This window comes from Cibotium barometz, chromosome 10 (genome assembly GCF_041138505.1).
Source record: "Cibotium barometz isolate CiBa-2024 chromosome 10, ASM4113850v1, whole genome shotgun sequence".
NCBI lineage: Eukaryota > Viridiplantae > Streptophyta > Polypodiopsida > Cyatheales > Cibotiaceae > Cibotium > Cibotium barometz.
In genome coordinates this window covers 8,982,743-9,054,831 of record NC_141055.1, presented here as the reverse complement: position 1 = coordinate 9,054,831, position 72,089 = coordinate 8,982,743, and the positions used below count along the sequence as shown (strand labels likewise).

Sequence of the window (72,089 nt, the reverse complement as noted above, 5' to 3'; positions counted from 1 at the left end):
AAGCGTGCGCCGGCCTCTGCTGCTCAGAGATCAATGCCATGGATGAGTGAGATGCAAACCAAAAATTGGCTTATAGAGCGGTTCTCTCTACCATGCAATATAGTGCTCATAGAGTACTACCGATCAACAAATGTGTTGAGAAACACAATGTCAATCCGAGGACTCGACCCGATTAGTGCATGAAGGCTTATCCCTTGCGGGAGAGCTCACATTCACGAACCACCACTTGACGATTCAACCATTCAACACCTCAATCAATCTCTCAATCCCTTAATCCCACTACACTAATCAAGAGAACAAGCAATGCATGGCAATCTCTTAATCCCATTCAAACATTGATTAAATCTTAGCTTTTCCTAATGCCAACAAATCCATAAGCGTGCACCTACTAACCCACAAGCTTAAGCAAGCATAGAATGTAACATTCACAAACCCACAAGATCATAGAGAGAGTCTATTAGAAGAATTTTAAAAAAGAGATCATTAAAAATCCAACCATTAGATTTGTAATTTTTACTAACCACCACATTCTACTAATGTCTTAGTATCTATCCACTCTTTTGATCTACAAGATTGAGGATTTTAAGTGGTAGCTATTGTGGGTACAAAAAGTGGTGTATATTATAACACTTTAAAGACCTTGAAACATTTAAAGAAAATAGATAAATATCTTAAAATTTTCTTAATAAATCAAGTTAAGCTCCATATTATGTGAAGATCTAAGGTACAAAGTGGGAATCTCATATGAGTTTATATGTAAAAGATATTAGCATTTTATGGAATCACTTCAAATTTGGGACAAGGTGTATACATTGACTTTGTACCTAAGAAAATGAGGACTTTTGACTATCTAATGCTTAATAAAATTATGCAACTATATTTCCAACTTTGAATATGATGTTCCAACAAAAGAACTTGAAACGAAATTCCTTCATTTACTAGGAGAGATTAGCCACTAAAGGTAAACAAATGCTTGTTTTTTTACTGTTTACAGGGTGCCTGAGTGGACAAAACTGGGCACCCTGATCTTGCAACCACCCGGTCCCAAGGTACTAAGACAACCCAAGGTCCTACCAAGCATTCCACATGGCCGTAGACACATCATGTCTCGATTCACTTGTATATATTTTTTTAGGGCATGAGTTTTGTAAATTTTTTATTAATCGTAGCACCTAGCCCATATCTAAGAGGTAGCTACCACTAGGGATAACTAATATACTTTGAGAGCATAAGAACTTGGCATACTCCGTTGGCATATATCTTACACCGTCTTCCAATAGAAAAACCTTCTACTAAGTCCTCTAAGAATCTAGAAATCACTCACCACATAGTAACAACTAATTTAAAACTTAAACCAGCCAACTGTGTTTGAACATGCAAACAATATATGCAAAAGTGAAAAGCACATAAAGAACAAAAGATTATGATTTGAATACACCTGTTGTAGTGCTTGTTGATATTGTGCGTTTGCATTAATGCGTTGCTGATGTGCAGATTGCTTCTCTTTGCTCTTTGTAGGCATTGCATGTCTCCCCCCTTCCTAATTTGTGTGCACGGTAGGTGGACTATTGGGGCGTGTTTGTATGCTCTTGTGTAGCTGAGATCTCTGCAAAATGTCTTATTAACAAACAAGAAAAGAAAAGAAAAGAAAAGAATAAAAGAATGTGGATATGGATGTGGATATGGATGCATGGATGTGGATGTATGAATGTGAACGCGGATGTGAATGTATAATATAGATGTATGGATGTGGATGTATGGATGTAGATGTGAATGTGGATGTATGAATGTGGATGTAGATGTGCGAATGGATGTATGGATGTAGATGTGGATGTGGATGTATGGATGTGGATGTGGATGTGGATGTATGAGTATGGATGTGGAAATGGATGTATGGATGTGGATGTATGGATGTGGATATGGATGTGTATGTATGAATGTAGATATGGAATATGGATAAGGATATGGAAGTGGATATGGATGTAAGAATGTGGATGTATGTGAATGTGAATGTGGATGTGTGAATGTGGATATGGATGCATGGATGTGGATGTATGAATGTGAACGCAAATGTGAATGTATAATATAGATGTATGGATGTGGATATGGATGTGGATGTATGGATGTAGATGTGAATGTGGATGTAGATGTGAAAATGGATGTATGGATGTAGATGTGGATGTGGATGTGGATGTGGATGTGGATGTATGAATATGGATGTGGAAATGGATGTATGGATGTGGATGTATGGATGTGGATATGGATGTGGATATGGGATGTGTATGTATGAATGTATGTGTGAATGTGGATTGATAATGTGGATGTAAGAATGTGGATATAGATATGAAAATGGATGTATGGATGTAGATGTGGATGTGGATGTGGATGTATGGATATGGATGTGGATGTGGATGTGGATGTGGATGTATGAATATGGATGTGAAAATGGACGTATCGATGTGGATGTATGAATGTGGATGTGAAAATGGATGTATGGATGTAGATGTGAATGTGGATGTGGATGTAGATGTATGAATGTGGATGTGAAAATGGATGTAGATGTGAATGTGGATGTGTATGTGGAATAATGAATGCAAAAATGTATATGAATGGATATGAAGTCGATATGAGCGAATGGATGAGATGAGACGTCATGTGAATCAGAATGTGAATGAATAATATAAGATGTGAAGGAATGAGATGTAATGAGAAATGGATGTGATGAGACGTAATGTAAATTAAGAAAGATAGGAATGGATGTTATGTGAAGTGAATGAATCTTATGTGATGGGATGGAAAATGATGTATCTGGTCAAGAATGGATACACATATGATTTGGAATTGGGTTAAGTAATATGGATTGATGTGGAACAGTCTAGAAAGACGTGAGTTTATTATAGAAACTGTATTTGTGACCTGTTTGTAAATGACTGTTTTATGTCAAGAATGCTGGGGAAGCATTTTGACCGTCTTGTGATTAAGGTCGTGGAGACCTAACTGATAAAGTTGCAATTGCTGACGGAGAGTCAATGGAGGACGTCTCGCGTAGCAACGTTAGTCGAGGTCTTGACCAGCCTTGGTTTGATTTAAATGGTGAGCTTCCGGTACGGTGGTGGATGAGGGACCAAGGAAGCGGCCTATGAGTGAAGTGCTAGGTGACCTGCGAAGGATCCTAGAGGGTGTTGACCATATGGTGCTCGGGCTCTGGTTCGCCGAAGATACTCACACGTGCATCGTGGAAGATATTGGAACAAGGAGTAAGAGTTGTTTTCTAAAACCGAGTATGGATCTGGTTGATTGACCTTGTTGGTCCTCAAGTGATGAGTCCATAGCTCTCTTATATGGATCTGTTGGTTGATCTTGCTGATCTTCAAACGAGGACTCCATCTTGATTTTTATAAGTGATTATCTGTCGGGTACTATGAGCTAGGAACTATGAGCTAGGAACTATGATTTTTATAAGTGATTATCTGTCGGGTACTATGAGCTAGGAACTATCAAAAAGGCCCTTGAGTGAACAGGTGGTGAGCGTTCTGATTGCCAATGATGCCATAGATACTCCGATGAAGGAATGACGGGAAATTAAGATTCAACCGGATACTTGGAAGTTTATGGTGATCAGTAACACTATGATTTCATTAAATGACTGAATTAAATACATTGAATCTAGGAAAAAGGCAATTTCATATTGGGTGTGTAAGTGGTGTGACTGGAGTTAAATTTGCTTGAAAACTCGGCTAGGGGGCCTAGGAACTCTTTTCCTTGGTACCCGGGACAAAACCTAACCAAATTTCTAATTGGATCCCATCACTACAGTGGTTGGGCGGTTGGCTAACCCATGGGACTGGATGGGGTTAGGCTGGACTGATGGATCCATAAATCGAGACTCAATTTCTATTTAGTTCGATAGATGAAGTAAATCCCGGACAAAAATTGTTCTATGGAAAAGAATCAACGGCTGTGCCTCTCAGTGAGGAAAAAAGCGTTGATCTCTATGATCCAAGTACAGTCTTTTTCCTTGATCTGACTATGGGACTTATGGGTTCGGTTAGATGAGCTTAGTTAGTTAAGGCTTTTGACTACGTTAGGAAAAAGTTATCCTGGTGGAATCGCCCGTGCTTTCCGGACAAGAGAAGTTTTTCCGAGTTTGGTTTGGACGAATCGAGGAATTAGTCACCTGTCCGGATATCCGTGGGCGAGGCCCCGAGTGTGGGACCCTGCCCCGCGCAAGATGTGCTACTTCCACTGCTAGCACCCGGAATCCCGTTGCGCAGTGGGGACAGGGATCTTACAGTGGGGACAGGGATCTTACAGTTGGTATCATAGCCAATTTGGCTAATGAGTATCAACCGAGAAGCCAAATATGTCAAAAATTTATCAAGAAGCACTAAAAGGTTGTAATTGTGTGATAAAATTCATACAATTTGATATTCAAACTGAAATTCGTAAATTGGTAATTGGGTCTTCAAACGAAAGTACCGCAATTATATGGAATCCCTGACTTGCTTGAGGCCTAGACATGATGGTATTTACCTTATAGTTCCAAGAACCATGACTACCCGTGTATACTGAGGGTATAACTGCAGCTCTTTACTGGCAATATATACGAGTAAATCTAAGACTTGAAATTATAAGCATTAATGCTATGCAGATGATGAATTCGAATGTGGTTGATATGATTTTTAAATTCTGGTTGTGAACTGATGAGTTGATTTGGATTCTGATTGAAAAATGATGATTCTTGAAATTTGGTTGAAATGTAATAAGCTGAGCAAAACCACAATGAGGAAGAATGGGACGAGTCTGTGTGATGATGCTCATAACTGGAATGACGTTAATAACTCCAGCAAATCACTATGAGATTAGTGGATTGTGCTTGTAGATTGCTGCTGTTAACACTTGACCCAGTGGATCAAGTTAGAGGGGGTCAAATTAAAATATGCATAAATGAAAATTTTCCATGAAGGACTGTTCGAAATTTTGGTCTAATGGACCATTATTGTGATAAGGAATTGAATGTTATGATCTGAGTGAATTGTTATTTAATAATGAGTTCTATATAAGGGATCTTTATACCAGGATTCTATTTGGGTTCACCAAAATATAAGGAACCCATAATCAGTTGGATCTTAAGAAAAAGAATTCTCCTCTAGTTTTGCGAGATGAGGACATCTTGCGTTTTTTAAGTGGAGTAGAATGTAAGATTCCTCCTCAGCCTCTCAGGATGTCCAGTATCTTCCCCTGTAGTCAAATCCCTCTTCAGAAATATCAAAGATCTTGTTTCTACCTGTTTTGGCCTAGAGAGAGAAAATGTTCTAGAGAGAGATTATTTAGATTTTGAATATTTTTGGATAGAAAAATTTCTCATCCTATTAATATAAGTTCCCCTGAAATAGAAGTTCAAAAAGATTTCCAGAAGGTGTATTAGAAATCAAGTATAATCAGCTCAAGAGGCATTATCCTGAGGGTCAAGATTTTTTTGAAATTTTAAATTAAGGTTCCTATGGGCCAATAAGATCAATCCATGTGTGGGGAGGAGATAAATCCAATTTGTAAAAGAAATTACCCAAAAATGAGTAAATACTCACATAAGATGAAGAGTTGACTATGTACAAGGGTTATTAGTAAAAAACTATGAGTATTACTAAAAAAATGAGATATTTTGGGTATAATCATTCCATTTTGACACATCTGTAAGGAAGGGGAGTCCCTTCAAGGAGGTTCATACTTCACATGCTTGAATGAGTTTTAAACTAAAAAATAATGTGATATTTTTATCTCTCTTGGATCAAACCGAATCAAAACCGAATAAAAAAGGAACCAAACTAGATCCAAATCTAGTCCAAATTCAACCAAACAAAAATCTAAAAAATTCTAGAAATTAGTTGGTCTTGGCTAGAGCCTCCCTCTCTTATAAATAGAACCTGAGTCTTTGTGAAAAATAGGAGAAATATACTATGCCAAAATTATGCTGAAATAATGCTAATTTTTACCTATTCTTTGAAATTCTCTCCAAATTGAAGAAATTGGAGCTTCCCTCTTTCTTCAATCTCCATTGGTGACTCCATCAGCACACCAAACTAATTGATTGGTTGGGGGCCTCTACCGTGAACAAAGAATCAAGCAATTTGTAAGGTAAATGGTGAGTTTTGATCTTTTCTATAAATTCTCAATGTTTCTCTCTTCTCAACCCCTCTCAAGCTTGAGAAGCTTAATTGGAATGGGTTTTGAATGCTATTGAAGTTAATTGATGAATGGTAGTAAAGAGTTACATAAATTTTCATTTATGCTTAATTTTAATGGTTTTTATGTAATTTCTCTCTCTCACTCAAAGAACGGTCATTCTCATGACCTATTCTCAATCTAAATGAAGCTTTTCATAAAGCTTTTCTTTAATCCAAGATTAATCTATGCTTGAGGCCAAATTAATGCCTTTTTTCTATGCTTTTAGTTTATGTATTTCATGAATATTGATGATTCAATCCATTATGGGTTAATGATCCAATTAGGGATCATTGTAATCATTCCCTTAATGTTAAGCTTTATCCTTTAAAATAATTGAGATTAATCAGTCATAGCAGCGGAGCTATGGCAAAATTTTTGTAAAAATTACACATAAAATAATTTCATTCAAAGCATGAAAAGAGGACTTCCTACCATATTCTAGGAATTATCATCCTAGATTAATTGAAAGAATTTCATTGTAATCATGGAGAAATTGATTTTTATGTTATGCATAATTGACGAATTAAGAAAAAGAGGATTTCTAGTAATTAAATTTTATGTTAAAAAGAGTAATCCCCATTGTATGAGTATTCTTAAAGGGTTATTTTCATTCTAGACATAGAAAAATGTATACTAGAAATATTTTATTATAAAAGTATGATTTTCATCATAATTGATTTTTATGCATAAGTAGATGCATAAAAGAATTTTTTTTATATTAAAAGTGTGATTTTCATCATAAAGAATTTTATGCATAAATTAAATGCATAAAAGAAATTCTTTTATATTAAAAGAATAATTTTCATCATAAATGATTTGTATGCATAAACATATGCATAAAAGATTTTTTTATATTAAAAGTGAGATTTTCATCATAATTGGATTTTATGCACAAATAAGATGCATAAGAGAAATTCTTTTATTCTAAAAGTGTAATTCCTACTAAATTGGATTTATGCATGGAAAGATGCATAAAGAAATTATTTTAACCCAAAAGTGTTATTCTCATCAATTTTGATTTTATGCATAGAAAGATGCATAAAGAATTTTAATTTTAATTCAAAAGTGTTATTCTCATCAATTTTGATTTTATGCATAGAAAGATGCATAAAGAATTTTATTTTTAATTCAAAAGAGTTATTCTTATCAATTTTTATTTTATGCATAAAGAATTTTATTTTTAATTCAAAAGAGTTATTCTTATCAATTTTGATTTTATGCATATATAGATGCATAAAAGATTTATTCTAAAAGTGTTAATTTCATTAAGATGAAAATTTATGCATAGAAAGATGTATAAAAGATTTATTTTTATTTCGAAAGTATTATTCTCATTAAATTATAATTTATGCATAGTAAATTGCATAAAAGGATTATTATAAAAGTGTTATTCCTACTAAAGTTGTCTTTATGCCTAATAAGATGTGTATGAGATGTGATAGGATGTGATAAGAGGTGTATGAGATGTGATAGGATGTGATAAGATGTGTATGAAAAGTGATAGGATGTGATAAGATGTGTATGAGAAGTGATAGGATGTGATAAGATGCGTATGAGATGTGATAGGATGTGATAGGATGTGTATGAGATGTGATAGGATGTGATAAGATGCATATGGGATGAGTTAGGATGTGATGGGATGAGTTAGGATGTGATAAGATGTGTATGGGATGAGGTAAGAAGTGTATCTGATAGGATAAGATGTATATGGGTTGTGATAGGGCGAGAATGGATGTGATATAAAAAAAATGAAAGTGAAGGCGTATGTGGTTATATGAATGAGAATGTAAAAATGGATGTATGGATGTAGATGTGAATGTGGATGTAGATGTGAAAATGGATGTATGGATGTGGATGTGGATGTGGATGTATGGATGTGGATGTGGATGTATGAATATGGATGTGGAAATGGATGTATGGATGTGGATATGGATGTAAGAATGTGGATGTATGTGAATGTGAATGTAGATGTGTGAATGTGGATATGGATGCATGGATGTGGATGTATGAATGTGAACGCGGATGTGAATGTATGATATAGATGTATGGATGTGGATATGGATGTGGATGTATGGATGTAGATGTGAATGTGGATGTAGATGTGAGAATGGATGTATGGATGTAGATGTGGATGTGGATGTGGATGTGGATGTGGATGTGCATGTGAAAATGGATGTATGGATGTGGATATGGATGTGTATGTATGAATGTAGATACGGAATGTGGATAAGGATATGGATGTGGATATGGATGTAATAATGTGGATGTGGATGTGTGAATGTGGATATGGACGTGGATGTGGATATATGAATGTGAACGCGGATGTGAATGTATGATATAGATGTATGAATGTGGATATGGATGTGGATGTATGGATGTAGATGTGAATGTGGATGTATGAATGTGGATGTAGATGTGAAAATGGATGTATGGATGTAGATGTGGATGTGGATGTATCGATGTGGATGTGGATGTGGATGTATGAATATGGATGTGGAAATGGATGTATGGATGTGGATATGGATGTGTATGTATGAATGTAGGTGTGAATGTGGATGTAAGAATGTGGATATAGATGTGAAAATGGATGTATGGATGTAGATGTGGATGTGGATGTATGGATGTGGATGTATGAATATGGATGTGAAAATGGAGGTATCGATGTGGATGTATGAATGTGGCATCTTCTGGACCATCATATGAAACCCCTGGCATGCTTAGCTTTTGTCGCATGGGCTGTTGAAGAACAATCTTCCGATCTTGAAGAGTGTACTGTGTGAAGTTGGGGGGAACATTGAGACCTTGTTCTTGTCCACTTGAGTCATCACTAATTGAAGACCATGCGGTTTTGAGCTCTCTTTTGCAATCTTGCATCAGAGTTTTTCGTTCAACCTTTATCTTTGCACTTCCGACACTCTCTTTTGAATCTGTTTGAGACTTGAGTTTTTGTTTTGGTCTCTTTGTTTTTTTGCGATTTTTGCTAACAGTTTTTAGCTTTTCTCCTGGTTAGAATCCATTTGATCGTTTTACTTGGTCTTTGATACTATCTTGTACTTGGACATAGTATAGATATCCATTCTTTCCCGAGAAGTGAGGTGGTGGTCGAGAGTGTTCATTCTTAAACTCCTCGTCTTCTTTTTGTATTCTCTCACGTCGTTCCCTCTCATCTTGTTTACGGATTCTCTTATGGCTTTTACAGCATTTATGTTTAGGTCGGCTTCGAGAAATCTCTACTTGAACCTCCCTTCCTCTCAAGAGTAGGCGTGCCTTTCCTAACTCTTCCTCGGGGATTATCACATCATCATCAAAATCAAAGTCCCATCCATCTTTCTTATCAGCATCATTAGCAGATTCGAGTGTTAAATCCTCCATTGAGACTTCCTCTACATGCAGTGCTGTTGTGGATGCATCCCCATAGTACAAATCATCTAGAAGGTCACGTGGTTGTACCATTCGAATAGGAATAATGTTATATCCATCTAAGTCACAAAATTGAATTGGCTTAGGTAAAGCACATGTCGATATTGTTGCAAGGACATGACTCCATTCTAGGGGATCAATTAAGTGCTCAGGGAAGGGTTGTGGAATGTATGCCTCATCTGATACACTTCGATTACCCTTAAGTCTATTAGTGTTGAAATCCTTACATGAGGCTCCACACATCCACAGATCTTCTCGCCCATCTGACAATGTAACTCTTGAGCCCTCAGATGTAGCAGAATCAAACTCATCTATTGGAGACCTTGTTACATCACAATATGAGTGATTCTTTAGGTTGACCCTTGTGATGACAGAATCATGTCGGAGGTACAAATAATTGTATCCCCAATCTTGAACCATTTGAAATTGTCGCATGAATGGTCTACCCAATATCACTTCATAGTTTGGATGCTTTCCAAAATCCACTACTGCAAATGTGTGCTCATATTCAATCCCACATGTGGTGACCAATATGTTCTCTAGCAGCCCAATGGGATGGTCTAAGCTTCCATCTGCTAGCTGCAAGCGCATCCTGGTACTCCTAAGAGTTGGTTTGCCCCACTTTTCCCAAATGGACCTTGTCACAATGCCCACTCCTATACCACTATCAAGTATTGCAATTGAAGCTACTTTTTGCACTTCTAATGGGAGGGTAGCATTTCCCTGATCGTCCTCACAAAATTTTCCTACTTTGTTGATAGGAACTGGCATAACATGCTTTGTGTTAGGGTGTATAGTACATTTATGGTGACCCTTTTGTAGCAATACCTGCTCTGACAAACATGTGGCAATATCATTCCACAACTCTGGTCGCAACTTTATCAAATTAAGCAAAGGTAAGGTACAAGCCACTGGTGCTGACAAAATAGCTTGCACGATACCCATATCCATCTCCTTTGTCAACCTTCTATGCATGGAGGGTATCCTCAAGGTTTGAGAACAGTTCTCATATTCTCCCAAATAAGATGGTAAGGTTTTCATTGTATGCTTACTTCTAGGAGAAACAATTGTTTGAACTTCCTCCTGGGTGCTTGGGCGTCTAAAGTTGTTTTCTGTGCCCCTGGTAAAATCCACTTCAGAGAATGGAGGTGAAATAATAGAGGACATATTCTCATTAACTTTCTCATGTACTGCTACCCACATCTCATTTGCCATGTCCCTCGTTAGCATCAATAACTTCATCATTGCATGGGAAGGCAAGACTAGGTTGTGGCAGAGTGCCTTCTTTCAATGGGGTGTCAATTGGTGCAGACTTCTCGCTATGTGCAGACTTCTCGCTATGAGCTTGTGAGATCAACTCACTTTTCATTTCCCAACTTGATGACACTTCTGGTATGGTTTCTAATGTTGGCTTAAGAGAGGTGGGGCCCCAAGGGATAGGTGGAGGTGGGCCCTCAAGTATTGATTGAGCTTCCCTAATGAGTTGCTGATGTACAGCTAGATTGATCTTCTCCTCACGAGGGTTTGGGTATTCTTGAAGCTTCTTGGGTAGCTCAGATAAAGCTGCAATGTGACTTCTATGAGCATCAATGATGGCGTTTAGAGTCTCATTCACCTTATCCACAAAAACAAAACCCCCTGAACGTAATAGCCTCATCTTGTTTAGCACTAGGCCCAAGTTGAGGTTGATGCTCCTCATGCACTTCTTGGGATGTAAAAGCTTGATCCTTCATGTTTTGTTTAGAGACTCTTGAGAACTAGTGGATGCACTCTTAGTTTGCTTGTTGCGGTTCTTTTTCCTCCTAGTGGTCCTTTGTCTATTGGAATGTAGGGTCTTGTCCACTAGATTTGCCTTTGCATCCCTAGTTCGAGGTGTCTCATCAGTCTGCATTTTGGCATTTCGTGTCTGTGATCTAGTCATGACTCTAAGGGGCACAACATCCTCATTCTCTGATGAAGGTGGTGATGGAACTGCCTCTACAAAGTTGAGTGAGACCTTTGGTTGAGAGGTGCCTTCCTCTTGTGGTTCCAACAAACAATCCTTTGGAAAGTGTTCTACACAACACCCTAGACAATATCTTTCAATTGGTGGAAACTGTGGTACTGTTGTATTGGATCGAGCTGCTTGCCTTTGGCGATGTGGACAATCATGAGCCCAATGGGGTTCTCCGCACTCATAACAGGGGCCCATTAGTTTGGCTTCGACTTTCCTTTGCTGCCATTGACCTGAGGGGCCTGGAGTCCTAGGTTGGTAGCCGCCTAGCAACATCAAAGAATTTTGTTCCCCCGGCTCCAGTGCTTGGCTTGGATATGCGGGACTTTCAAAGAGATTTTCCTTGCATGAATATGATGCATATTCCTCCTCCACATAGCTTGGGTTTACCAAGTCTCTACACATATTTGAATTGTCGTAGTCAACAAACCTCACAGGAGCAGTCCCAGGAGCAGGAGGTTGAGCTCCAAGTACAGGTCGTGCTTGCTCTTGTGCCATCGGTGGCTTACGTTCAAAATTAGTATACTGTTGATGCATTTGTGGAGCCACTGCACTCCTTTGCTGCTCACGCTCTTGTCTCATTCTTGCAATGCGAGTACATTCCTGTGTGGTGTGGGTATAATTCCAAGCACATGCCTGGGACCACTTCTTTGTGGGTTGGTTTGTGACTAGAGGAGAAAAGGTATTACATTCTTCAGTTTTATGGTTATCGCCACATGCTCCACAAAGATGAGGACCTGTAGGTAGTACACTCCTCATTCGCTCTGCTACTGTTGTTGTGGCTGCATGGGTGGCCGATAGGTTTGTCCCAATCTCCTTAGTACTAGGTTAGCTATCTGGTCTGGATTTACTAGTGCGCTAGACCCTGAACTTTGGTCATCACCCCACTGATCTCAAGGTTGCACCTCAGGGCCAGTACCATCTTGGAATTTGAAGTTATCTATGAAATCCATAGCATCATGGCAATACTCATTGAAATTTGTATGCTTCTTTGCATAGAGATGTGTGTGCAGTGTTGAGTTTTTGAGTCCTTTTAAGAAGAAAGAAATTAATCGACTCTGGGTGGGCTTCTCATCTTCTGGGCAACGATTAATGTACTGCTTCATCCTATTTACACAGTCTCTAACACTCTCAGTCTCGCCTTGCCTGAAAGAGTAGATGTTTGCTACTGTGTCATGCTGAATCCCCATCAAGGAAAAAGCAGCAATGAATCTCTCTTCCAAAACTCATAAAGAAGATTTGTCTAAAGCCTCTAGTGCTTGAAACCAAGCAAGGGACTTTTCCTCAAGAGTGAGCCCAAATCCTTCGATTTGCGTATGCTTGTCAGTCACTTGCTCAGCTCGAACTGCTTGCCTAAATGTTGCTACATGGTCATATGGATCTCCCGACCCTTCGTACTTCTTTACCAGTTTCTGAAGAGTTGATGGTCTTACTCGTCTTGAATACTCATCATCGGGCCTACGGCCTCTCACTCTTAGTGGTTCCTCTCTTTGGTAAGATGGTCCATATGCATCCCAAATTGGTGTGGGTCCCCTATTACCTGCCTCACCAACCCCCTCCAAAGATCTTGTTACCCGCATTTCAGGAGGTGCATTTATGGGAGGCCGAGTTGGCTCTCCTACCCTCCGATTGTCATAGTGAGAGAAACGTTGTTGTGGTGTGATCTGTGGTCGCACTTTTGGTGTAGGATAATATCTTGGTGCTAGAGTTGGGCTACTTGCAGTGGTCCACTTTGATGTTGAGGGTCCCTCTCTAGTGAACTCTCGTAGGGGAGGAGCAACAGTTTCTCCAAGAAAGGCTGTCTCTCCTGGTTTAGCTGTATTAGTTGAGAACACTTCCATGAATAATGGTTGTCCTCTCCACGTGAGCTCACGAATCTCCTTCCAATCCAAGGTTTGGTATTCATTGGCCAATGATTCAATTCTCGTATCCTGCAAGCTTCTCGACTACCACCACAAGTGCTAGAGGAAGATCTAGCTCTGTCAATCCAGTTGTGGCATAATATCCTTCTAAAGAGTCCTTATAGACCTCTTGAAGTGGGTCATCCTGAAAGACTTTTGTCACTGGAATTTGTCGTATAAACTTCCATTGGTTCTCAGTCCCCTGATCCATTTTGCTCTTGTCTTTCCTATCCCTTTCCAAATTTAGATCTACAAAAAGTAAATCATCTATGGATGGCTTTGAGAACTGGGCATTGGATGGTCCAGGCATGTCCGGCTCAATGAGCCAATCATCTCTAGACTCCCTTGCTTCGGAAGGCTTGGATAAGTCTAGGAACTCACTCTTAGAGAGTCCTCCTAATTTGTCTACATTCTCTGGATGATAGGTGACTTCGTAGCGAACACCATCTCCGCCCATGTACATGTTACCCTGGTCATTGACTAGAGGTGCTCTATCAAGCTCTAAGAAAAAGTCTGCAATCTTAATGAGATATCGTTGTTGTGGATCCCTAAAGATCTCAGCTTCTTGAGCATTCGTGTAGACATATTGAAGTCTCACATTGAGTGGTAACCCCATGATGTCGGCTTCAAATGAATTAAAAGATCTTGTTTTGGGGCTAAGGGATGACTATTTGACGGCCCTAGATTGTCCATAGACAATGAGCTAGTTGTCCTGGAAAGGGTATCAAATTGGGATTCGAAAAAGGTTTCAGCAATATCTGCCAAATTTCCTACCAATTGGGTCCCACTTTCCTACGTAGGCACTCTAGAAGGTGCCCTAGACCCTATGGCAGTGTCTATATGATGTCCTGACCACAAGTGCATAAGGTCAAATTTTAAGGTTGTTTTTTTCTTCAAAAAATTCAAATATTTTCAAGCTGGCTCAAACTTTGCCAGAACCCAATTTTGAACCCCCTCGAACACATTAGGACAAAAAAATAGCGTATTTTTCAGGATCAGAAATCGCCTCAAATTTACTAGTTTCCCATAATACTGACTCACTATGGGAAAATGGTTCCGGGACCGAAATTTCGACGATGGGTGTTTTCTAACTCCTCTCGAAAAGTTAGATAACCTCCCAATTTTTTGCGACAAAAAATGAAAAATTTTCCAGACTCCCTTATCCGGTGCGGTGGGGCGGTCTTTATGGTGCGGTGTGTGGGTCTCTCCGCACGGTGTGCTGTTCACGCACAGTCGCCTTCTTTTATTATTATTTTTTTCTCTTTTTCGAAGTGCGTGTGCAGTGGATTCATGTGCAGGGAACTCAATGCGTGTGCAGTTGTGAGATTTACAAGCGAATTCGAAATGTTCAATCTTCATATGTGTATAGATTTCAGTTTCTCTACAGGTGCAGGTTTAACAGAGAACTAAAATGCACAAAATTAAAGATGTAGAAAACTAAACTAAGCTAAGAACAGAAAATAAAACGAACATGCAGAAAATTGAAACTATAAAAATTAACCTCAGACAGCAAAAATTATCCTCAAACAGAATGACAGAAATGCAAAACAGGCCTCTCTTTTTCGCACACAAATTGAAATTGGCAGGTTTAGCGCCTACCTCCAATCCTTCCCGTGTGTTGAATCCTTGTCCTGACCTTAAGGGAGAAGCGTAGCTAGCCAATCGCACTCGAATTGCAAGACAATTAAAGAGAATTTAACAACAGATTAGTCTTAAATAAGTGCCAAAATTAGTCCCAAATCCTGCTCTCCTATCCAACAGTTTTGCAACCGATTGGAGCTTATCAAGGAGTGGTAGTGTGTGTATGGTGCTCAACTAATGTAGGCACTCATTCCCCGGCAGCAACGACGCCATTGTAGAGCGGTTCTCTCTACCGTGCAATATAGTGCTCATAGAGTACTACCGATCAACAAATGTGTTGAGAAACACAATGTCAATCCGAGGACTCGACCCGATTAGTGCATGAAGGCTTATCCCTTGCGGGAGAGATCACATTCACGAACCACCACTTGACGATTCAACCATTCAACACCTCAATCAATCTCTCAATCCCTTAATCCCACTACACTAATCAAGAGAACAAGCAATGCATGGCAATCTCTTAATCCCATTCAAACATTGATTAAATCTTAGCTTTCCCTAATGCCATCAAATCCATAAGCGTGCATCTACTAACCCACAAGCTTAAGCAAGCATAGAATGTAACATTCACAAACCCACAAGCTCATAGAGAGAGTCTATCCATGAATAACTCATTGGCAATGAAGTGGGCAAGAGCTTGCATCAATGGAGACTACACACACACACACACTACAAGCATGCAACATACACAAGAGAAAGAAAGAAGCATTCAACTAATCATAGATTAATCTACTTCAATGATGCTAAAACAGATTAAGAGAATGAAGTGGAGCTATACTCATTGGAGCTTGATGCTCATTAGAGTACAATAGAGAGAGAGTTAGAGAGTTGCCATAGCTTGAGAGCTCAAGAGCTTCACTCAATAGCTTATGAGAATGGCCAAAAAACGTCCACTTTCTTTAGCTAACATCTCTTTTATAGAGATGTCACTAACCCTAACCCTAGGCCTCTTTCACACATGGGCGGACAACCCCATAAGTGAGCCTTGCTTAATACACTTAGAACTCTCATTTAGAACCCACATTGGCCTAAAACGATTTACATTGCACTTCGGCACAAAAATATGGAAAAATTATGTGCGTCTTTATGTTCCCATGGCTACAATCCCGCTCTCTCGCATTAATTGCTTCCGGCCTCCTTCCATAATCCGTGTTCCCGTGAGTGAACATGGCTGTATGATCCTGTGCGCCCGGAGGTAATCTTCATCTTCCTAGTTGAAATCATGCCAAGATATGGCCTCCACAAGCTGCTAGAAGGCCTCCATTGGCTAGGGGTTCTTCTTCACAATAAATGAAAAGTGGATAACCTAGTCTACACCAACCAAAATGTGACCTAATCTACCCAAGCTTTAGATACCATGTTAGAATTCGTGGTGCTCATGCTAGATTCAAACATGTGGAGGATAGATACCCCAAAATACAAGAAGAGATCTTGCTTATTAAGTTGCTTAGAAATACAACTTGGCTTTTGCACCCCTTGCCTAATGCCTTCTAGCTTCACCTTTATAGGTGAGCTAGTGGACCATAAGTCCATTCACACACACACCCTTCTCCTACCCTTTTACATGACCTTAGTCTTTTAATATGCGTGCGTATCTTTGGCGACCGAGAGCCCGAGCACCGTATGGTCAGCACCCTCTAGGCTCCTTCGCAAGTCACCTAGCGCTTCACTCATCCACATCCATCCATTCATTCACATTCACATCTATCCACATCCATCCATTCATTCACATGCACAACTATCCACATTCATCCATCCATTCACATGCACATCTATCCACATCCATCCATTCATTCACATGCACATCTATCCACATCCATCCATTCATTCACATTCACATCTATCAACATCCATCCATTCATTCACATGCATATCTTCTATCACTTCACATCTCGTTCTCATCCATTTACATCACATCACACCCATTCACATATCATCACATCTCATTCACATCTCATCACATTCACATCCACATCCATTTACATCATATCACATCTCATCCACATCCACTCACATTCACATCTTATCACATCACATTCACATCTTATCACATCACATTCACATCTTATCACATTTACATCCACATCCATTTACATCGCATCACATCTCATCCACATTGCATCACATCCACTCACGTCTCCTCACATCACATTCACATCTTATCACATCACATTCACATCCACATCCATTTACATCACAACACATCTCATTCACATCTCATCACCTCCACTCATATCTCCTCACATCATATTCACATTTTATCACATCACAATCACATCTTATCACATCCACTATTAGTACGGTTTCCTACTTTCGAGACCGATGGGATTGCCAATTGCTTGGTCTAGTTAAAGGTACTTTTTCTCGATGGATATTTTCATACTCTTTCTCAAATTTCTTAAGTGAAATATATTCAATATTCTTCTTTTTGAGTAAAAGATTCATGGGATTTACAAAAATCAATTCTACCCATATTTTCCATGAAAATTATTAATGCTCAAAATTTCACTTTTGATAAATACTCATAATTTGAATTATGCCAAAAATTCCTCTTTTACCATTTAATTTCTTGGATCTCAATTATCATGGGAATTCCTCTTTTTTCATAAAATAAATTTACCAAAATATTTTCTTTTTTCATTTAATTACTTAGATCTCAAATATCATGGGAATTCCTCTTTTTGCATAAAAATAAATTTACCAAAAATTCCTCTTTTACCATTTAAATACTTGATTCTCAAATATCATGGGAATTCCTCTTTTTGCATAAAAAAAAATTTACCAAAAATTACTCTTTTCTCTTAATCAATTAATTAAGCATAATTGTAAAAAATTTATTTCTCATGAATATGATGAAAATCATTCTTTTTGCATAGAATGTCCAATCCTAGAATATGGTAGGAAGTTCTATTTTAGAATTATGCATAAAAAAAAAGATATGTATTATTTTTTAAAAATTTTACCATAGCTTCACTGCTATTATTGATAATTCTCAAATTTTTCTAAAGAATAAAAACTTGTAATGGAAATATGATAGGAGTTCCTCTTGTATGCTTAAAATCAAATAATGAATTTAAATCATAATTCTAACCATAATCATAAACTTAATTATGATTATCCTACTAAATTAAGCTAATTCCATTATTTCTCTTTTTCCAAATTGATAGAATAATCTTTTTCTCATTTACAATCAATCAAAGTAGTTTTTTACTACTTATAAATAATCTAAAAGAAATAATAATTATTTTGGTAGCACAAAATCATAAAAATACCATTTTTAAAATCTCTAGCTTATCAAGCCTAGAGTTTAGCTTTAAATTAAGAGACTATCATTGAGAAGCATCATTTTTCAAAGGATTTAGCCATAAAGATGGCTATTCTTTTAGAGAGAGAGATTTACTTAAAGAAAGCATTACAAATAAGCATAAAGATTAACTTTCTCTTAATTAAGCATTAAGACTTTAAGGGAAAGCTTGATTTGAATTAAAACAATTATTTAGAAAGCTTCTCAAGCTTGAGAGGGGTCGAGAAGAAGAAAGTCATTGAGATAAATTAGAAAAAACCAAAAAATTTGATTTTACCTCAAAGTTTGGCTTGATTCTCTATTAGCAGCAGTGAAGCCTCCGACCAATCAATTGGTCCAACAAGAGGAGAAGAGAGACTCCAAGAGTTGTTGTAGAGAGAGAGAGAGCTCCAAGCTCCCAAGAGAGAGGAAAATTTAAGGGATAATAGAAAATATGATTATTTTAATATAATACTGGCATGGTATAGTTCCAATATTTTTTTACAAAAGATTAAGGGTCTATTTATAGGGGAGGTAGGCCACTAGCCAAGTCGAATTGGGTTTTAGAATTTTCAAGGTTCAGTTTGACTCAATTTGGACAAGATTTGGACCAATTATTTGGCTCGCTTTTTGATTTGATTTGATCCAGGAGAGAGGAGAGATAAAAATATCATAATTTTTTTGAATTAAAAACCCTTCCACACATGTGAAATAGGTGCCTACCTCAAGAGTCACCCTCTCCTTACCAAGGTGTCAAAAATGCATCATTATTTCAAAATATCTCATTTTTTTAGTAATATCTCATAATGTTTAGCTAATAAACCTTGTACTCAGTCAACTCTTCATCTTATGTGAGCATTTACTCATTTTTGGGTATCTGCTTTTATTCTTTTGGATTTATCTCATCCCAACACTTGGATTAATCCAATTGGCCCATTGGAACCTTAATTGGACCATAATCCCAAAATTTCTGAAAATGTAGACCCTTAGGCTAAGGTCCCTTATACCATTTTCAATTAATTCCTAATGCACATTGGAAAGTTCATTTTGAACTTCTGTTTTAGGGGAATCCATTTTAGACACTAGGAGGATTTTTATATCCAAAGATATCTCAATTTAGAATTATCTCTCTCTAGATATTTTCTCTCTCTAGGCCAAAACAGGGTAAAACAAGATCTTTCTTCTATTTCCAAGAGGGGAATAATTACAAGAATAGAAGGGGAGGTTCTTACACCTTTACACCTCAAAAGCTAGAGGGAGGAATCTTACACAATCTGGAAGAATCATTTTTTTTCTTGACGAACAAGATCGGGGCTACAAATGGCGACACACTAACGTGTATGAAGCCAGATTGTGCAATAGGTCTTGGAGTTGGCGGTCCAACTCCAATTCCATTGCCTTGGATAGGCAAGTATGGAAACTTACTCAGAGGATCCGAGCCTCGGAGGAGGCTAATCTTGTGGTCCTCCAGTCTAGATAGGGGGAGCTGGGGAGGGAGATTTTCTTGAAAAATCTTTTGGAACTTGTCATGGAGATCCTAGCACTTCTCGGACACACTAGTCAACCGTCTTGGCAGTATGGATATATATAATAAAACATTGTGCACCTTTCTGTATTTCTTTTTTGGCCTACAACAAGTGGCTTATAGAGGAAAGTTTGGGATCCCTGGATGACACTTAATGGTCATTGGAGCTTTGGACATGTTTTGGGTAATCCAAAAACTGTGCATTAATGTGTGGTTGGAACTTGTGAAACCATTGAATTCCCAAAATTATGTTTGCTCCTACAAGAGGGGAAACCATAAAGTCTCGCACAAACTCGATGCCTTGAATCACTAGCTTAGCACCTTGAGTTTCATACTTGCTGCTCGTTGTGAGGTGAAAACAAGAAAAAAAGACCATGCCTCTATAGCCCTTCACCTCCCAACTTTGGAAAACACCACGACAAACAACGGGGGCACCACCAGCCCCCACCGGTTGGAACACTTCTCACAGTTCACCACCCACCCACACCAGAAAGATAGCTCAAAACCACGATAGACAAATGATCATCCAGCAAAAACATACAGAGCACCATCCACACCACAAAACTTTGGGAAATCCAGTCCCATCTTCATCACACTTCAAACAAACTCAGCAATTACACCAAAAACCAAGACTCATGCTTGGATTTACTGCCAAGGGAATTCACCCTTGCGTCTGACAACCAAGCCTCTCTCCCGGTATCTGCACTGCACTCGCCACCCACACATAAACCAGCCACTTCTCTCTCTTCAGAGGGTGCCCCACCAGCAACCCTCGACTTTAGTAGCTCTCTCTCTCTTCAGAGGGTGCCCCACCAGCAACCCTCGACTTTAGTAGCTCTCTCTCTCTCTGTGTCACGACCAGCAGCAACGCCAATACAAGAGCCTCTGTAGCTCTCTTTTTTACTCGTCAGCCCCTGCACACCTGTCCACGAGCGCTTCACCAAGGCAACTTCACCAAGGCAACTTCACCACGGTCGTTGCCAGCCCTCCAACGCGCTGTCCTAGGCGGCTCCCTCTGCAGGTGGTCCACCTCTCGGCGGCCTCAAACCCAGAGCCCGTCAACGTTGCCAGCCATCTCTAGCACCTGCAGCCAACCGAGGGTGCTCTCCACACTGTCAGTAGCCCTCTCTCTGCTGCATCGCAGCTGTGCCAGCCACCCTTCGTCCGGCTCCACTCCAGCCCCTCTCTCACAAGGCAGCAACCACACTCTCAAAAACCGACTGGCCACTCTTCGCCAACCCTCTAGACAAACCCATTGCGCTGGCAAAGGCGTCGGCAGCAATACAAACGGCCAAGTGGTCTCCTACAAGCTGGCCACTTGGATATTATTATTTTTATTTTCTTTTAAAGCCTCAATTTTGGCCACCATCACCCTTTCCCCTAGCTTTCAGCATTCTCGATCAGACTTACCAAACATGTCAATTCCCCATGCTCTGCCAACCTCTTTCACATGTTTGCTAAAAATGGAGCACCATCTCTGCATCCAGAATCAGCCCAGATTGACCAACCATCATCACATTCGGGGTTCCCGTAATACTTTCACGTGAAAGCATCACCAAGAGCTCGTAAAAAAAACATAAAACCACCCTCTCTGTACATTCGCCAGGGCATTCAGGGCAAAGTTTTTATTGCATGCCATGCATCCCATATGTACACAAGCCCAAAACACTTCTCAGATTTTTACCTGACACTCGTCTCATCATTAATGTGCTAAAATCCTCAACCCTCTTGTTTATCAAAGTCATGAGGAACCGAGCTCGCGGAGCAGCTTGTTCCATGACCACATCCTTCATGCTGCCCTCTGGCAAACTGTGAGACCCTTGCCCTCTCTGCGCATCAAACTTTGGAGTGTTAGCAGAGCGGAGGTAGCAACCTCACTCGTAGGGCAGAGCTTCTCACTCGGGGCCTCACCCACAAATGTTCGGGCAAGGGAGGACTAGTCCGGCGGCTCTTCCAAAACCAAAATTGGAAAAAACTTTCCTCGCCTTGAAAGCATGGGCGATTCCTCCATGAAAATCTTCGAATGAAAATTTATCTAATGGGGTCAAGACTCTAGGCTATCCTTCACTCGGATGACCGACTTGAAGGACGAACAATCTTTATACTTGATTCATAGAAACCAATGGTTTTTTCCCCCACCGAGAGCGAGGCACAGCCGTTGTGTCCTATTACTTAAATTATAGAGGTCAACGCTTTTTACCCCCTCAAGTGAGGCATAGCTGTTGATCTGATCTCTTAAAGCAGATTGTCCAGGATTCTAAGCCAATGATTGCGTCCTGAATAAACTCGTATCAAAATTACCCTTTTTTATTTAATTTATAAAACTTCCACCATTCCACCTAACCCATCCAATCCCATGGGTTAGCCGATCGCCCAACCAATGTACTTGGTGGAATATTCAGTTACTCACACACCCATAATTGAATTGCCATTCTTAACTTTAGCTTTCGAATACAATCACGCACGCACACCTCGTACTACGCACACACTCCTCTTTCAAAAACATGGAAGAGTAACCAAATATCACAACAATACATTGATTACAAAATATCATAACTAAAAAATAATCTAGTTTCATAGTTTCCAGTTTACTTAAATATATACATAGTACACCGCTCCAACTCCTTGAAATCTCCCTCGAATACAATTGGGTGTCCTAGGTAATCCCGAGCCCAGCACTGTCTAGTTAGACCCTCTAGGATCCTCCTAAGGTTTCCTGGCTCTTCATGTAAAGGTCACTTTGTTGATCCCTTGCCCATTGCACCGAGAGCACACCATTTTTAACCATACTAAGGCTGGACAAGACCTTGGCAGGCTTTACTGAGAGACGTCCTTCACTGACTACTTCGCTGGCTGTTGCAACATAAACTCTCCTTAGGTCCATGACCTCATTTAAACAATAAACCAAATGCTTCCTCCAGCATTCTGGCGTAAGACAATCCTTTACAAAAAAACAGAGTTTTTATGCGAGTAGGATTTTTCCATTGAGTTTGTTTTTCATCTCTCGAGAAGCTATTTTACGAGAAACATCTCTAGGGTGGTTTCACAAGGTCTTTCCTTCAAACCCATATTTCCTAAAGGTAGACACGTATCGTGTGTCTCGGTGGTCCATAATTCAGAATCAATTTCCTACTTGAGTCTGGATGATCCAGTTCCTAGGGGGAAATTTTCTCTAAATTAGGCCACTATCCTTTCTTCGTGTTTGAAGACAAGGAGATGATCACAAGGTCATTATCTTGATTTAATACTCGAGAATGGATAGGTGTCTTTTTCTAAGACGGTCATGGTCTAGCATCAAAATGCTTGATTTTATTCCTAAATTAATTCTATTTCCATTTTGCCATAACTTGGCTGCATTTCGGATAGTTTTTCAAAAATTTAAAATTCAATATTTAAGGAAATTAAAAATAAGTATTTGTACTTATAGCTAATATAAAAAATAAGAACTTCTTTCTTTCCCTTTCTCAAGAAATTGAATAAACATAATTTCCTAGAAAATAAACATAAGAATAATTCTCCATTTATCTTCATAAAATAAATGAGAATGATATTCACATTGATAAACATCAAGAATATGAAAATTTATTCCAACTTGGATATAAAGGAACTATAAATAATTATACTCATGAAAATTAAGCATAGATATTCCTTTTCTAGATTATCCTTAAATAAATATATAAGCATGAGTTTGTTTAAAGAATTTACAAGAAAATATTCTTAACCTTCTCTTTTGAACCATGGAGTAGAGAGCTTCTAAGGCATAAGGAGGATAAAAGAAGAACTCCTAATGCTTAACAAAGAGATTAAAATTTACTTAATCCATAAAACAAGACTTAGATAAGAGAATCATGCATTTCCATGCTTCTAAAGAATGTAGAGGAGAAGAAGATAGTATAAACATCATTGTTTAGGCTTACCCTTGATGTGAGCTTGGTTTTTGATCTTGTAAGGAGTGAAAAGATGCAGGGGAGAAGAGAGCTTGAGCTCTTGCAAGCACACACACACTCACAAAACCCTAAAAGAGAACACACAAGGTGAGAGGCTGAAAATCTTCTTCTTCTTCACACAATCAACACACCATATACAAAGATAGGAGTACACACCATATGAAAAGGTACTCAACCAAATACATACTAGGGTTCTCTATAGTGTGAACCCAACTAAATGAGCTGGCGCTATAACTATGCCAGTCTCTAGCTGTCACCCAGCCTGTCATCCCACTGGCCACATATCACCCATGATCTCACCAACCATGCCAGTGGTGTAAGTGTGGGGCCTATCCCCCAGGCAGGTCATCAGTGTCCACCGCCTCACTAGATAAGCTCGATATCTCAACACTCCCTCTCGAGCTCAACACTATCTCATGTACACCAAGCGAACCCCTGAATCTGCGGAGCTTCTCTGTACCCAATGCTTTGGTGAAGATGTCAGCGACTTGATCCTGTGTGCTGACATAAACAAGGTCAACGTCTCCTACCAAAACCTTCTCTCTGATGACAAAATGGTAGTGGACCTCTATATGCTTTGTACGAGCATGAAAAACAAGGTTCGTGGGCCAATTGTATACTGCTAATGTTGTCATAGAAAATGACAACTTGTCTATCCACTAATAGATCCAAATCTACAAGTAGCTTTCGCAACCAAGCTACCTCACATGCTGCCATAGCAACACCTCTGTACTCGGCCTCTGTACTGGATAGAGCAACCATAGGCTGCTTCTTGCTGCTCCAAGTCACAGCAGCACTCCCCAAAGAAAACATGAAGCCACTAGTAGATCTTCTATCTGAGATACTACCAGCCCAATCAGCATCTGTGTACCTATGTACACATATCTTTGTCCCAGTTTCATAAAATATTCCACAATGCAAAGTAGACCTCACATACCTTAGTATGCGTCTCAATGCATCCAAATGCGGCCTCCGAGGAACGTGCATAAACTGACTCACCAACCCAACAGCATAGCTCAAATCTGGCCTGGTGATCGTCATGTAGATCAAGCTTCCTACTATGCGCCTATACATAGTAGGATCCTCCAAAATCTCTCGTGAATCTGCACTCAACTTACCATTCTGATCCAATGGCACTGAGATAGGCTTACAGCCTGTCATACTGTGACACAAAGTTGGGGTTTTGACTTTGGTCACTTCTTAGAATCAAAACACACTTGTATGAAACTTCACAGCCTCCTCACCTCCCTTTCTCTCCCTAGGTTAAGATACAGATAAACACATCAAAGATGAGATCATAATTCATGGAAGGAAAGATGAAAGGCTCAAGAGAAGCAAGAATTTTTGCCAGAGGGCAATTCTTTGTTGGAAGAAAATCTTCGGACTCAGGATTATGAATGTTGGTAAGACTCATTCGTTCGAATTGGATGATTTGGACGGAACATATTAAAGTAAAAGAATATAGCAATCACTTACAAGAGTATAAGATACATGGGATTTGCTTTTTGATATGAGATTAAGAGGTATTAATCATTTATTAAGAAGAAATAATGGCCAAAAGTCTATAAAAATAGAGATACACAGAGAATTGTAGTTTTAAATCTATATAGACTATACAAATTAGGATTACATAGGTATGTAGATCTTGAAGAGAGATTCGCGCCTATATAAAAATTTTTAAAAACAGGCAACCGAGTGAAAAGTTATGAGCATTTTACTACAAGACTATAAAACTGCCAAAATTCGCCTAAAAGTTAGCAACTTTGGGAGAGATTGTGATCGTCAATGAAGTAAAGGATTAAGAAATTAGTCACATGAGTGGAAAGATCATATAAAGAGATTCTAGCCATATGATCAATTTTAGAAACCAATACCCGAGTGATGAGTAATTACCGATTGAAATTTGGGTATTAGACCACAAAAACTACACTTCCCTCTCTTTGCATGAAACCTCAATTTTCACATAGCCTCTTGCCTTTCATCTCCTTCATGATTCAAGCTAGAGGGTAAGGGTTAACATTGCTCAGCGGACAATCGTAAAGATTTACCTATGGTCCCCAAAGTCTTTCCACATGCTCATTATTGCTAAAACCATGGTACCTCCAAAGGAGGGCGGCAATAAGGCAAGGGCTACCTTGAGAAGTCACAGACCCACCAAGATAATAACTCCTTATCCCACTTATCATGAATCATCAAAGAGGTCCAAAATTGGGTTAAGCATAAGGAGCTAATGCTAAATGAGACATTCACATGTAAAGAGAGTGTTTGAATAAGGGTTTGAAGATAAGAGAATGGCAATGACACAAAATGCTCAATTGAGGAGGCTTCATTCATTGATTTGAAAGGGAGAGGAGGGCTCCTTTTATAGGTGGAGAATCACCCTCTCTTCCATTGTTACAAATTACAACATAAAAATCTTCAACCCTTCAGTGACATAAGGGTAGATGTCACCATCAATTGTCCTCTTAGGCTAAGTCTTCTATTTATTAAATTGAAGACTTTTTGACTTTGAAAGTGTGATGAGATAATAGCCAAGTCTAAGTGGGCATGGGAGATCGCACTTACACATGGCCGAATTCTCCTCTTCCCACATTCATGACATAATTTCATAATCCTTTTAGATTCTTCCAGGCTCACTACCCTCCTAAGAATCTTATCCTTACCTTGCTTGTTGTAAAGAACATCCCCTAGAATTGTGTAAGGATGAGCTTTCCTGGTAAGCCTTTGCTTCTTTTCAGGATTCAATCCAGGAGGGAAGTATCCTGTATCTAAATAGTGTTGAACATCTTGGAGCTTAGGCCAAAACCTGTATCCACCATTAATGCAAGAGTAGATACTTTGAAAGAAGCCAAGGTTTTAGTAGCCAGTTCATCAGCCTTTTGATTATCCTTCCTGTTAACATGCACAAATTTAGAAAACTCAAAAGTTTCTTTTAACTCCATTTCCCTTTTATACAATTCTTGGAGATTTTGTCGAATGACCAATTACGAATCCCCTTTTACCTCTATCTCTTTAATTCCATCTTTTATGCAATCTTCTAATCCCCAAATTAATGCATTGTACTCAGCCACATTATTTGATATAGCCTTTGGAAATTCCCTACCCTTGGCCCATACCTCTTTTCCTTCTGGATCAAATAAAACTATCCCCCCAGCCCCACATTACCTGGAAGGGCTAAAGGCTCCATCAAAATGCATAGTGAAAGCAGTTGGTGGTGTCTCCAAATCTTCATATACTTCTTCCTTTGTTCATGTTCCTTCTTCCTCTTCCTTCCTTGTTGTAAGCAAATCTGCAAGAGAGGCCCTAGTGGTGTTTTCTGTAATAAAAGTGAAAGAGAATTCTTGAAGCTCACAAATCCACTTTGCAAACTTTCCTCTTGCAGGATTGGGTTTGCGGACCAAGAATTATAAAGAAGGTTGAGATGTGAGGAAGAAAAAAGGGCGAGGTAACAAGTATGACCTGAACTTCTTTACTGCAATAACAAGAGACAAACCACCTTTCTCCATTTCACCATACCTCTCCTCAGCATCAGTGAGTTGTCGGCTTGCATAATACACTGGTTGCATATGCCCTTGCTCTCCCTTTTGCAAGAGTATAGCACCCACTGAATGTGATGAGACACTTGGGTTCACATAAAAGTCCTCCCCCCACCTAGGAGGCTGCACAATTGGACTTTGACTCATGCATTCCTTGAGCAAACAAAAAGATTGAATTTGATCGGGCCCACATTGGAAAGAAACATTTTTCTTTGTCAATAGATTATACATCTTCTTAGAGAACATGTCAACAAAGCATTGGTAATACTTTGTTTTACCCAAAATCCTCCTTACCTCCCTTACATTGGTAGGTGGTGGGAGGGCCACAATTGCCTGCACCTTCTCAGGATCCATCTCTATGCCTTCTTCTGAGATAACATGTCCCAAGAGAACCACCTTCCTTCGTGCCACAAGCGGCATTTTCCAGGATTAAGACACCCTTTTGCATCATCAATACTTTGCAAGGCCAACCTCAACTTTTCCATGTGATCCATGCAGCTTGAATAAATGCAAAAATCATCCAAAAAGACCCTTATAAACTTTCCCAAGTAAGGTGCAAATACATGACTCATGAAGCATTGAAAAGTTGCTGGTGCATTGGTCAAGCCAAATGGCATCACCCTATAGGCATACACTCCCCAAGGGGTGATAAATGAGGTTTTCCTTTGAACTGCAAATCCGGATTTGAAAGTATCCAGAGTATCCATCACACACTAAATACAACTCATGACCTGCAACTTGATCCAAAATCTCATCCTGAAAGGGTAGAGGATAATAATCCCTCTTTGTGCATGCATTCAAAGGGCGAAAGTCCACACACACATGCCATTTTCCACCTATTTTGGGAGTGACTACAACTGGGGAAATCCACTCTGAATTCTCTACTGGAAAAATAAATCCAGCTTCAAGCAAATTAGTTACCTCATTCTTAAGCACCTCCGCTTACACTACTCCCAAATGCCTTAGCCGCTGTACCACTGGCTTACTTTGGGGCTTGAGATCAATCTTGTGCTCTATTAGGGTAACTTGGTGTACTTGTAAGTAGCTGTTTGCAAAAAGGTTAGGAAATCCATCCAACATTTTTAAGTAATTCTCCCTTTCAGTACTTGCTCTATGGACTCATCAAGAAGAAGCTCATTCTGTTGGTGAAGACTAGTGAGGTCCACATCTTCTTTCTTGAACATGGTTGAAGAAGCTTCCCCTTCCAAGGCTCCATTGTCTTCAGAATCCCCTCGATCCCTTCCCAGGGAAAGACCAAATGCAACTCCCTCCAACTCCCCTTCTGAGATGGAATCCTCGGAGCTACCACTTGTCTCCTCTTCATCGGATGACTCTAACTCTGAACTTTCAGAAGTTGAAGGTTCACCTCTTACCACTTTCTTGCGATGACTCTTGATGTTGTAGTGGACCTTCTTATTCTCACCTTGTAGAATAAGATCACCTGTCTCCCACTTTTGAATTGCCTTCACTTGGCGAAGCCATGGCCTACCCAATATCAATGGGTAAGCCCTAGCATCAGGCTTTGTAGGAATGTCCTAGAAAGTTGTAGGCACAGAAATACCACATACATCCACTCCGAAATTCCAGACAATTTCTAAGGTTTTCACCCTAGTATTATCAGCAAGTTTGATACGATAGGGAGAGTTAGTAGAAGACAACTTTAAATAGGCATCTTTCATTGTTTTTTCACTCATGACATTGATTGACGCACCTCCATCAATGTATGCATTAGAAATTGTTTGCCCCTCAATGATGACATCAATCTCATAGGCACATCATCTCCTACATCAATATCCACCTTTTGAGCCATAGGAGTCCCATTATCCATCTTCTTCTTTTTCTTAGATTCCCTTGTGCTAGCCAGCTTACCCCATTCCTTTCTGAGCTTTGGAGAGAGTGCCAAAAGCTGTCCAAATGTGATTTGTGCCATTTTCTCCCTAATATCTACTATAAGAGGTCATAACTAAGAGATCCTTGTCCAAGAGAAAAGTCAAATTGTCCAATTTTTCTCCTAGACGACTTCTTCTTCTTTTTATTTTTCTCCTCTTCTTCAGATTTATCTTCTTGTTCTTCTTCTTCTTGGCTCCTAGTTTTACGACTCCTTTTTGCCATTAATGGCATCAATGTTTCCTCTTCTTCTTCTGAGCATGTTTCCTCTAAAAGTGCTAAACTTTTATCCTCTCTTTTCTTCAATTTTGTGCAATAGTGTCCCTTCTCTTGACGTTCATAGCATGTGACACTACTTCTATCCCTAGGTTTATCCTCAACTCTTGGAACCCTAGGTGGCTTTGTGTTGACTAAGTGTAACTTTAAATCACCAAATTCTGCCATAAGTTGTGCAATGTTATGATCCAAGGATGGAGATTGTACCTGAGATATTGAGGCTATCTCTACTCGTGGTGGGGTCGGCACACTCGGAGAAGATTGGAATGTGGACTCAATATGAAGAGTGGCCTCCTTCTTCAAAGCAATACGAAGAGCCTCTTTAAAATTAGTGGGATCTTTGCTAAGAACTTTTCCATGCAAGCGGGGATCCAAAGCCATGATAAACTTGCTCATCTTAAGGTGCTCCATTGTTGCTAAAGAACTCTTCAAGAATCTTCCATAGAAGGTGAAAAAGAAGAAGCAACAACATGTAGGGCACCTTGTTGATATTTGATGAATAAGGCTTCATACCTCATTGAAAAGGCAGAAACTGACTCTCCTTCCTTTTGGAAAATCTGATCCAATTGCAATACTAAAGCATTTGGTGACTCCACTGTCCCCCAAATCTCTCCTTCATTGCTTTGGTCAACCTTTCCCAATCATTCTTGGACTCCTTTGGCAAAGCCTCATGCCAAGTTAAGGCCACACCCTCCAAGAAATCTGGAAGTATTTCTGCCCTCTCCTTCATAGACCAACCCGTCAAACGGCATGCTCGGTTAAACTCTCGGGGATAACTCCCCGGGTCTTCTCTTTCCGATCCTTGGAACACCGGAATGTTGAACATCTTGCACCAAAAGATGAGTAGCAAGAAGGAAAATTTACTTATTTCAAAATAACTTCTCTTTAATCATGCGGGACCTTGAGGTTAAAATAGAATAATTCTAAGTAAAACCTGCCTATCAGCTCCACCAAAAAGATGTGACACAAAGTTGGAGTTTTGATTTTGGTCACTTCTTAGAATCAAAACACACTTATATGAAACCTCATAGCCTCCTCACCTCCCTTTCTCTCCCTAGGTTAAGATAAAGATAAACACATAAAAGGTGGGATCATAATTCATGGAAGGAAAGATGAAAGGCTCAGGAGAAGGAAGAATTTCTGCCAGTCTTGTAGCTCCAAACAAGAGGGCAATTCTTTGTTGGAAGAAAATCTTCCGACTCAGGATTATGTGAACGGAAACATACGGGGAATGTTGGTAAGGTTCATTTGTTTGAATTGGGTGATTTGGACGGAACATATTTAAGTGAAAGAATATAGCAATCACTTAAAAGAGGATAAGATACATAGGATTTGCTTTTTGATAAGACATGAAGAGGAATTAATCATTTATTAAAAAGAAATAATGGCCAAAACTCTATAAAAACAGAGATACACATAGAATTGCAATTTTAAATCCATATAGACTGTACAAAAGAGGATTACATAGGTATGTAGAGCTTGAAGAGAGCTTCGCGTCTATATAAAAACTTTCAAAAATGGACAACCGACAAGCAAAAAGTTATGCGTATTTTACTACAAGACTATAAAACTGCCAAAATTCGCCTAAAAGTTAGCAACTTTGGGAGAAATTCTGATCATCAATGAAGTAAAGGATTAAGAAATTAGTTACATGAGTGGAAAGAGCATATAAAGAGCTTCCTAGCCATATGATCAATTTTAGAAGCCAATACCCGAGTGATGAGTAATTACCGGTTGAAATTTGGATATTAGACCACAAAAACTGCACTTCCCTCATGAAACCTCAATTTTCACATAGCCTCTTGCCTTTCATCTCCTTCATGATTCAAGCTAGAGGGTAAGGGTTAACATTGCTCAGCGGACAATTGTAAAGATTTACCTATGGTCCCCAAAGTCTTTCCACATGCTCATTACCGCTAAGACCATTGGTACCTCCAAAGGAGGGTGGCAATAAGGCAAGGGCTACCTTGAGAAGTCACAGGCCCACCAAGATAATAACTCCTTATCCCACTTAGCATGAATCATCAAAGAGGTCCAAAATTGGGTTAAGCATAAGGAGCTAGTAATGCTAAATGAGACATTCACATGTAAAGAGAGTGTTTGAATAAGGGTTTGAAGATAAGAGAATGGCAATAACACAAAATGCTCAATTGTGGAGGCTTCATTCATTGATTTGAAAGGGAGAGGAGGGCTCCTTTTATAGGTGGAGAATCACCCTCTCTTCCATTGTTACAAATTACAACATAAAAATCTTCAACCCTTCAGTGACATAAGGGTAGATGTCACCATCAATTGTCCTCTTAGGCTAAGTCTTCTATTTATTGAATTGAAGACTTTTTTACTTTGAAAGTGTGATGAGACAATAGCCAAGACTAAGTGGCATGTAGGTGGAGATCCCACTTACACATGGCGGAATTCTCCTCTTCCATGTAGGCATTCTAGAAGAATCTTTCCCAATTATGCACCTACACACACTCCTCCACATGCCTTCCACACTCCCCAACTTGTAGCCTTATGGTGAATATTATATTAATAATACAATTAAAATCCATGTGAGCATGAAGGCCCACTTTTATTTTCCACATCACTAGCCTATCTACCATACCAAAGTATTTATCAAGCATACTTGTGGCATTTACAATGTGTGCACCCTGAATAAAGTAAAACCATTATATTTGAAGATAGAATGCTGTTATCAGGGTAACTGCCAAGCCGTCGTATCACCACGCCGTTATTCCATTGTGGTGGGCACCACAATCTTCTTGGACAAGCTTCCACCTTATTACCATTGAGAAACCATCAAAATATGCACAAAATTAAAAATGAAAGATATGAATTTTTCATGTCACAATACCAGGCAGTAGAGACCAGGCCAAGGTCCATGGACATGATGCTGCGTTGGCGCATTATCTTGGTCGACTTCTTGTGGATGGCATCGCCATTATCCATAGGGACTACACCCCTCCAATCTGCCTTCACTCTCTTCTTTTTGAAAGCCCTCTCGAAGGTGCTCTATGTAGCCTCTATGGCACAGAGCACCAAATGTATAGTTCTAATTAAAAAATCCCTTGCCTTTGATGTTTTTGGTTTTGGATTTAGGGGTAAGCTTCTTGCTCGTATAGGTATAGCCAAAAGCATAGGCATAGAGGATCCTCAAGAAATAGCCCAATCACTCCTTGAGTACACTCTGTCCAATAACAAGAGAAGGAAGCTCAATATTCTAAGAAAGCTTTTGTAAAGATGATGTATCATTTCTTATCAATGTTTTTGTGAATGCATCAAAAATGACCCTGGGAGCCTGGGGGAGTAGTGGCAGAACAGCTTCCCCAGCCCTTCAGGAGCAATTTTGATGCATTAGATGATAAATAATGTATTTTTACACATGATTAAAAGTATTTTTATCTTGTAAATTACTGTTTCTCATAATCAATGTACTCAACTTGATTATAAATGCATCAAAAATGATTTTGAGTGGCTGGGGGAGCAGTGCCAGAACAGTGCGAATTTTGAGCCTGCACCGCCTGCTATAAAGCCCAAATTCGCACTGTTTTGGCATAGCTTTCCCAGCCCTCCAGGAGCAATTCTAATGCATTGGATGACAAATAATGTATTTTTATACATGATTAAAGGTATTTTTATTTTATAAATTATTCTTTTTATAATTAATGTCCTCAACTTTATTATATCAGAAATGATCCTAAGCAAATGGGGAAGCAGTGCGCCAGAACAGTGCGAATTTTGAGCCTGCACCGCCGCTGCATAGCCTAAATTCGCACTATTCTGGCATAGCTCTAGGAGCAATTCTGATGCATTGGATGACAAACAATGTAATTTTACACATGATTAAAGCTGTTTTTATCTTATAAACTATTGTTTCTCACAATTCTTGTACTCATCTTTATTATTAATGCATCAGAAATTATCCTGAGTGGCTGGGGGAGTAGTGCCAGAACAGTGCGAATTTTGAGCCTGCACCGCCGCTCTACAGAGCCTAAATTCGCACTGTTCTGGCAAAGCTTCCCCGGTCCTCCAGGAGCAATTCTGATGCATTGGATGACAAACAATATATGGCTAGGGGAGCAATGCCAAAACAGTGCGAATTTGCACCGCTGTTGTAGAGCCTAAATTCGCACTGTTCTGGCATAGCTTCCCCAATCCTCCAGGAGAAATTCTAATGCATTAGATGATAAATACTATACTTTTACGCATGATTTAAGATATTTTTATCTTATAAACTGCTATTTCTTACAATTAGTGTGCTCAACTTCATTATATATTGCATCAGAAATGATCCTGAGTGGTTGGGGGAGCAGTGCGAGAACAGTACGAATTTTGAGCCTGCACCGCCGTTGCAGAGCCTAAATTTGCACTATTCTGCATAGCTTCCCCAGTCCTCCAGGAGCAATTCTGATGCATTGGATGATAAACACTATATTTTTACACATGATTAAAGGTGTTTTTATCTTATAAACTACTATTTCTCACAATTAGTGTGCTCAACTTCATTATAAATGCATCAGAAATGATCCTGAGTGGCTAGGGGTGAAGTGCCAGAACAATGCGAATTTTGAGCCTACATCACCGTTGAAGAGGCCAAATTCGCACTGTTCTGGCACAGCTTCCTCAGCCTTCCAAGAGTATTTCTGATGCCTTGGGGGTGACAAACTGGCACATGATAGACACTCCATGTTAAACAAACATGATGACACTGAGACATTGTAAGAGAAACTTAAAATTTTAATTATCAAAAGGTTACAAATGAAATCCAGATAGGCTTGTTACAAAGGGGGGTTTGAAATAAAAGAGTTGCTTTAAAAAAAAGGTTAACATCTAAGATCTCTACATCGTGTCTCGCTCGCCTCGAATGCGCCGAGCTAGTTGTATGTCCTTGGCAGATATGGTAATCCTCTTTGCATGTATTGCAAGGAGGTTGGTGTCTTCAAGAAGCCCAACAAGGTAAGCCTCGGCGGAGGCTTCTTGCAATGCTTCAAGGGCAATCCCCTGCACACGGAACTCTGTTCTATATCGTTGGAGAATCTCCTTCACTGTGCGAGCAAAAGGGGCTCTTCTTATCAGCAACTCAGTGTTCCTCTGATAAAACTTGATTTCTTGTAGAGCCCTATGTCCTTGGCGCATCCTTCTCCTTGGAGCTCTCTGTGTGGGCTCACCTTATAAAAATACCAACCAGCCAAGATCACTCTGTTAGTATCATTTTTTCTCATAGTAGCAAAATAAGCTTCAAATTGATGCAGCTAGGAATAAAAGGTCGTGGAGTCAAGTTTACCATTATACTGATTGAAGTTCATCCTCTCAAGAGGATGAATTGAGGAAGAAGTTGGTGTTGATCTTGGGTCTAACGCGCAAGAAATATTTCGTGTTCCACGTGTCTCTTGGCATCTTCTTGTGAAGTAGCACGAATGCTGCCACATGGTCTTCCATTAATTGAATCTCCAATGCTTGCATCTTTAACTCGAGTGTTGAACTCGATTGCAGTAGTAACCCTTGAGAAGGGTTATCCAAAAGAGGATCTCCTATCGGGATGTGGGAAAGATAAAAAGAGAGAGGAGGAGATGAAGAAAAAGGGGCTAGAGAACGTGTTCTTTATTCCAAACCCAAGATCTCTGCCTTTTTCTCTTCCAACTTGGTGCTCTGGTTTTACGATGGCTTGCATCGTCATCCGGAACATGTCGTGCACACTCAAGTCTGTTGCCCTCAAAAGATTGCCTAGTGCTTCTTATTCCGAAGTTCTTTGTTCTCTCTCTTCATCAAAGCTCATCATAGTGTGAATATGCACTTCCTTTCCAAAAGTAATTAAAACAATCCACTATGCGTGTGGGAGACTTTCTAGAGGCTAAAAACCAACCGTCCTTCAAGGGACAGGGATAGGAGTCACACCGAAAAGGGTTTTTCTCCGGAGTCTAGAAACCAACCACACAAGCCAAAAACAATATTTTTTTTTGTTTTTATGGCTAAATATTCACACTTGAAGAAGGATCTAATACCAACGTTACATGCAGAAGCTTGATGGGTAGAATTGGTAACTTTGATGAACTAAATTCAGCAATCTTTGCGACAAAGATAACACAAGATAGAGAGACAAGTGCCGAAATATATATATATATATAGATAGAGAGAGAGAGAGAGAGAGAGAGAGAGAGAGAGAGAGAGAGAGAGAGAGAGAGAGATGGAGAGGGAGAGGGAGAGAGAGAGAGAGTCGGACATAGTATTGGGTCCCGAATACCCTGTGTAGGGCTTCCACCACGAATGGTGTATTTACTTTATTAGAATGATGCAAATCTATAAAAGAATAATCTGGTTCTTGACCTTTCACCTTCACCTTGGCTGAGAGCTTCCCCCTTGGTTATCCTGGCCCTTGGAATTAAACAACCCCTCATGAATGCTAAGATGAATGACTAAATTCTATGCTTGGCTATTTATAAGCCCTTCTAATGCAAGTCGATTTTCTCTAACAGCAGTCGACCTACTAATAACTCTACACGACCTAATTCTAATGCCTTTAATGCACACGCTTTTCACACTTGCATCGGCCGCCTCCTATTTGTTGGACTGGCTGCCTATGTTGTGCTAGCCAACCTTGAACATGGTTGCTCTAGGGTGGCCGAGAGGTTTCTTGGTTGCCTAGGGGCTAGCCGACTAGGCCATAGCCCCTAGGCCATAGCCCCCTTGCTTGGCTACCTTGCTGCCCAAGCCTTATAAGGTTGGCCCTCTTGGGCCCTTCGGGTGTCCTAAGGCCTACCCCATGCCCAATCAAGGGATACAACACCCCTTTTTGGGGTAGCCCAAAGGGTTGATCCCTTCTCCTACATGCAATCTACATGAAACTACACAGATTCTCAGTATCTAGTTGCAAACCAAACACTCAAAACACCTAACATCATTCCAAGAGGGAGACTCACAGTAGTACAGATTAGCATTGCTTCATGTGTGCAGGACAATGCATACCTGACCAAGACCATAATACGGGACTTGTACACGTGACCTTGGATGCTTAGAGGGGAACCCTGGTTGATTTATACCAAACTAGGCCTAGCTCACATGGGACTAGTTTCCACTCCAAGTCATGCACCTACTGTAAAGATATGTCCATGTGGCATCCAAGTACGGGATGCACGTGACACGAGTGTCAAAGCAGAGGAGCTTGAGGTTTGCTTTTGAAAATGACAAGAAAGAGATGGCGGCCTCAGTCTCGAGGTTGACGGAGTGGCTGCCATGGAGTCCTCCTAGGGGTTGTAGACTAGAAGAAGCCGAAACTTGCCAGAAGAAAATGCTACCTGAGAACTGAAAACCTGCCTTGAAGTACTGAAGGGGAGAGGCGAGGAAATGGGGAGCCGAGAGGGGGAAAGGCAATACAACCGAGGAAGGCAAACATGTAGCAGAGAAAGAGGAGGGGACAGAGATGGCCTAGGGTGAGAGGCAGAGGGAGATGGGGCAGTTCGCAGCAGGAGAGAGAAAGCATAGGGTGGAAGGGGCAGTGCGTAGGAAGAGGGGAATATAGGGGGCACAAGGAGGGGTAGGGGTGAAGGCAGGGTTGGGTGCAGGGGGGAAGGTGCAATGGGCGGAGGACTGGAAGGCAAGGTGGGGGCAAAGGCAAAACATGGAGAGGAGGGGGAGGAGGCAACCACCACAGGGAGGAGGGGGAAAAGGCAAGCAAGGGAAATGGAAAATAGGAGGAAGGAGGGCGATGTCAAGCAGGGGAGGGGGTGAAGGCTAATAGGGGGAGGGTGATGGTGGTGGTAGCCACACGTCGGGGGGAGGCTCATTCAAGCTACTTCTTCTTCATGCCCAATACACAATAGAGAGATGACCTAATCTACCATGTATTACTAACATGAAATATATACAATGCTGAATAGAGATACTTGATGGGAGCGTTGCTATTGAGCTCTGAATGACTCAATGGGAGTACTATTATTGCGTTCTCAATGGGAGCACTGCTCCTGAGTTCTCAATGATGACTGACTGATTAATGAATAAATATGACTGAAAGCCTAGACTTCTACTATATTATGTCCAATTTTGGTGAGTTGGCTACCAACTCTACAAACCCTCTTAATAATTTCCAACTAAGTATGTGCACATAATAGCCCAATAACTCTATCCACACTCGGTTTCTCATTGGGTGCCTGGACAATATTATAAGGATCGGGCTCAATAGTCCTTAAAAACACATGAATCGGGCCAAGCACTCGACCTTTGAGCTGGGTAGAAACATGTCCATGTTACATGGAGTGTGTGCACATGACATGGTACCTCTTATTCGAGGATAAGTCTGCGGCCACTCTTCAAAGTGTGGGACATCGTCCAACCAACTCTCTTTTAGTCCACTCCCTTTGTCAAGCCCTTGGGCTATAAAACCCTGCGATTCTGTATAAACAAAACATAAAACACACAAAGACACAGGCACACTAACTCAATGCCTAACCATTGAACAACTCAAGCTCACCCCTGAGCACAGGGGGATAGTAGCATCAAGACTGATATGATGACTAAACATTGTTTATTTCACTTTTCTTGTAGGGATGTACCTGACAAACTGCCTTAAGCAAAGGTGTGGAAAGTTCCTTGTGTCCCACACCACCAGCACACACACCCCTGAGCACGGAGTAGTTTCAAGGCCTCGTCCTCAAAGGTCTGAGGAGATCTACCTCAAACTAGCTCATAAAGTTACTTATATAGGCCTCTTATAGATTAACTTAACCTAAATGACTTAACCTTGGTTAGCCTTGGGATGTAACATACTTTCCCCCTATCCTCGATGAATGAATCTAGGGAATCGACTCTTCAGACTACACACTGACACCCATGTAGCCTCAACCTCATCCGTCCTTTCCATTTGATTAAGTACTTTCAATAGATTGTATGCCAAGTCCATCTAGTACGTTGATCCAGAACCAACTTGGTTTCCATTGGAATATACCTAGTCATGTCCTGGAGGTTAGGGATTTCCTCCAATGGTTCAATCTCATCACCTTCACCCAGACGTAATTTCGAATGATTGATGGGAAACATATGGGGAATCTTGATTCTAGGAGATAGTGCTAATCGGTAAGCCATGTCACTAATCTTCTTTATGATCTGTAAAGGACCACAACATTGAGAAATAACTTGTAATGCTTGCCAATCCTCATCATCTTAGAGTCCTTTGGGACTTTAAGATTCACCCATCAGCAAATTTTCCGACATCCAAAGAGGCTTTTGAAAAGCTGGATAAGCTCTTTAGAGCTCAAGCAAGAAACTCCAAGGTTTGTCTATAGATAGAGTTCTATATATTCACAATGTAACCACATGAGAGCTTTGACGGCCGTGTGAAGTGAAGTCTCTAATGAACCAACTTGCAAGACTTAAATCAAATGTGGAAGAACATGTGGCCTTTGCAGTATTAAAAAAGTCAATGCCTGAGAGCACTACGACAACCTCATCCCCACACTAAAGAACCTAGGTAATCTCCCCTTGGAAGGTGTCATCCTTCAAGGAAGAATAAAGAAAGCTCAAAACCAAAGAAACAAGGGGGGACAACAAAAAAGAGCGTAAAAGGTATAAAATGTTTCCTTTGTGGTAGGATTAACAATAAGAGAGGTACAAAATGTTTGCTTTGTGGTAGGAACAACAATAAGAGAGGTACAATAAAATCAATTCTTTGTAAGTCATAATAATCATAGTAATTACTCTTAATTACTTTGATAAAATTCAAAATCGAGAGTGCATATTGGAAAGCCATTGCACCATAGAAAGAGTGTAGGAAGTAACCAAGGTTACAGGGCTTTGCCCAACCGCACTTAGGAGCATAAAACAGCTCAAGCAAGAAGCTAATCTTTTATAACCTAGCTCACAATTGCATGGGCAAGATGTGTCACTCATCTCATAAATGATTGTGCTTGGATTCTCATAGGAGATGATGTTGCCACATAGCCACACTCCAAAGCTCCACTCTAATGCCACCATCGCACTCCAAAGGAAGCTCGACCCTCCTCTCACTCAATCTTCCTTTCTCACATGCACTCGCACATACACAATGAGCATATAATAGCTCTAATTGAATTGGGCAAGCAAGCAAGACACACAAGAGAGCAAGAGAGTAGAGAAGAAGAGCACTCTATTAGTTGCATAAGAGAATGAATGGTGAGAATACAAATTTACCCTTATCTTGGCCCCTAGCCTTACACCTTGGCCGGCCATACTTAAAATATAGGTCCATGGCTATCTAAGGCCACCTAGGCTTGTGAAAGCACTTAATCTAAGCATGCAGTCACACACGTAAAATATACGATGTTAGAGTTTTTAATGTCAACAGCCAAATGAAGTGACGACTGTCAATGGATGGCGTCGAATGTTGGAGAGGTGTCCAATGAGGGTTATCAAGCCCCCCTTCTTGATGTAGATTTCATCCTTGAAATATGTCAATGAAGGTTTGTCAAGGTTGTTCTAGTTTTGCATGTTGGCATTTCGAAGGTATTAGGAGGTCTACAAGGCAACATGATATCACACATAAGGTGCTCTTGTGGGAAACATCAAGCATAATGCAAACATAAATCAAGCACTGAGAAAAGATTTTTGTTGACTGGTCAAATTTTCTAGTTAAGACAAGGGTAATGTTAAGGTTGGTCCAAATTCAATCTAAACTAATATGGAGCAAAAAGCATGCCTTGGTTTATGAGCTTAGTCTCGATATTACACTATCACGTTGGTGAAACCATCTCTAGCTATTATCTCGCCTCATAAATAAAATTGCTAAGTGATTATTATATGTGTTCATTTTCATTCTAAAAATATAAAAGTAGGACACCACCCTGCAAAGACCCAAGCAATGGCCCAGAGACCTCATACAAGAGTATCTAAGAACCACTAAGTATCTCTATAATGATGGTTGTTTTTTTTAAAGCCCTTTATTGATAGTTTCTTGGCCACAAGGTCCCATCCCATGGAGATCAACACTACGGTTCCAAGGCTCCATCACGAAGAGCCAAAAGCCCTACCTAGATTGCACATGGCGATGGTTATCTTCTTGTGGGTTTTTTAATTTATTTTTTCTTTGTTTTTTATTTGTTTGTTTTTTTTGTCTAGACTAGTTTCACTTTCACAATTCACCTAGAAGCCTCTATTCTAACTAAAGAGGGCACACTAAGGAAGGTGGAGTACTTGGCATATTCCTTTGGCATACTCTAAGGTCGATCTCAATGAGGATTGAACTAGGACCAAAGTTATTACACTTGCAAGGTGGATTTTGGATTAGACATGGGTCCCATTGACATTGTATTGGAATGTGATTGATTGGCTACTCTTGGGCCTTTCACAACAATTTTATAGCTTGGATACATGAGTTTTATGCATGGTAATGAAGAGATCACATTGACCAAAACTCATATTCTAAGGATGACTTTGATTAATGCTACATAACTCAAGGGGGAGATAAAGAGTATGGGATGCATATACATGTTACTCAAGGAAGAATACAATAGTGACAAGGACAAACTCATGCATGAAGGTGTGAAGACGTTGCTCAAGGAGTATGAAGATATATTCCAAATTCCCAAGTGCTTTCCATCAAAGCGAGAGGTGGATCATGGGATAGATCTTGAGCCACATACCAAGCCCATCAACAAACCACCTTACATGTTAAAAAAGGTGAAGTGTAAAGGAAAGTATAAGAGTTTATTGATAAGGGAATGGGTGACTCCTAGTTAATCACCCTTTTCATCTCCCATGTTTTTAGGCAAGAAGAAAGATGGCACCTTTTAGATGTGTGTGGATTATAGAGATGTAAACAACTCAACAATAAAAAATAGATTCCCTCTCTGACGGATTGATAATGTACTTGAATGAGTTGAAGGATTCATGCCACTTCTCTAAGATTGACTTGAGGTTGGGATATTATCAATTGAGGATCAAAGAGGGTGATGAGCACAAATGGCTTTTCATACATTGAAAGAGGCCTTTTTTTTCATTACTTGGTCATGCTGTTTGGGTTGTGTAACGCACTGGCCACATTTCAAGCATTAATGAACAAAGTGATTTAGACTTTCCTTTACAAGTGGATACTTGTGTTCTTTGATGACATATTGATCTATAGCAAGAGTGAGTAAGATCACCTGAGACATGTAAGGGTTGTTTTAGATGCTTTGTGGGCTAATAATTTCTATGCAAAGGAGAGTAAATGCTCATTCATTTCACAAGAAGTTGAATATATTGGACATATTATGAGCAAACATACTTGTGTTCTTTGATGACATATTGATCTATAGAAAGAGTGATAAAGAGAACTTGAGACCTGTAAGGATTGTTTTAGATGCTTTGAGGGCCATCAAATTGTATGCAAAGGAGAGTAATTTCTCATTCATGTCATAAGAAGTTGAATATCTTGGACATATTATGAGTAAATATGGCATTATGGTTGATCCCAAGAAGGTGGAGTGAGTGTGTCAAAAATTGGCCTACACCTACAACACTACTCAATTGAGAGGGTTCTTGGGCTTATCTTCATTCTATGGTAGATTTATCAAGAGACATGCACATATTGTCGCTCCTCTTATGGATAATCTTAAGAAGGAGGATTTATTTTGGGAAAATATTGCCAACAATATCTTTGAGGAGCTTAAAGGAAATCTCACATCATCAGCCCCCCCTATTCTTGTAAGTGCGGTCTTCACAAAACCATTGTGGTACAATCCCGATGCATGTGGAAGAGGTGTTGGGGCTGTTTTGTTCCAAGGACATGGAGGAGTGATTGCATTTGAGAGCCAAAAGTTAAACGATAAGGCGATGGCTATGCATGTCTATGATCAATAAATGTTGGTGTATTTCATGCCATCAAGAAATGTTGGTGTATTTCATACCATCAAGAAATGGCAGCACTATTTGTATGGGAGCCATTTCTTTATCAAAAGCAAGGAAAAATTAGGGGCTATTTTTAGCCCAAGGTTATTTTAGAGGGGTCTTGATATTGTCGAGCTATGTCACTAACTACAAACTTTTTTTAGGAAAAAACCCCTTTTTTTGTTTTTAGTGTGTTCTAGAGATAAATTTGCCAAAAGTACACTACATACTACCATATAAGATGGAAAATTTCAAAGCTTCACCTAAGTTTCTTAGCTTTAGGTTCATATATAAAAATATTCACCAATCCATCTATACTTATACTATTTATTTTACAGGTGTCTTATTTTTTACCATGGTCATAGAGTATGCCAGTATTTCTTGTCCTAATAAAATCTTTCTCTTAAGCAAAAAAATTGGGTGGTCACTATACAACATTATGACTTTCAAATCTCTTACATGAAGGGAAAGGAGAATGTTGTAGGTAGATGCATTGTCACACATTTGGGCATGTTCATTAATGGAAATTTTAATGGTGCATAAAGATTGGATCATAAAGACACAAGAAGATTATCTTTTAGATGAGAATGTTGTGGGTATATGCATTTGGGCATGTTCACTAATGGAAATTTTAATGGTGCATAATGATTGGATGGTGAAGATACAAGAAGATAATCTCTTAAACGAGAAAGTGGCATCATTATGGCAAACTTTATAGCATTGTTTTCCATTAAGAATTATCACATTACAAGCTTCATAATGGACTCATTTTCTATAAGGATAAGATCTATCTTGTGCCTACATTAAGCTACAAGACAATGGTGCTGGATGAAATGCACTCTTCTCCATTATTGGGGCACATGGGGCTATTTAAGGCCTTTGATAAAGTGCATGAAAGTTTTTATTTTGGAAGGGGATGTGGAAGGATGTGCATGCTTTTGTGACTAGTTGTCTACCATGCCAACAAAACAAGGATCCCACACATAAGCCTAGTGGTTTGCTTAAGCCTTTGCCTATTCCCGAGGGAAAATGGACGCACATTTCTATGGATTTCATCATGGGACTTCCTCACACAAGGAGGGGATGGGATAGCATATATGTGGTTATGGACTACATAAAAAAAGTACCACACTTCATTCCTTCTAAGGTTAAATTTTCAGCATCTATGGTTACAAAGAAATTTGTGGATCATCTATTCAAATTGCATGGAGTACCACAAAAAATTGTGAGGAATCGTGATGTGACATTCATGAGTTCATTTTGGAAGACTTTATTTGAGATCATGGGGACTGTTTTGACTCCTCACATAGCTCATCATCCCGAGACTAATGGGAAAATAGAAAGGGTTAATAAGTGGGTTGAAACTTATTTAAGGCATCATTGACATGATACAAAAGGTGTATGGGATGAATGTTTTGCTATGGTACACAAGGTGTATGGGATGAATGGTTTGCCCGTGATTTTCTCATTATAGCACACATCACAAGAGCATTGGCATGTCACCTTATTAGGGACTTTATGAGTATAAAGTGAATATGCCAATGATGGATCAAAAGCAAGGAGTGAATCCCAATGAAAAGGAAGAGATGGATACACTCTTACAACAATGTAAGGCTAATATGAGGCACTCTCAAGAAAGAATGAGGCACTATGCAAATGGCCATAAGAGACCATTGGAATTCAAGGAAGGGGTTCAGGTTTTCTTAAGGATCCCAAAGATAAGATATGGTGCTAACACCAATACCAAGCTAGCTCACCAATATTATGGGCCATACAAAGTTGTGAGGCATGTTGGTGGTGCAGATGCATATCAATTGGAACCACCACACCTACTATAAATATTCATGATGTGTTTCATGTATCACATCTTAAAGCTTACCTTGGGCCGAAAGTGCTTGTGCATGATGAGATACCTCTAATGAATGAGGAGGGAATGATTGAGTATGTGCTGGAGATAATTTTGGGCACAAGAGAAAGGGTCTTTTGTAATCAAACATCGGTGGAATATCTAGACAAATGGTGAGGGTTACCTAATATAGAAGCTTCATGGTGGCAACCTACCTCTACATTGGAAGGCTATGAAGGTTGTTGATATGAATGCATTTTAGGACTCAAATGGGGTTTGAAAACAATGAAATGGCTCCATCACCCTCAAACAGTAAAAAGCTTCCATTTTAATTTCCTCTCTTAGGTTAGTAGAATAGTGGTTCAAGAGCTCCATCACCCACATAAATTGGTCTAGGTAAATATCATGACCTAATCCACTTCTTTGAGAATTCATATGAGCTTTATATGAGGCTAGGTGAGCTAGGCAAAGGCTCTAAATTGCTATAGCTGTAGGCGATAAAAATGAAATAAAATATGGTTTTATTAATTAAAAAATTAAGTATCTATATGAAGCCATTGATGAATCAGAGCTTAGGCATAATGTTAAAAATGTATTGAGCTAACTTTAGAGCCAAATATAAGGTGATTTTTTACATTAGTGGTGGAGAAACCAAAAAAAACGTTGAGCTATAATTTACACTAAAATAAGGCATTACATGTTTTGTCATCATTTTGGGGTGACTATTTTAGGGAATTTCTCAAGATCTTTTAAAGAGACATCTTTTGTGTGAGGTCTTGGATAGGCTAAGTGGATATGGTGATAGCTCAGTAAACTATTGAAGCATGCCATGATTAAGACTTGCTCAAAGTTGGAGAAAAAAAATATGTTTACAAGCATCTCACCATCACATGTATGATGTAAATAGTGATGGTGTGTGTGATGTATGCTGAATCTATGTGAGCTCAATGTTTACAAGCATCTCACCATCACATGTATGATGTAAATAGTGATGGTGTGTGTGATGTATGCTGAATCTATGTGAGCTCAATGTTTTATTGATGCTACAAGAGTGTTGTAGAGCTTGGAAAAGTTTGGATTAATCATTTTGAATGCATATGTATTGAATCGAGAACACAACTACATAGTGTGGAGGACAAGGATAGATGTATGATAAGGGTGATCACTTTTGCTCACTCTCAAGCGAAACAGGACATCAATGTAAGTGTGCAAAGTTGTGGGTGGGGTATCTTGATCAAGATATGGATATCACTCACATCATGGCCCCCAGAGCCAATAGCCAATATCTCAATCAAGGTCCCACACATATCTCAATCATCAAGATCCATGTCACTCTACAAGACACCATTCCACTTAGGGATCTTGATTGAGGTAACTAGCCGTTTGGGATGCACATCAATGCCACAAGGGATTTCAGTCAACATATGCATAATTGCCACTTGGATCTAGATTGACCATGTACTATAATGCCATGTAATGAAACCATGCCCCTTATGACATCAACCATGTATCTTGATCAAGATACTCAATTGCGATCTCTACCATCCAAAAATACCCAATTTTGATCGAGATACATAATTATGATCTCTACCATCCACATATCTCAAACTAGATATGAAAATGTGATATCTAGCATCACGAATCTCAATCCTACATTGATGTGATCTCAGTCATCCATGTATCTCAGTCAAGATACTTAGCCATTCATGTATCTCGATTAAGAAACATGGATGCAATCATAACTATCTATATATCTCGATTATTATGACAATAGTTCAGGCTGAAAGGAATAAAGTCATAAAAAAGGAGGAATTTGAAAGGGAAGCCTACTTTGCAAAAAGGAATAGACCGTAGCAATAATGGTGGAAAAGGAGGTGGTAATCAATCCGGATACATCCCAATAGTTATAGTGGTAGTAATCTTCTTATATTTTTTTCAAAAAGTCTAAAGTTGCAGTTGGTACAAGCCACTTTCCACTACATTGGGTGGTGTCATGTGTTCTTCCAAAGCTGGGCTTACCATGGCATATTGAGTAGTGAAATAACCAATGGTATATATATACATATAATGAAACATATCAATGTATCCATACATATAATGTATACATACATACATACACACACACACACACATACATGTATATGTGTTTGTGTTTGTGTGCATATATATATATATATGTATGTATGTATGTATGTATAATACCAATGTATTTGACTTAAGAATGTTATCTAAAAGTGTATAGAATTTTTTAAATTTATTCACGATAATGTTGGTACTACCCTCCTCCCTGCATTGTTGATAAGGAAACTTTTTTAAAATTGAGGTGTTTGAATATATAGTTAATCAAAGAGGACACATCATGAATGATATACATTAAACTACCTTAACTAGGTTCTTTTCTTTTCTTGAAAATAATGTTCAATTTATATCAAAAGTGTGAAATTGACTTACTTTATCTAGTTAGAGAGGATACCTCCAAATTCATAAGCATGTGGAATTACAATTCTCATATTTAATCGAAGCTAAACCTCCTTTAAATCTAAACCTCCCTTGTATTTACTTGAATATAAAACTCCCTTCTCTACTTATGTATAATAGCGATGATGGTGTATAAAAAGAAGAAATGGCATCATTCAAGCTTATACGCTATGTTCTACAATTCAAACAAGGAAACATTATCACAATCAAAGTTTCTAGATTCTCCTACAAATAGTTCAATTGAAATATTTTGAAAAAAAAAGACATAATTTTTTTCAAAATTTTTCTTATGTAATAATGTGTATTCTTTTAAATTTCATCAATCTGCACATCTATCCCTTTAACATGATTATGAAATTGAGGGATTATTAGAAGATTCAAGATTCTACTACATAAATACAATAAAGTGTTGCAATTTTAAATGCATATTGTTTTCAAACTCTCCAACTCGCACATTCATTCCCTGTGATATAATTTAGTTAGAAGAACTCGCTATCCCCGTCTTGAGACCCCATCTCCTCTCCTTAGCAAATAGCCATGACCCCCTCTCCTCTCGTTAGTGCGACAAACACAAGAGTAGGCTGGCCTTGGGTGCTAAGGCATTCATATGGGCGGTCTTCTTTGGGCTCGATGAGAGCCAAGATGATTGGATCTCTCTTTGAGAGTTCATGAAACCAGCCAATAAGTATGATGACGACCAAGTGGGCCTTGTCCCTAATTTATTTAGATTTTTGGATGTGGACTCTAGTGGCTTCTTAGAGTTGATGAGTACATCACCCCCCACTACTTACTTGATACTAGCCTCCATGTGTGTGACTCTTGTAATGCCCCCATCATGATGTTGGGCTACACTTTTAAGACTTGCTGGGAGGAGTGCATGTTTGCCCACAATGTCGAGGGCAACACCTTTGAACTTTGCCTATAACTACTATACGTCTAGAACCTTCGCACACCACCATGATTCTCTCATTGACAACAACAACACCATGTATAACTTGCTCTTGTAGAAGACCAACAAGACCCAAGTACATGACTAGGCCAAAGGCATGTTATGAAAATCAAAGGATAGTCAAATGAAGTTATATTACAAGTACAAGGTGGGGAGATGAGAAAAGACGAGGGGAAAAGATAGACCACTCCAAGGCAACATATAAAGGGAATTCAAGATTGTCAGCTACTACTACTTGCTTTCAAGTTAGCTATCTTTATTTCTATTTGGAACGATAAGTAAGTCAATCTTAACTCAAAATCTTTTTAGTTCACTACTTGAGTTCATAGTAGACCAATTTTGTTTTGAAAACGTAAGGACTTGAGTTGATTGATGGAATGATCTAAAATGAGATTTTCACCTTGGTTAATCATCTTGGGTTGTGGCCAAATTGTCCCTAGTCAACCTTGTCATTATAGAATAGAACTTGATTCCTTCCAGGAGTTAATTTGTATGGTCTAGGAATATGTGATTTCCCAAGGTGTAGGATTTAGCTTAGGAATACCATTGTTCTCTTGAGTAGTAGGACATTGTCAAGATCTTAGTTGTTAGCCACCATTGATTAAAATTTGGATTGTTTATTGTGTATTATAGAGAAGTGATTGTTTTTCTTATAGAAAAGTGAATGTCATTTATGGGATTATTTATTTTGGTTTTATAAATATGTTGCCCAGTATGGTCTCAAAGTGTGAATGATGACAATGATAAATTTGTGAACTAGGGAAATTCCCCTAGGGTAACCAACATGGTGAATGCCTTATATGGGATTAATTATTTTGGTTTTATAAAGATTTTGACCAACATGGTCTCAAAGTGTGAATGATGAAGATAATTTTGTGGACTAGGGAACTTCCCCTAGGGTAACCATCCCAATGAGATCGGTTTAGGGCAACCATTCCGATGTGATCTGTTTAGTGATCGGTCTAGGGAAACCGAGTACTCTCCACCTGAAGAAATTAACTCTAGAAATACCTAGAGATCAAGGAAACCACCTTCATTGGGCAACCTACCACCGGGCGGGGTGAGGGTTCTTTCTCGTAATTACAAACTTGAACTGGAAAGGTCTTCCATAGCAGGAAGAGGGTGCAGGGGACACTTCTCATTCTACTATATGTGTGATTTCTTGCCATAGCGATTGTAAGCTCTAGATTGTTACTCAAGATGTCGAGGGTATGAAATTATGATTATTCTTATGATGAATTTCTTTCTGTGGAATGACTTGATTGGAAAAGAATGTATTCATTAAGGAATAAAGAAACATGTTCACAAGAATAAAGAGTAAATCATGTTGTAACTTGCATCAATGAAAACAATATGCGTAATAACTAAGGGAAAACCTCATGAATGGTTCTAGTCATTGGGAAGCAAGAGGTCGGGTGTATCTGTATGAGTAAGGTGTATCCTTACAAGAGATTAGAAACCAAAATGATATCTTTTGATATATTAGGTAGTACCCCCAACCTTGTGTGGAGATCACTTATTAATCGGATCGTCCAAAAGAGGCACCCATTAGATAGCTCTCATAATGGGTTGGGATTGATCTTACCAAGTGGGGTGGTGCCTCCCTTTCCTTGGTGACGGGATGGGTAGGTATCTTATAGTCTCGCTTCATATGGAAGATCAAGTGAATGGTATAGATCTTTGAAAGTTGATGAGATGATTACCTTTGAAATATTAAAATGAGCTTTTATGGTTGAATTTAGACTACATCATCAAAGAAGCGTAAGACAAGGAAGGGGGGGGGTTGACTCTTGTTTAAGGAATGAGCTGATAGACTAGTTGAAGGGTACACCCCAAAATATATCATAGTGGGAAATAATAAGAGCTTTGCAGCGTTGCACTTCATTCTCCTCAATGCTTTGGTAACGTCTTAAGCAATTGGATGTATAGGCTAACAAGCTGCTACAACTCAAGAAATTGGCCTAATGCGATTGAGAGACACAATGACATGGGTGGGTGTTCATTTGCAAAGGGTTATTCACTATATCTCCATATATAACCCCGCCACCAAAGAAGGGATAATCAAGGATAATGAAAATAGGAAAGTTCTAGTAAAAAGTTGAATGTGGACATGGTGCAAAGTGCCTTGAATCTATGAGTCCTCAATAAAAAAAATTCAATATTACAAATCCAACAAAGAAGAATAAACAAAACTTGGAGGAGTGACTAAATGCCATGGTCAAAAGGGGTTTGAGTTTGACGCTATAGAACCAAAGTACACGATGGTATCGGTTAGAGATCTCCATTTAAAGATAATTATGCAACAAGAATATGGCCATCCAGTCAATCAGCTAAGGTCATCCCGCCAACATAACATTGAAGAAGTGCCTGTAAGATGATGTGGATGTCTTGGAAGAAGTGCATACGTAGCACTTCAGCAACCATTAGCACAAGTGGAGAAGCAGTAATAAGAACCACCACTACCACCACGAGAGCTAGGACCATAGCCACGACCTACACCACTACCAATACCACCATAACAACCTCTACCTCACGGTGGAAATGACATTTTCACACTGTGTGTTGCTGCCATAGCTCTATCCAATCAAGACTCTAGGGGTGTCAAGAGCAGGGAGAGTCGCAAAGCTACTAACACTTGGAGATAAGCTAAGAAATGCTTCTTCCATACTAAAGAGTCTTTGAAAAGGCTGAGAAGGAACCAAGAGGCTTTGCAGAAGCTGAGAAGGAACCACAAGGATCATCTCAAGCTTTGCAAACAACGAAGGCAATGAGATACATTAAAATGGACTTGCCAACAAAGATGCAGAGATCTTAAATGTTCATGATGAAGATATTTCAAAAGCTAAGCTACTAAAAAGGTCTTAGAAAAAGAGCTCAAGAAGTGGGTAAACGAAGTGTTAAGCGAAGCCACAAAAACGGGTGTGTTACCATGCTCTCTGCCAAATCGCCTTTATAATCCTTAAACCTTTCTACTTCTGTATTGACATGGGTGTGTTGCCATGCTCTCCCAAATCACCTTTGTAATCATTAGACATATCTACTTTAATATTGACATTCTCATTTTTTCAACATAATATTATTTGTACACAAATCCACTACCACCACATTGCATCACAAGAATCATTAATGACATCACATTGTATACACATTTCTTCGTTGGCCACATGGATTTTTCCCATGTCACTCTATAGTTTGACACTCCACGGAACATCTTTGATTTACCTCCCTTCATCCAAAGGTACTAGTGTTGCATTCTCCAATATTCTCAAGTAGTACTAGTAGATGAAGAGTTAATGTTGGACTCGAGGGGCTCACCTAAAAAAATGTAACCATACCACCTGAGTTCAAATGAAGGGGTTTTTTAATTCAAAAATTTAAGGTAAATTTACAAAAATACATTTACACAAGGGGTTTTTTTAATCGATTTTGAAAAAAAAACCCATAAGTCCATAAAGAAAAAGGGGTCATTTAATTCATGAAAATTTCATAGGTAAGGGGTTTTTTTAATACCCCTTGAATGCATGTGATACAAAGGGTTTCTTAGTAGTGCACCCCCCTAGATGTTGGAGCCCTATTGCAGAGATACCACATTGACACCAAAACCAATAATATAAGATATACTCAAGCAAAGTCTACAAAAGCTATCAAATGTAGGGTGGTACAAAGTAAAGAAAAATGGAAAGACATTTCGAGATCTACCACCACCACAGTTCAATCTCTACAATCCGAGGGGATCATACTACTACACCATAAAGTTTTTACTCAAGTGCAAACCAATGTGGCAAGAAGGGCCTATTTAATGAACCAAATAATGCTTACCCCAGTGTGACGAGATGAAGACAAGAACCATTTTGAAAATGTTGGTTCTTTGAGAACATCAAGCCACCAATAGTTGGAGACAAGGAACCAAAAAAAAGAAGGATTCCTCAACATCCATTTAAATGACCTCAGCCAAAAAGAGAATTCTCACACCACCCCCACTATGACTGCAATCTTCATAACCATCACATCATACTCTTTTTGTTTCTCCTCTATTTTCTTCTATTTTCACTAACTCTCTTGGAACCTTGGAAAGTATAGCAACTCACAATGATATAGAGCTTGAAGAAGATGGTGAAGTTATTGCAACTACCCAAAAGACCATTTATCAGCATTGGTGTGCTCTACCTCCTCTCACTTATAACTTACACACAATCTCTCTATAAAGCTCACCATCTAGGCTTTGAGGACGGAAGATACTTAAAAAATGGAAGCATGTTAAGCTATCTTGCACCTCTTATTTTTTAAAGGTCTCTTATACTATTATTTTGATGTAATTAATACTATGTTAAGGCAATTAGGATAAAATCAATGTAACTACTCTATGATGTCAACGTATACACGAAAGTGGGTGTCACAAAGCCTGTAAACCAATGGTGGAATATCACCAATAATCTCACCACTATGCCAGTAGTATTAGTATAGAATCTTTCACCCAGATAGGTCTCACTAATGTCCACATCACTAGTTCATGTACTTGTATAAAAAAATGACATCTATTGATATATTATTGAAAGACAAATCAAATTGACAAGACATAAAGAAATGTACCTTCTTACCTAGCTCTTGCTTGGGCTTAAACTTTGAGCATTTGCATCTAAATGGTTTAAAACATAAAAGAGAGAGTGAGTACATATACCATTTTAGTAATAAATTACTTACGAAATAGTTTTAAACATGGCATTGTATTGGTGGATTACAACCTCCCTCCATGGGTGGAATTCAAGAAAGGTCATATAATCCTTTATCTCCTTGCATTAGGTGAAATATGGACTCTCATTTTTGCCCCTTAAGGATTTCCACACCTCCTCTCTCTAGAAAAACGGGCTCAAGGTCAAATTTTTGCAAATCAACTTAAAAGTGAGGGGAGTTTGGACATTTTGAATCTACTTTTTGAGACCTTTACAATGATATATAATATGATGGAAAAATTTGATTATTCAAGAAGTCCCCAAATTGGTGACGGTGTGGCATGTTACTTACCATGTCATCACCAATTTGGGGACTTCTTGAATATTCAAAATTTCTTATCATGCTCTATATCATTGGAAATGTCTTGAAGAGTAGATTCCAAATGTCCAAACTCCGCTCACTTTTGAGTTGATTTGCAAAAATTTCACCAATGAGCCCATTTTTCTAGAAAGAGGAGGTGTGAAAATCCTTAAGGGGCAAAAATGAGAGTCCATATTTTGCCTAATGCACCAAGGAAGTATAAGGTGGCGAACATGAATGTGTATCTAAAGCCTTTGATTGAGGAGCTTAAGACACTATGGCAAGGTATCAAAGTGCATGATGTCTCAAGGCCAATAAATAGGTGTGACATAGAGGTGAAAGGAGTTTTGCTTTGGATGATGCATGACTATCCTAGGTTCTCAAAGTGCTCAGGTACATACTTGCACTTTATAACTTTAAACTTTAAACTTGTTTTACTCTACCTCTCAATCATCTCAATTTTAAAATAGGTTTGGCAACCTCTGGACATCATGCATATCCGATTTGTGAACCATCACTTGTTTCGGAAAGATCCTCTACACTAAAGAAAGTGGTGTATGAAAAACATCATTGATTTCTCCCACCTTCGCATCCAAAGTATGTGCAACATGATGTCTCACCACTTGTGATAAGAGGTAGAGATTGATTTGAGACATGGAGAAACACCCCAAATCCACCACCCGATGGGATATCAAGACACTCAATCTTCTTTCCACTTTCATAATGGTGTTAGTTGAAGATCAATTATCTCTTAGATCCCATGCGTATATTCAAGAATGTGGCAATAAATATTTGGAACCATTTAATTTGGTAAAAGAGATACCAAGGGTGCAAGGGATGGCTTACAAAACATTGGACGCCTTCAAAGTGTAATGCCAATTGTAGGTGAGAGTGGTAACATGGTTTTACAAAAGACACCACAGGTATTAACAAGAAGAAGCATAATAAGGTGAAAAGTGTGATTGTCTCTTTTTGTACACCAATGGGAGTAATGCATTCATTGAAGGGTACCTTCACAAAGACCAAAAAGAAAGGAGAGGTACAATTATATAGCCTCAAGACACATTATTGGCACAAAATATTATAGGTATTCAAATATTCTTTTATTCGATTTCTTTTTATGGTACATAATTTGTAGGCTCATATACTAACTTCCATTTTTTTTCTATGCATAATTATTATTCCAATAGAAATAGTTGGTTGTGGAGACAACAAGGTGAGAGAGGCTATTTACAAAATGGGAATCTTGGTGAGGTATGAATCTTCTCTTGAATTCACTATCTAAGTTATATTTAATATTTGGTATTCTCATGCAATCACAAGTTATGTATAATAAAAAATACACATGATTGCTATGTATGTAGGTACATATCCTTAAAGGAGATAGATCCTGCATCCATTGAGATGGCTCGTCTCAATGCTATTGAGGTAGTGTGTATGATTGAGGAAAACTTTCCTAGAATAATTTTCACTAGCCAATTGCATCTTGTGGTGTATTTGGTTAATGAAGTGGCACTTTGTGGTGTTGTTCATGTTCAATGAATGTTTTTTCTTGAAAGGTTCATGCAAACCTTAAAGGAATTTATGAGACAAAGAGCAAAGCCAGAAGCAGACATGGAAGAGGGATGGTTGATGCAAGAGTCTCTTGTGTATATCTCAAAACATCTCTCTTGCATAAATCCTTCCATGCCACAATTGTGGAGAAATGAGGAGGATGACCTACTAATCACTAATGTGCCACAAGGAAAAGGAAGGCAACGAAGACTAGATGAAGCATTAGGCCAAAAGGTGAATACATTCTACATTCTAAATAGTCTCGTCACGAGGACGTGGATTAAGAGATACAAGGATGCAATCAATAGACGAAAGGATGACCGACTAATCACTAATGTGCCACAAGGGAAAGGAAGGCAACAAAGACTAGATGAATCATTACGCCAAAAGCTGAATACATTCTACATTCTAAATAGTCCCATCGTGGGGACATGGATTGGGAGATACAAGGATGTAATCAATAGACGAAGGATGAGAGAAGAGATTTCAAAAGAGCAAATAGACGCTTGCCATTCCCACTCGGCTCAGAACCTCTCCCAAATGTGATCAATATAGAATGGCTTCGTAAGACAATATCGATGGCATCAAAAAACGGAGAGATAATCATAAGAGAAGAGCATGAGAATGCATGAGGATGTGACCCTCAAGTAAGTATATTCTTCATCTCTATTTCATGCTTTGATTGTTATATACGTTGTTTAATGCACTATACTGAATATCATGCTTTTGTTTAATGTTAGTAAAAACTATATAATGTAATATGGTCAGAGGGAAGACACTTTCGTACAAAGCGTGTGGATTCTAAAAGAAACGCATTTAATTGTGGTGTGATGGAAACTTTTGAGCAAGAAAGTCAAGCTAGTAGACATGATACCAATGTCATAGAGGACAATCTTGAGTATTATTGAACTATTCATCAAGATATTCTTGAGTCTATTTATCTTTGATGTCAAATGGTTCATGGTGATATATAGAGGTGCTCAAGCAACCATGAAGAAACATCCAAATGGGTTTTTTCAAATTGATTCCACCAAGTTTTGGAATGATGAGAAAAATACATTTGTATTATCTCAACACTACCAATAGGTTAGTAATCCAGCCAATCACCAATAAATCTTGATGTAGTATAATGAAATTATAACCCCTTTGCTTTGTGATTTTAGATTTTGTTTCACGTCGATAGAATTGATCCAAAGTGGTGGTATGTTATACAAGTTTTCCCTCATTTAAAAAACATCTTTCAAGATCAAGATGTTAAGGCTGAATCTCTGGATGAGATGCAAGTACTACCTCAAATCGACTCATTGAAAGAAGAGGATGACGAAAATAAAGAAAACAAGTTAGAGGAGGCCGATCAAGAGCATGAGGAACATCAATCCAAAGAAGATGATGAGTCACCATCGATCATGATAATGATTTATTGGATAATGATAGTGATATTGATATGGAGCCCCATATTTTCATTGAGATTTCATTAGATATAGAGATTGCTGAAGAGCAACACAAATGGATCTATTACAAGATGGGATAGATTCATGCTCTTGACATTGTTTTTGTAATTATTTCTCTTAAAGTTTTTAACTATTTTTATTTTTCTTTCAAACATGACTTTAAAGGTTTTGATGGATGTGTTTTTAAAACTATCATCATTTTCTGTATGTATGTCACATGTATAACATAAATTCAATCTTCAACAACTCGTTGGAATTTTAAATCACAGTATAGCAGCAACAAAAATTTACTACTATACTCGCTGCTCAGCAGCAACATTACAGTATAGCAGCAAAATTTTTCTACTGAGCAACAAAATAGCAGAGCAACATTTCGTTGCTATTGTCACTGCTTGGTAGTGAAATTTTTTTGCTGATCATAGCAACAAAATAGCAGAGCAACATTTCGTTGCTATTGTCACTGCCACAACATCCTGAAGGCCTAAACGTTGCTATGCTCGTGACGTGTTGTAGTGACGTATGTATGTATGTATGTATGTATGCCTGTGACGTGTTGTAGTGACGTATGTATGTATGTATGTATGTATGTGTGTATGTATGTATATATACACACACACACACATACATGCACATGCACAAAGACACACACATATATGTATATGTAAATAACACATAGCCTATACACGGTAGATGTTCAACTACGTTAACTAGGTTTGGGTATTTATTAGGAAATATGTCTTTTTTTTAAGTGTTGTCTTTCTTTATCTAGCTAGATTAAAGGATACCTCTAAATTTATAAGTATTATAAATTACAAATCTCCTAAATACTTGAAGCTAAATCCTCCTTATTTACTTGTGTATAATAGTTATAAAGAAAGAAATGGTTATGATTCATGCTTATAACTATGTTCTACAATTTGAACAAGAAAATTTTCTACAATCAAAATTTCTAAATTCTCTTGCAAATAATTCAATTGAAATATTTCAGAAATATGACATAAAAAATTTAAAAAAATTATTATTGTGTAATGTGTATTCTTTTTAAACTCACCAATACATTTATCCCTCACTAGCCAACACATTTTATCCCTCTATAGCATGATTATCAATTTTAATGACTTTTTAGAGGATTAAAGGACCCACCATATAACGCATTAGTTACAAGTTTAATTGTGTATTGTTTTTAAATTCTACACCAATCGAGATAAAAATTTATTAAATAATTATAGTATTAAATGTGTGTTTGTTCAAACTCTCTAGCCAACATATTTGTTCCCTTTAACAATTGTGTTAAAAGAACTAATTACGTAAATACAGTAAAAGATTGTAATTTTTGAACATATACAAAATCGCCATCATATACATGTAATGTTGTGTAATGATGAAGAACAAATCTTACCTACATGATATAGCTTTCTAACTATGTCCAAATTATTTGGCTACCATTTCTTAGTCCAAATTTCTTCACACAAAGCTTCCAATTTATTAATGTGAAGTCTAATGCATGATCTCTCTCTCTCTCTCTCTCTCTCTCTCTCTCTCTCTCTCTCTCTCTCTCTACTAATTACATGTGCGTAGATGCTATACCTCCACCATATAAGATAAGTTATTTAAATAATATATGGTTTGTTGTTGTCTTCATGACCATTTTTTACAATTATTGCATCGTTGATCATTCTTTGCAAGGGATACATTATTTATAGCACCATTCCTTGGTTGTCAAAAGCTTATAACATGTCCAGATGCATCATGATATTGATAAGGAAAAGGCTACAACGTGAAATCATGAGAGAACAATCTATCATATAAAAAAAAGCATTCTTTTGATACATTAATTTGAGATATTAAGAGTTTGACATAGTTTATTCAAATAAAATTTAGAAAATTTACCTAAGTTCCAAAGAAACATCAAAATCTTTTATGATTTGAGTTTTCTCCTTGGAAGCACAAATGTTTGGAAAGGTCTCCACAAAGTTGCGCTCCATGGTTACACAACTTGAGAAAATGCTTGACTAGGCTTCTACAATCTAATTTTAACTTGATAAGTTAATGTATGCACATGATTCTCTATTCCTAAAATTTCTAATCATTGTAAGTTGCATATGCCAATAATACCTTGAGGGAAAAAACAAGTGTAGTGCATGCAAACAAATGAAAATTTTAGAAAGGAGTGTCACTTTCATTATCCATTGTCCTTATCCTTTAAGCTCATTGGTTTCTTAAGGTAAGTTTTACACATTTTGTTAACTTCCCATCTTTGTTAAGACTTAGAGGGTTTATGTGTTAAGGTTAAGTACGTGATCTCCCACAAGGCTCTACATGCACGCAAGCTATTATGAAGCTGATAATTCAAACATGTAACCCATTTCTCAAACCCAAACTCATGATGAAACCTTTGCATCAAATCACACCTTTAGAAATCACGTCTATTCAGCCAAAGGCCTAGGAAAATACAAAAAAGAGTCCTACGAAAAAGAATCCATGTTTATTACCATACCCAATTAGGACTCCAAGGCCAAATGTTCTCATTGATGTTGTGATAGGTGAAGGAACCTTGGCAGACCATGTGGCCAAGAAAATGAAGGAAGCTTGTGGGATAATGTAGCACAAACACAAAGTTAGCTAATGAGAACCTGGGTGATCTTTTGAAAATTAGGGTCCTCATCTACATGATCAACTATTATTACAAAAGATGAGTTTTTGGCCTAATTATCCTATGAAAAATAATTATCTTAAATTGATCATCAATCAGGATACCAATAGATTCAAGTAAAATATAAATACATCTTGAAGATGACTTTTTGGACCAGATAACACTACGATTTTATAGTCTTACCATTTGGTTTGATAAATGCTTCCATAAATTTCATGTGTCTCATGAATAATATACATCATGGTCATCTTGAGTATTTATATTTGGTATTCATAGAAAACATATTTGTCTATTCTAGGAAATGAAACATCATAAAATCCATCTATAGAAGGCTTTTTATCAAAGCTTAGGAACAAGAAGCTGTATTGAAACATGTCCAGATGATTCTTTGCCAAGGACCAAATAATTTGCCTTAGTGGGGTGATATACACATGGACCATGACATGGTCGAAGTAATTATTCTAGAATGACCATGTAAAAGCACATGGATCATGACATAGTCAAAGCAAATGTTTCTACACATGGATCTTAGTTGTGTCCGAGATGTAAGAAGCCTCCTTAGCTTAGCCCAATATGGGAGAAGACACATCAAGGACTTTTTGAAGATATCTAGTCCTCTTACAAACTTGACTAAATAGGATTTTTTATTCTTATAAACAAAGAAATGCAAAATTCATTTGAATTCATCAAAAAAAAAGGGAGAATTGTATTATAAAGATTTTGGAGATCGGTAAACATTTTATGGTTACTTGTTGTGACACTAGTAGGAACCGCATAAGTTAAGTATTATCCCAATATAGGATAGTCATAGCCTATGAATTCAATAAGCATGAGAAGAGACATTATACTCATGACCTAGAACTTCTCGGGTGGTGAGGGGGGGCGGGAGGAGGGAGTGTTTTCACGCTATATACAAAATTTATATATCACATCAATTCAAGGGCTATATCAAATCTCTTATCTTTTAATTTTAAGTATTTAAAATGGCCCCTTTTTCTATACAAACAACATTTTTCCATAATTCATTAAAAAACCTTCTATAAATACATTTTTGTAAATTTATCCCCAAAAAAGTGAGGTAAAAATACCTTATTTTGGGCTCACTTGAGACATTCACATATATTTTGGGCTCATGTGAGACATTCAAATATATTTTTAGTGAACCCCCAAATCTTTAATATTGTACTGCTTGCCCCAAAGCATTGAAGACATTTTTTGTTGTGGAAAAACAATTTGAATTGAGGACATACTAGGTCTCAAGTATTTATCTACCCCCAACTCTCCTTTTCAATAGAGATAATGAAAGTAAATGACATTGTTATATACAAATAAAGTTGTCTCTTAATGGACACAAGAAGAAATAAGTTGATGCTCTTAGCAAAAGACCCTTGTGCAATGTTATCACTATAATAAGGTTGGAACTAAAAGAACAAGTTAGGAATGCATTAAGAATTAACACTCATTTTGACTCCATTTTTCAAAATCTAGCTATAAGGAGTGTTGAATTCTTCGCTTGAGAAGAATTCACAATGGAAATATCTACTTCAGACACATATTTTACATATCGAGGATAATACAAAATATGATTATTTTAATATAATACTGGCATAGTATAGCTCCCATATTTTTTTAAATGATTGAGGATCTATTTATAAGTGAGGGAGGCCACTAACCAAGTCCAACTGGGTTCTAGAATTTTCCAAGTTTAGTTTGACTCAATTTGGACAAGATTTGGACCAGTTTGGCTCCCTTTTTATTTTTTTTGATCCAGGAGAGAGGAGAGATAAAAATATCACATTTTTTTTAATTAAAAACCCTTCAACACATGTGAAATAGGTGTCTACATCAAGAGTCCCCCTTTCCTTACCAAGGTGTTTATTCCAAAATATCACATTTGTTTAGTAATATCTCATAATTTTTAACTAATAAACCTTGTACTCAGTCAACTCTTCATCTTATGTGAATATTTACTCATTTTTGGGTATTTTTTTTATTCTTTTGGATTTATCTCATCCCAACAGTTGGATTAATCCAATTGGCCCATTGGAACCTTAATTGGACTTCTGAAAATGTAGACCTTTGGCTAAGGTCTCTTATACCATTTTCAATTAATTACTAATACACATTAGAAAGTTCATTTTGAACTTCTGTTTCAAGGGAATCCATTTTAGACACTAGGAGGTTTTTTATATCCAAAGATATCTCAATTTTGGATTATCCCTCTCTAGGCCAAAATAGGGTAAAACAATATCTTTTTTCTATCTCAGAGAGGGGAATAATTACAAGAACAGAAGGGGAGGCTCTTACACCTTTACACCTCAAAACCTAGAGGTAGGAATCTTACCGATTATTCCTAAAAATTATGAGAAGATTATTTTGATAGAGAAGTCTACTTCCTTAGAAATTTTTGGATGCTACCCTGGTTATGCCAACAACCGAAGGGGTTACTTTCATACATATGCTACAGTAGCATTGTCTCTAGGCATAGAGAAACTAGAGGAACTAGAAGAGTATGGCAAACACCATTTCCTAAGGTATAAACGAAAGCCAGAACCACAAGAATTGCCAAAGTGATTAGAATGGAAAGATACATTGTAAAAGACTTATGTGTTACGTCTATCTGTCCAATGATGATTAACAAAAATATTTTGTTCTCTCCATTTGTTTTGTTCTTCTATGGCATCTGAGTTTTTAAATGCTTTGGAATGCTTCAATCTCTTCCTTTCCATATGTATGAGTGTCTGCATCAGTTTGGATGACCTCAAGGCTTCTTTTTTATGTAGCTGTTGAGTATCCTTCTATAGAACCATTGGAACACTTCTTGTAGGTTGTTTGCCTTACTTTTTCCACCATCATGTTGTGTGTGCATGAAATATGCATTTCGAGCCATATAGTGTGATTTCTTGAGTCCTTGTGTGTTCCAAATGCTAGGATCTCCGTACTTGTTTTGATAAAGTAAGGCATGTGGTTGTAGAGAGTATGCTGAATAAGAAAATGTACAATGTAAATTAGTATCGAGGGCTAGGAAACAACAGTAAGCTAGAAACATACCATGTAGTGTGTAATGTTGGTGTCAGTCCAAGCAGCTCTGAATGCTTTTTTGAATGCTTGTAAGTTGTCTTGAAAGCTCTTTTTGTCTTGTTGGTAGTAGTTGACTTTCTCACACATTTGGAACAGAGTATCAATTGAACGCCAAACATCTGCTTTGACATTCTTTGAAGCACCTTCATGGTCTTTCAGTGCATTATGAAACTTTTTCCACTGTTGGTATTCGATTCGACTTGTATAGGTTGTTGTATATTACTTTTCTAACTTTGTAGGTTTGTGTTGTTGATTATTCATTGGCTTGGAAAGAAATATTCTTGCCTTAACACCTCCAATGGAGGGCTTCATTGGAACTTCCTTTTCATTTGATGACTTTTTAGTGTCCTTCAAAATCTGGACATTACCTCCATGTAGTCCAATTTCTGATAGCACCTTCTCCAATGCACAAATGGCTTCTTTCCTGTCTGCTACATTCTTGATCTTCCAAGAAAAGCCAATGTGGAGATATACCAATTCCTCTATGATACGACACAAAGCATAAAACGTGCATATATGCACATTGGAAAGAGGAATCTCAAACATTGGTTTAAAGTTCTCATCCAAAATTAGTCTGTTCGGTGGTTGTCTCCACCACTTAGAGTCCATCTCCCTTGCAGAGTCCATGCAATAAAGGCATGGAGACTTTGCGTTGGCCCCTTTGCTTCAATTAAATAAGCACTTGAGAGTCTTTAAGTCACCCGCAAGATTCCATTGCACTTGAAATTCCCCCCTTTTCTCTACATGGACCATCTTGGTTGCATTCATCTATTCTTTGATGAGATTGGGGATATGTGTCTGGTGAAATATCCAAAACAAGGATTCATGGTCCTCTTTCTTGACCTCAAATGAACCTAGCCACTCAAACTCCACACTAAAATACTTTGGATCATCCCTACTGCAATTACAAAGAGCCCTATTCATAAGAGTTATTGTGACCCTTTCCATCTTTTTCTCCTTGATAATCTCGCACTCATCAAGTTTGATGACAAGCTGAAGTACACCTCCTATCTCCTCAAATGTAATATCATAGAACTCCACCATTCTCTTTTGCAAGAGCTCTAGGTCCATGAATATATTATTGTGTTCATTGTAGAATATGCTGCCACCTTCTCCCTTAAACTCTTCTACAATATGGTATGAGTGACCAACATAGTGAAGCTATTCTGTGTTTAATTACTCTCTATGTCTCCAAACTTTTGTAGGTGTTGGAAGTAGTTTTGCTTTAATGCCTTTGGCCTCAAGGAGTGATGACACTGACTTCTAGATGGCACTATAACCCTTATGACTGACTCCACTTGAATCCATGGCAGATTGAATATCCGCAGCAGCTAAAACTGTATTGTTGGTTTACAAATTCATCCACTATATCTCGTTGAACCACCTTGAACTTCTTCTCTTTTATCATTTCTCTTGCCATTCTTGATGTCATGAATGGTTTTAGTTGCTTTGCTGGATTAAGATTGGGATTGATATTCTCTTTGTCAGGACGTATGACAACCCTACAAATACAACACTACTCATTACTAACGTAGAGAACATGTAAATCACAAAGAAGCCCAGCAAATAGAATAATATTAACTGTTAACATAAAAGACATGAACGGGAATGCATTCAGTGAAATCTTACCTTATGGCTTGGATTCTCTTCTTCAGGCCTCCAGAACCAAGCCTCAAGTTATCGACATTTTTGAGCTTTTTTTTCCATATGCACCATCCCCAATGATTGTGTGTTTTTCTCTATATTTGCAGAGGTCACTTCTTAGTTTATTGATTTGACATTCTTGTTCTTCCAATCTAACTTTATGTGTCTTGCATTCACCAAACAAGCCAAGAAGCTCATTTGCTAAGTGTTGTGAATAATGCCTTTCTCTTTCTTGCATGTAAGAAATTGACTTGCAATATCCTAGTAAGCCTGTGGCGCCATCACCTGCAAAACGTAAGAGAGTTGTGGGATTTTAAAAGGGAGGATGTGAAGCAGTACGGGGGGTCAATAGGATAGATGGAGCCATTACACTAAAGGTCTATGTGTTGCTTCCCCAACAACCTCATATGATCGTTAACATCTGATGAGAGAAATAGTTGTCCACTTCTACGTTTTTGAATGGGCGCATATGCACTATCTAGATCAATGTGCAGATGGTACTTTCTCTTAATGCTTTCATGATTAGACTCTTCAATAGAATGAGTGTGTACATGGTTGTTCTTCATTGGAGCATTCTAGGAATGAGTAAGTATACTATATGATGCAGAGTGAAAGAATATGACTGGCTATGGTGAGAGAAGGCTTATATTTTTCTTTGGAAATTGGAGATGAAGGTTCTAATTCCCTCCAAATTGTCTTCCCTGCAATAATATCCTCCTGAACTAACTTTATTCTTGTAGTTTCAAATGTATCATTTCAAAGAAGGTTCCAACAAACTTTAAGACGACCGCCTGGGAGAAAATTTACCTCTGGCTCAAAGACTACACTTTTATGACTTTTACATTCTCTTTATTTTAATATTTCAAGATTTTTTCTAGAGAGAGAAAATAAGAATCGACCATTTTCTTTCAAGGCCCTACGAATGACCTCCAAAATGTCCTAATGCCTACTAAACAACATTTGATAAGGATCCTGCCACACAAAGGGACATTATCGAAGGCCAGTTTCTTCAAATGATGAATGTCACTTCAATAATGAATCAAATGAGGAATTGAGAATCACCATCTTGTTCTGATGAGAAGGTTCCAAACAAACTTTAAGACGGCCATCTTGCTGAGAGAAAATTTACCTCTCTGGCTCAAAGACTACACTTTTATGACTTTTACATTCTCTTTATTTTAATATTTCAAGATTTTTTCTAGAGAGAGAAAATAAGAATCGACCATTTTCTTTCAAGGCCCTACGAATGACCTCCAAAATGTTGTAATGCCTACTAAACAACATTTGACAAGGATCCTGCCTTACAAAGGGACATTATCGAAGGCCAGTTTCTTCAAATGATGAATGTCACTTCAATAATGAATCAAATGAGGAACTGAGAATCACCATCTTGTTCTGATGATTATGTCTACGTTCCTCCGGATCCTTCCCTCTCTTCTCTCCCATTATTATCATCTCTTAGTTTCCCCACTAACACAAATCACTTTTAACCTTGCTTATGATTTTCAAAAACAAAGTGAGTAAAAAACCCCCAAAAAATGCTCACACAAAAATAAAAATACAATAATTCGCAATAAACTCCACCCCCCAGTCATTAGAAATTCCCAATAAACTACTAACCTTTTCATTCACTAACTAGCTTTTCTTATTCCTTCCGAAGGAACAAAAGACCATTGAATGTCAATCAACACCCGAGCAATCTACAAGCATGTCAATTCTTCCCACACAAAGGTCTTCAACGCGATCACAAGGATGCGATCGCCATCAGGAAGGGGGGAATGTTAACCCATTCCTAGGGTTAACAAGAACTACCACCATTATCTTACATCAAGGAGTCAAGATAGATACACCAAAGGGTTATACATTTAAGAAATGAAGCAATGGTGTCCAAATCTACAATTTGGACGGGCACCTATAATGGTCCGATGGAATACTTAAGGCGATTCCCGCTTCAAGAGTGTGTGGTAGTAAGTTGGGATGACGTCCCAACTGATGTACTTCATGGATATATTATGAGAGTATTCATTGTAATAGCATTAGGCCTGTTATAAGCCTAAAGTGCCTGGCCAGCCAACAGTTTAAGTAAGTGTGAATACTTATGGCCATGTATATAAGTGAATTTCTCTCATAATACAATATATTCTCCCATTGTGCAATTGAGTCTTGCTCTAATCCTCTTGCTAATCTACTTTATTATTTAAAAAAACTATATTATAAGGCTATTGTTGTGCTAAAGTTATTGTAAATCCTCTGATGTTTTACAACAATTAGATGGAGATGTTTGAAATTTAAGCTCAAGAGCTATGCAAGGAGGTACCTTTCGCAACATCTTTTCAATGTATGTTGACCTACTTCATCTTTTGATAATATGTTATACTTTGATGTTTCATAAAGTTATTGCTTTTTACATAGTATATGAGGAAATAAATATCATTTTTTTCATGATCTAGGTAATGTGGATTACAAAAAAAGTAATACTCGAAGAAAGTCAAATCTTTACAACATATGTTGACTTACTTTGTGTCTTTTGATTATATGTTGAGATTTTGATGTTTCATAAAGGCACTAGTTTCTTAACACCTTTCTAACGTATGTTAACTTAGTTTTTGTGAAACATGTTGATATTTTGATATTTCACAAAGCTACTAGTTTTTTACGAAGTATATAAAATAATTAAGCATTATTTTATTGATATCCTGGTGATGTGGCATTTAAAAAAAGTAATACTTAAAAAAAAGCTTCTTTGCATTATTCTCTCACATGCACTGACACATATACGGACAAATGTAGACATGTATATACATGTGTACATTCATTTGTCATATATTATGTACACATGCATATACATGTTTATATGCATACACAATCATGAGGGCATGTAAATATTGCTGAAAATAAGGCGAGAGGCTAAGTCGAGGTGAGGCCACCCATCCTAGTTGTGTTTACTTCACCAATGCATGCTAACTAGAGGTTTCCACAAAATTGGTCTAGCCATCTAGACCCAAATCCTTAAGGTGATGAGGACCTCCCCACTCTATCCATTTTGTGGAAATCTCTTAATGCTATTCTTTGGCACCACTTTTCTCAACACCCTCCCTCGGTGCCAACTTGTCCACTTTTTCTTAGCTCAAAGGTTTAACGTGTCCATGTTTTCTTGGCTCAAAAGCTCAACTTGGTTTCTCTTGTGGCTCAGGGCCTACACTTTGATCCATGGCTTTGCTAGTACCATGCCAAAAATTGGGTGGGGGGCCAAGTCCTGAGAGGTCACCCATACCAATTGTGTTTATGCCAATGCACGCTTAATTGGAGGTCTCCACAAATTGGTCTAGCCATCTAGACCCCAAAACCTTAAGATGGTGGAGGATCTCATGTCTATCCATTTTGTGGAAATCTCCTAGTGCTATGCTTTTTCACCACTTTTCTCAACAAATGCTTACACATATAAACACACATGCACACATGCAAGTATCCCCACATACTATAGAAGCAAGATTGAAAAAAGCTCTAATATAGTATGTAGTATCAAAAGTTTACTTTCGGTGTCAACAAAAGGATTTGGAATCTATTGTACTCAAACATGGCTTCTTCTTATGAAGGGTATTAGAACATGATCAATGTAAAATATGAGCATGGGATTGTGATAAGCATTGTCTTTTGATTCACACCCATTATACATACTATGAAATCTTGAAAGAGGTTTTTTTCTTTCATTTTGCAAAAAATAAATATTGTTGTTCAAGTTACTTTTTGTATGTACTTCCCATGAAAACTCATCATTAATTAATCAGAGTGGGTCATAAGGTACATCTTACTTATCCAAAAAATGTATCATTAATCAAGAGAGAAATTACACAGCATGATTGCCTACCAATGCAAGTCACAAAGTTGGTGAGGATTTGACCCTCATCATATATACTTCTAAGTACCTTGTATATATTCTAATACTTAAATCCTTCCTCATTCCTTCTTTCTAGCTAGGTATTGTTTACAGTTTCTTGGTAAGCTATTTGGTAAACATCTCTTTTGTATATTTCAATACTTACATCTCTTCCTCATTCCTTGTTTCTAGTAGCATATTGATTATAGTTTCCTTGTAAGCTATTTAGTAACCCCATAGTGAAAATGTGAGCTTAGTATAGATGTGAGATTGTGCTCCGAGACACTTCTACTAGCTTCCACACAAAACAACAATGTTTAGCTAATGTTTGGTCTAGTAGTATGTAAAGTGATGAAACACAAACTATTAGCTAATGTTTGGTCTAGTAGTATGTAAAGTGATGAAACACAAACTATTAGCTAATGTTTGGTCTAGTACTTATGTACGAAGATAAAACTAATGTTTAGTCTAGTACTACATAAAACAACTACTATCGATTAATATTTCATATAGTACTATTGAATAATGAATGGTCTAGTACTACATAAAACACCCAACAAGCTTTAGGTAGAAGGTCTCATCCAAAAGTGATAAAGTGTATTTTTTACCTCTTTTTATTGGGGTATTAGAGACCACACTTTGTTACAATCACAAACAAGCACTCTAATAGATTTGAGTGGAGTCAAAAGCTGTAACATTTTTTATTAATGAATGCAAAATAGTTGGCACCTACCACATGGTGATCAGAAAGAGTGTATACATAGACTATTTATATAATAACAACACTTTAGCTACATTCATGCATGAATTCTCCATGTCACATCATAGCCTCTCTATTAGTATAGCACGCTAATAGTTCTAGATTAGACTTTAAATCTCCTTGTGTATGAACTGTTTCTAGAGATAATAGAGTTGATGGAATCTACTCTAGGACACCTTGTTTTGAGGCTATAAAGCACAAACAAGAACTTTAATAGCTTTGAGCAAACTCAAAAGCTGTAACATTTTTAATAAATGGATACAAAGTAGTTGGCATACCTACCACATGGTGATCACAAATAGTGTCTGCGAAGACTTTTTAGCTACATCCACACATGAGTTTTCTATGTCATTGGGAAATTTACATTGTAACCTCTACTAGTATAGCACATGATTATTTCCAGATTACCCATTCAATCTCCTTTTATAGAAGAGAATGTAAGCCTAAAATGTATAATTATCTATTGTATCACATTAAAAATATATAAATTACTCTCCATTTTAAATTTAGTTTTTAGATATAATTTTTTTTATTTTTTATTGTTATTTGCATATACCACACATTTCATATCCTCTTATATGGAATCATAGCTCTCGCTTGTGAATAGAAATAAAATCTTATTCCTAGTTGTCTAATAAAAGATTAAGAAAATTATTTTCTCTTTTGGAGTTAATTACTATCTCAATAGTAATAATTAATCTTTATAAAACTTGAGGCTGAATTTTGGGGGGTCACTCTACAAAACCCAACTATTCAAATTAAAATATCAATAGTATTAATAAAACTAGAAGCTAAAGCTTGCAGGGTCTCGCTCTAACAAAACCCATATATCATGTGCGTGTAAGGACGTACTGAGATCCATATATCACGTGCGTGCAAGAATGTATAAAATACACTCATATTTATAATTTAATTACTTCTTAACACAACTTTTTATCCCCTTTCATAATACAATATTTTATTCCCTTTTATAATATTTCACACAACTCTTTATTACCTTTTTGTAATATTTTGTAATAAAAATATTTTACCCCCCTTTGTTTTGTAATGCGTGCATGAAAGCATGTTTAAAAAATACTCTTATTTTTTAACTTTAACATTTTAATTTACAACTCCTCTTTGTAGGCTCATAAAAAGTAATTCTATTATTAAATAACTATTCATTTAATCTCCTCTGACATGTAAGTTCCTCATTTAAAGAAACTCATATGTGTATATCAAGGTGCTGTGTCATTTAATCCCCACTTACATCTATTTGGTATGTAAGTTCCTCATTAAACAACAACTCCTATATGCACTAAGGTGTTATGTTTACATATATATAAAGGGATCCCAACCTCTTTCCGTATGTAAGTTCCTCAATTAAACAACAACTCGTGGTGATATGTTTACATGTACTTGGTATGTAAGTTCCTCATTAAACAACACCTCATGTGTGCAATAAGGTGATATGTTTACATATGTATAAAGGGATCCCAACCTCTTTACATGTCCTTTCCTCCTCTTCTTCAGTATTAAGGGCTTTTATCTACTCTTACGAGATTTGGAATATCACCAGTGGTGTTTAGATTTCCACCAAGAGTTCACGACTAATGAAATCTAGTTCCATTAAACTACTAGTAACCTCATACTAGCCTCGGAGTGAAATTACTAAGGAAATAATCTAGTACCACTCACTGTTAACCTTGTTCTATCTAGGGAGTGAAGGGATGGGGTTTGTGTACTACCATCCTCGAAAGCACAAAATATGGTGTATATGTAGCCATTTATATGGTAGTGATGTGTGGATGTAGGTTAATAATAGGCCGGGGAACTTTTCTTCTTAGCAGGTTTTTTCCCCCCTGCATGTGTATAAACTTCTATGAGTGAGTGAGTAAGTGACCTTATCATGTCACTTCACTTGTAATTCACTCATTGTCATCAATCTACTTTAAGTTTTGTGCTTCTCTCTATCTATGTTTACTTAATGAATTTGTGTGTGTGTTGCTAACTTATCTCCACTCTTACAATTAGTGCCAAAGGATGTTCTCTTCGCTCTCACTTCTATCATTTTCTCTCGTCATCACCTCCTTGAGCCACCTCCTCATGTTATTGTGTTTTGATTGTCTCAGATTGATCTATCCTCTTAGGTGGAGAAGGTATACCCTACATTGTGTTGTCAATGAAGTTAATAAAAATTTTAAAGATTTAGGGCCATTTCATATGCATTTCAAAGGCTATTCACATACTAGTTTTTAGAAACATATCAAGGGAGTGAGTGTCTTGAGGAGTCTTTGTTGTTCAATGTTAGATTTTTTGCACTACAGAGTAGCATAAATTTGGTGTGTAGATAGGGTCATCATCGCCACTTCTCCATCCCTGTGAGATCCCTGTTCCCACCGCGCAACGGATTTGGGGTACTAGCAGCGGAAGTAGCACTTCATGCGCGAGGCAGGGTCCCACACTCGGGGCCTCGTCCACGGATATCCGGACAAAAGACTAATCCGTCGGTTTTTCCAACCCGAACCCGAAAAAACTTCCCTTATCCGGAAAGCACGGGTGATTCCTCTAGGATAACTTTTTACTCTAACGTAGTCAAGACCATTAGTGATCAAACTGATCCGAGTGCACCTATAAAGATAGTCGGTCAGATCAAGGAAGAAACTTGCACTTGGATCATTGGGATCAACGCTTTTTTCCCCATCAAGAGGCACAGCCGTTGATTTCTATCCATAGAACAATTACTATCCGGGATTTACTTTATCTATCGTAGTAACAGAAATTGAGTCTCGATTTACGGATCCTTCAGTCCAGCCTAACCCCATCCGATCCCATGGGTTAGCCAACCGCCCAACCACTGTAGTGATGGGATCCAATTTGGAATTTGGTTAGGTTTTGTCCCGGGTACCAAGGAAAAGAGTTCCAAGGCCCCCTAGCCGGAAGTTCATGCAAACATAAAACTAGCCACACCACTTACACACCCAATATGAAATTGCCTTTTTCTTAGCATCAACTAACTTTAAAACAATCCTTTAATGAAACCATAGTACCACTGATCACAATCTTCCAATTTATCCGGTTGATTCATAATTTCCCATCATTCCTTCATCAGAGTATCTATGGCATCATTGGCAACTAGAACGCTCACCACCTGTCCACACAGGGGCCTTTTCAATAGTTCCTAGCCCATAATACTTGGCAATATAATCACTTATAAAAATCAAGATGGACTCTCGTTGAAGATCAGCAAGATCAACCAACTGAAGACCAGCAAGGTCAATCAACCAGATCCATGCCCGGTTTCACAAAACAACTCTTACTCCTTGTTCCAATATCTTTCTCGATGCACGTGTGGGTATCCTGGGCGACCCAGAGCCCGAGCACCATATGGTCAGCACCCTCTAGGATCCTTCACAGGTGACCTAGCACTTCACTCATAGGCCGCTTCCTTGGTCCCTCATCCACCGTACCGGAAGCTCACCATTTTAATCGAACCGAGGCTGGTCAAGACCTCGGCCGACCTTGCTACGCGAGACGTCCTCCATTGACTCTCCGTCAGCAGTTGCAACTTTATCAGTTAGGTCTCCACGACCTTAATCACAAGACGGTCAAAATGCTTTCCCAGCAATTCTTGACATAAAACAGCCATTTACAAACAGCATTTACAAACAGTTTACAAATACAATTTCTATATTAACTCTCATTTTTACACATTATCCCTCATTAATCCACATTACTTATTCCACATTCCATTTATATGTGTACTCATCCAATCACATCATTTTCCATCTCTTCACTTCAGATTCCTTCACATCACATATCATATATTCACATCCATATCCACATCCATACATCCACATCCACATCCACATTCACATCCATACATCCACATCTACATGCTTACCTCCATTTTCACATCCTCATTTATACATCCACATCCCATATCCACATTCATACATACACATCCATATCCACATCCATACATCCACATCCCATATCCACATCCATACATCCACATCGACATGCATACATCCACTATCACGTCCTCATTCATACATCCACATCCACATACATACATACATCCACATTCACATACATCCACATCCACATTCCCATTCACATCTATACATCCACATCTACATCCACATACATACATACATCCACATCCACATTCCACATTCACATCTATACAGCCACATCTACATCCACATTCACATCTATGCATATACATCTTCATGCATACATCCATTTTCACATTCATACATCCACACTCCCATCTCCATATCCACACATCCACATACATACATCCATTTCCACATTC

General features: G+C 38.2%; 1 pseudogene; it reads right to left on the bottom strand.

The window, feature by feature from the left end:
* Window positions 1-37,813: 37,813 nt before the first annotated feature.
* LOC147634530 (uncharacterized) lies at window positions 37,814-62,816 on the bottom strand (annotated as a pseudogene).
* Between the last annotated feature and the right edge of the window lie 9,273 nt (window positions 62,817-72,089).